The sequence below is a fragment of the Arctopsyche grandis genome, chromosome 1 (genome assembly GCF_051622035.1).
Source record: "Arctopsyche grandis isolate Sample6627 chromosome 1, ASM5162203v2, whole genome shotgun sequence".
Classification (NCBI taxonomy): domain Eukaryota; kingdom Metazoa; phylum Arthropoda; class Insecta; order Trichoptera; family Hydropsychidae; genus Arctopsyche; species Arctopsyche grandis.
This window is the reverse complement of record NC_135355.1, coordinates 13,821,752-13,893,840: the sequence shown is the minus strand read 5'-3', so window position 1 is coordinate 13,893,840 and position 72,089 is coordinate 13,821,752. Positions and strand designations below refer to the sequence as shown.

The window sequence follows — 72,089 nt, the reverse complement described above, 5'->3', positions numbered from 1 at the left end:
CAAAAGAATAATTTCCCTCCCAGAAAGTGACAATTTTTGATTTTTCGGCGATCGACAAAAATTCATATTTTACGCTCAAGGCTAAAAAAACACTAAAAAAATACACGCACTACTTGAAGGTCTGGGGGAAACTGACTTTAAAAGTTTTTGGCAACAATACGTTGAGGTATGCTGAAAACAACTGTAAAAGTATAAAATCAAAATTGCCAGAAAGTGAGACCCAATAGGGCGAAAAATGGGCCATTCCGGTAAAATTTGTGACTGATAAGCTTCGCTTTGCGCTGGGTGTACATACATACATACGTCCAGGATCAGAGGGATCTCATTTGAGAGACGCAAGGCGAGTGTATTTACTGTAATAAAAAGTTACAACTTTTAATATAGAATTGACAAATTTGGGTCAGAGGGTTCCCGTATTAAATACAAGGGTTCCCATAGTAAATAATTTCCTTAAAAAATTGTGAAATTCGCAAACTATCTGCTATGTAATCAATCATATTTCGTCTATGGTGAAATTAAAACAATTCAAAATTTAGAGAGTTATTAGTTTGTATTTACTAAAGACCGTTGATAACCTCAAAACACTAATTCATTTTTAGTTAAGAATAAAACCAACCCTTTCAGATTAATTTTCAAATTTATTAAAACTTATTCTTTTCAATTATGACGTCACATTCTGTACTAGTTTTCCATGAAAATAACTTGTATAAATGTACACATGTATGTATATATGTACAATGAATATTTTTTTTTTGTTTATTTGAAGTAATGTTATATTAATATGGTAACTATGTACATATATTATAATGTATTTGAATAATAGCATTGATGTCGAGTGCTCTTCAAGCAGCACAAGAAACCTTTTTGCAATATAAATTACGTTCGCAGAAGAGTAATCTGAATTATACTGCAGGTCCCCTCGCTTCCATGTTTTGTTGTGACTTTTGTGATGTCATTTGTCTGAAACTCTCAGAGGATAAGAGAAGAGGGAAAAAAGAAGGCATCTAATTCGATTTAGCTTAAGAGCACTTAAATTATCTAGCAGGTGGTGACTTGGCTGATGATTACAACATGAACTGAAGTATACCCTCAAAAATCATGGTGTATGAATACCACCCAAGTGAATTTATATAAGTTGGGTCGCTTAATGGTTAATTCCTGCGATCGTCCAATTTGCCTATTTGAAAATGTGCCATTTTACAACATTCAATAATGTGGCGTGGGATTGAAACTGGCGTCTTCATGTCGCCCTCCCAAATATTTCATCCCCATAATATTTTTCTCATAATTACTCGCGTTGCCGTTTAGCAATGGGTACTCAGCAAGCCTTACAATGGAAATGAGAAATTATGCAAATGCTCCTATTTCATTTTTATTAACTATAAACAAGCCGGGAAAAGTTTTATTTTCGCCTTTATACGCCATCCGAATCGGTATAGAGTACATTCTTACAATGTAATGTACTTTTGTTTGTATTCCTTTCTATACAAACCAAACCAAAAACATATATGTATGTGTACATAACGTTGCCTAATGTTTTCCAGGACTCAAAATGGAACGCTACGCAACAAAATTTTCCTCCCTATATAAATAAAATCCAAAATATTTATAGTTTTTCCCTCAAATAACCATTAAAATTGTCAAAGAATTATATTTTGTTCCAGAATATACATTTATTGTGTACAAGAAAACTAGAAACAAGATAAAATCGGGCTTACCTGTTAGGCCTTCCTGGTATAAATATATAAATAAAAAAATAAAAATATGATATTTGATTTTTTTCTAAAATGTGTAAAATTAACAAATAAAATAACATTAAATTTTCTTGGTTTTTTTATTGCAAAAAATATGTGAAACCGAAAATTTTGATTTATTCTTTTGTTACGTAATTTAATTTTTACCAGAACGTACAGTTTGTTCAACGAAGAAGCGACCGATGAAACAATGTTGGAAATTACCGATTGACTGCAAAGTATGCTTTACGCATATATACACCTATATTTCTTCGAAAATTAAACCAAAGTCCTTTTTAATTTTTAGATTTATTACATTTAATAAATATAAAATTAAAATATGCAAATAAAAATATAAGCACAAAGTCCAAAAGAAATTTCAATAAATAGTTATCATATTAAAAAATTATTCTGCATCTGATCCATTGAATTTACTGTCTGATGATTTAAATTTCGAGGAATCTGATCCATCGTTGACAGTAAAGCGCAACAAATTGACGTCAATCATTTTGTCTGTTATGTGGACATTTTCAATATATCGGTCTTAAATTTTTTTGCATGGTCGAAAATGTTTTTCCACTCGTCTTTAATTACAATTTTTCTATAACAAACTTTTTAACGCTATCCATGGTCATGTCAACGATTCATGGGATGAGGAATGACAGTCATTTGTTTTCTCTGACCCGGCTTGCCGTTGCCACGAAATGGTATCAACGGCCTGTATTGTGTCGCAGATTTTGTGCTCAACTGCAATGATATTTGTAGCATATTTTGACTAATTCGAACTCAGAATCGATCATTGATCGCGTTTTCACGTGTGTCTTTGTGGGTGTCTGTACATATATTTTGGGGATTTTTTGAACACCGTTCGTCCTATCGAACAGAAACTTAGTATCGGTTACTGAAATTATTATCGATACGACATAATTTTTTTTCAAGTTGACCGGAAATGGTACCTCCCATTATAGGTGTTCTCTTTTTTTTACTAGCCTCTTTTCAGCTTGCTTTCGATTTTTTCGTCTGACAATATTTGGGTTCTTATTCACACTCTTTTGTTTCGATGAATAATTACTAGACGGTACAAACTTTTTGTAAAAATCGAATCGATGAATCAAAGTTTTTTTTACTTTATTTAATTACATTATCGGCTATGTTTTCTTGAATCTTAGAAATCTAGAAATCTAACTATGGGTGTGAACCGAAACTTGAAAGAATGTAGCCAAACTCTCAAAACAAGAACGCCATTTAGGAGTATTCTTTGCGTGAAACATCGGGAGAGTTTGTAAAATGCAATTGAACGGTTTTGAAATATGAAAATATGCGATTGAACTTTTTTTTCTTTTTTTTTATTATACATTTGATTTCCCGGTGCTTGCACCGGGATCCCGGGATTGGAAATTCCGAACACTGCAATCCCGGTGCTGAAGTAATCTTCCGGGATTGGAAGCACTATTGGAAACCTATTCCACAAATAAATTATCCAATTTAAAAGGAAAAGAAAAAAATGCGAATCCATTTGAAAAAATAAAAATTGCGATGCACTGGTACGAAATATTCAATCGATGATTTTTCTTTTATCATACCGACATTTAAATTCAAACCGTTGATGTTTTCTAGTTTGAACTCAGTTTTAAGGCACATTTCCTTTTTTCGTTTGTCGACGAACATTTCAAAGTGAGAATGGGAGCCATAAAACTACAACAGTGTCGGGAAAGTAGCCCCTTTAAAGGAACCATTACCGGAGTGGTGAGTACATACTGCATGTACATATGTACATAAGTACATAGTACAACAGGAAACGCTTCATTCCTGAAAAATATTCCTAAAGCAATAAAATAAGATAATCTAGTGTTGCTCTCAAAAGTTACTTGGCCGTGAAGATACCGATCTGTACTAAGCTTGTGTATTATGTATTATTATATTATCATTACAATATTAATTTTTAATGTTAACCTCTCAACATTCTGATATTCGTAAAATTTATAAGTAAAATTACAACTAATCGATGATATTTTCTTCTTTACAGTGTTATTAATGCATACAAATTGTCAATTAAATATACATATGTATTTATACAGAAAAGATTGCTGTGCTACCCCTGAAATAAGATCTCCCCGCGCTTTGGAGAAAGCCCTCCTTTATGACAGCCATGAAATGTATGGGGAGGCACGTGAGACATAAATTATGCTACGAGAAATTAAATGCCTATTTAAAAATTCCTTTGCTCCGCTCGGAAGGTCGAAATTAAACCTGAGCTACCTTTTAATAAGTCATCTTGGCCCCTTCTTCTCCAGTCACAATACCATAGGCCGCTAACAACAAAAGATTTTTCGTCGCAGAATTTTTTTTATATTTTACGCCGACTTTCACCCTTTACTCGCATTCATCGAGCTCAGAAAACAGTCTCGATTCATGTATTCGTAAACTGTAGGTATAATTTGAACTTTAAATATTTAAATATTATAGCATACCTACATATATTTATAGAGAAGGGGGTGTATGTACTGCATGTAAAACTTATGAATCTACTCCGTTTCACCGACCTGTAATATATATACCCTCATTTTTTCGGTTTTTTTGGTCTAACTTGTAGTCGAATTTGTACATACACACATACGTATACATATACAAAAATGTTTTACATAGTGAAATACTTATTTTTCGATGTAAACATTAACTATTAAAACTAGAGTAAAAGCACTACTTCCGGTTGAGGTAAAAATATTAGGGTATAAAATAATAATTTCTATTACATGAAAAAAATCTTTGATCTGATCCGGTTAGCGGTTCGGGAGATGATTGAATTCAATATCTTATAAAAATAAGAGGACACCTACATATAAGGGAAGGTACCATTTCCGTTTCATACAATTTGATAAGAATATAATAACCATATCGATAAGAATTTCAGTAACCGATAAGAAGTTTCAGTTCGATAGGACTAACGGTGTTTAAAAATTCACAGACACACACACACACATTTTTTTCTAGATCGTGAAAGCGTAATCGGTGATCGATTCCGAGTTCGAATCAGTCAAAATCTCGAGTTGGAATTTTTGCATGATCTCAAAACTTCATGTATTATTACTACGTACATACATAGATAAAGTAATAAGTTGAGCGGCCCAAATATGTCCGTTTGGAATAATGATAATAATAATCCTTTTTTCGAATATGCAAATTTGATAAGTGAATTTTCTAAAATAAAAATTGGGGGAACTTGTACTGTTCATGCCAATAGAACACTTAAATGTTGTTTGATGTGTTATAATTTAATTAGAAATGCGTCCATTTGATAAAAAAAGACCAAATTAATATTTGTTTAAATGGTTCATCGATTTAAAATTTTAGGAAATTTCCGGGGCTCGGGGCTGTGAAAACTCTTGAAGTTCCAATATTGTTGATTAGGAATGGAAAAAACCTGAAACTTCACAGAATCACTAGTTTCAACGCATGACCAACTATACCAAGTGTCCCTTAACGAATTAAATCTTAGATTATCTTTGAAATCCAATAATCATGAATATGTTAATTCATATCATTCGACCACATCGAATAGAATCTCTGCTGCACTGGAGTATCTCCATACAAAGAACAAACGCGAATGGAGGCAACAAACAGCCGACGCGACACTTTAGTGTTTATCTTGGGATTTTTCTGGGGATTTGTCTCTACCACACTTACTTTTTCACACAATCCACACTCGCTCTCGGGCCGAATGATTTACAGTCTCGCCGGCGGATTGCAGCAATCCAAGTTAAGTGCTGAAACACGGCAGAATTGTGTATTCTGCTATGCGCGCCCCCGCACACTCCGCCATAATTGCCGTTGCGCTATGGGGATGGGGTTTCATTAAAATATAAAACGCAGTTGCATTCGTTCAATCCACGAAAAGCTGCACTCATTGTTATCAAAGTAAAGCGTTACAAAAACATCATATAAAGACAACTACACTTCTCAGCCCCTTTCGGCAATCGATCAATTCAATAACTACTCAAAATAATTTGTAATTTATTTCTCGATGTTTTTCGTTTCTCGAGAAATAAAAAAATATCGACATTTAGCTATATCAAAAAATATAAGAAACTAGCCGTATTACCCGGCTTTGCTCGGTATTTGTAATATAAACCGCTTAAACATGACTAATCTAATCGTAAACATTTTATTAAAAAAAATTTTTTTTTTAAATGTTGTTTTTTTATTACCACGGCGCTCCCTAAGCCGTTGCCTTCTAGGGCTTCGCCCTCGGTGCCCTCTTAGCCTTTGCCTTCCAGGACTTCGCCCTCAGCGGCCCCCTGAGCCTTTCCCTTCTAGGGCTTCGCCCTCCACGCCCCCTAAGCCTTTGCCTTCTAGGGCTTCGCCCTCGGCACCCCCTGAGCCTTTCCGTTCTAGGGCTTCGCCCTCGGCACCCCCTGAGCCTTTGCCTTCTAGGGCTTGGCCCTCGGCGCCCCCTGAGCCTTTGCCCTTTAAAAAAAAATTGAATCGGTGCCTATGAATCGAAAAAAAAAAAAATCAAATCATTTGTTCGATGACGGCTGCTCCCCATTAGCTATTGCTATTGCCGTCTAGTGCTTTGCCCTCTGCGCCCCCAAGAGCAATTGCCGTTTAGTGCTTCGCCCCTCTGCGCCCCCATGAGCAATTGCCGTTTTGGGCTTCGCCTCTCTGCGCCCCCATGAGCAATTGCCGTTTATAGCGTCGCCCCTCTGTGCCCCCATGAGCAATTGCCGTTTAGGGCTTCGCCCCTCTGTGCCCCCATGAGCAATTGCCGTTTAGGGCTTCGCCACTCTGCACCCTCCTGAGCAATTGCCGTTTAGGGCTTCGCCCCTCTGCACCCCCCTGAGCTATTGCTGTTTAGGGCTTCGCCCGAAAAATCGAATCGGCGCCTATTTTATTTATTTTTATTTTATTTAAAAAAAATCAATACCACAGAGACTTGACAGGTTGCCCCAAAGCGTCAATGTGATTATAATACAAATAATAAAAATCATAAAAATTATAAAAAAAAACATAAAAAAAATAATAAAAATCATAAATAAAAAAAACATAAAAAAATAATAAAAATCATAAATAAAAAAAAACATCATAAAAAAATAATAAAAATCAAGTAAAAAATATGTACACAAAATAAAAACAAAGAAATAAGATTGAAAAATTTATATCGTGCTATTTAGGATGTGTTCCACCAACTCAACATAACTGGCATCGAATAGGTCCAAGTAATGTGCCAGTAAGTTAAGGAGTCGAACAGCTCTCGAGAGGGGGGAGTTCATGAGCACGTTTGATTTAGCCCTAATTGGCAAAAATATATCATGTTTTCTTAAAACTCTACGATTTTCCGGGGCCCAGAATTTTAGTTTCTCCAGGATAGCGGGATTTTGAATCTCTCCTCTAAGTAATTTTACGAAATGTTTCCCAAGAAATAAATCTCTTCTCTTTGCCAGGGAGTTGAAACCCAAAGATCCCAAGACAAAGGCACTAGGGAACAGATATGGATAAAATCCAAATGTCTTCAGATATAAAAATCTAAGGAATTTCCTTTGGACTCGTTCCAACATTAGAGAGTAACGAAGTTGATAGGGAGACCATATAATGGAGCCAAACTCGAGCACACTGCGAACTAATGTACAATATAAGAGACGAATGGCAGTGAGCCCTAGTTCGGACGAATTACGGATTACGAATCCAAGGATTTTTGTTGCCCTATCACAGATATTCTCAATGTGAATGTTGAAACTCCAACTATTTTCGAAGACTATTCCCAGATCAGATATAAATAATTCTCTCTGAAGAAGAGAATCATGAAATTTATACGGATATTTAATAGGAGAACGAGAACGAGAGTAAGAAATGACCCGACACTTTAGGATATTGAAGGGAAGTTTATTAACATTAGCCCATTCATAAATAGAATTCAAATCCTCTTGCAAATAAAGAGCGTCAGGTAAATCAATTATTCTCTTATAGATTTTTAAGTCATCCGCATATAATAAAAATTTAGAATGGTGAATAGAAGATTGAATATCGTTGATAAATATTAGGAATAATAAAGGGCCATGATTTGATCCTTGGGGAGTGGCAACATACTCATAAGAAAAGCAACTCCCAAACTTAACGAATTGACGTCGATCCTGTAAATAAGAAATAAAAAGACCAACAAGATTATTAGTAAATCCAATAAAACTTAATTTACTAACTAAAATTTTATGATCAACTTTATCAAACGCCTTCTCAAAATCAGTATATATTACATCCATTTGATTATTACAATCCAAAGTGCTGGTTATGTCACTAGAGAAACATAACAAATTGGTAATAGCTGATCTGGCCGGACGAAAGCCATGCTGCTGATCAATGAGCATATTTTGAAAGTGATTAAAAATGTATCTGTGTAATATTACCTCAAACATTTTGGCTGGCGCTGACAAGATAGTAATTGGTCTGTAGTTCCTTACACAAGATTTATCGTCCTTCTTATGAATAGGAGTTACTTTAGAGCATTTTCATAAATTGGGGAATGAAGAGTTCTTTAGAATTAAGTTAAAAATGAATTTTAAAGGTTCTAAGAGACTAACCTCACATCCTTTTAGGATGTAATTAGGGATGGAGTCAGGACCGGAAGAATAAATATTTTTTAACTTTAGAAAGCCATATTTCAGATCGGAAGAGTCAAGATGATTAATCGCTAAAGTGGGGAAAGTAAATTCCGAGTCATTGGTAGGTTCCATGGAATCAGTAGGATTATTGAAAACTGATTTAAAAAGTCGGCAAATCCATTAGCAATGTTTTGATCACCCTCTAACAATCCAGAATCATTGTACATAATGGTCGACTTTACACGATTTACACGTTTAGAATTGAAGAAGTTCCAGAATTTCTTAGGGTTTTTAACTATGGAACTTTCACAATCAGCTACATAAACATTATATGCATTATTAATTAATTTCTTAATTTCCGTACGTAAAATACGGAAATTATTTAAGATAAGAGGATTGCTCGATTTCTTCCAGAGTTTATGTGTTTGATATTTACTTTTTAAGAGATTAATAATTTCTTTAGTAAACCAAGGCGGATAAATCCTTTTACTCGTCACTAATCCTTTCAACCGAAAACAATCATTAAAAATAGAATATATAATGTCATAGAAATTAGAGAGGGCCAAATTAACATCTTTGCACTCATAAACTCGCTCCCATTGACAATTACAAAGAATATCATTTAAATATTTGAAATCAACATTTGTAAATAACCATCCATTTAGGACAGAGGTATTAAGACAGTTATTTATTAAACGAAGTGAGGAATAAGTTATAGTTAATTTTAAATGAATATCAAGAGCAGGATGATAGCTGTCTTCAGGAACCAAGGAATCAACTGAATTTGAAATAATAATATTCTGACAATCTAAATTTGTTAATAGAAAATCCAACATGGAATTATTAAAAGAGTTTCGAATAGTATTAATTTGTTTTAAGTTGAATAAAGATATAAAAAAATTAAGGTCATCAGGAAAACAGTTAGAAGAATTCAGATTAAAATCTCCAGATATAAAAATGCGACCATTACTTAAATGTGAATAATTAGATATAATTAAATCAAAAAATCGCTTATAAATATTTGGTAGAGATCTTGGTGGAAAATAAATAGTACATATATATATATAAAAAAATGAATGTTAACAAATCTTAGTTTCAGCCATACACATTCATGAATGTCCTCAAGATGACTAAGTCTTTCAACCGAAATAATATTTGCATTTTTAACTGCTAGAAGAACACCACCACCTCTGGCAGATCTATCATGGCGATATATATTGAAACTGCTGTCAAGTACTTCGGCATCATGTACAGATGAGTTTAGCCATGTTTCAGTAATAGCAAGGACGTCAATAGATCTAGAAGCGGCGTTGTTGTAGAATTCCTTGAGTTTTGTATTTAAACCCCGCACATTTTGATAATAAAGTTTAATGTTACGGGTCACGGGTTTGGGCAATCGGTTTCGAGGAAGGAGAGATTTTTTTGAGAAATAACCATTCTCTTATGCCAGTACCCATAGGCCAAAATTCAGGATTGATAATTATATTAAAAGTTTCAGTATCTACACTAATTTTAAATGACGTGCACATGTCAGTTTTAGCAACCTGAGAAACGTTGATTCTTTTATTTTTAATTTTATTTAATATGAAGTGTTTCACAGTATCACAAGTGCAGTTATTTGCCAGATTAAAAACGTGTACATTCTTCAATTTCGGAATAGTGGCCACCTGTAAAGTTTTATCAGGTGCACCAGATCCACGAGTATATGTCAGTCTCCCGGAAGAAGTCCCAGCGACCTGAATGAACGAATTTGAAGGATCTACAGTAGAAGCAGAAGCAGGAGCACAAGAGACAGGAACACAATCAGATGTTGAAGCAGAAGCTGATGTAAGTGTAGCTGAAGATGAAGATGGCAGAGGTGAAGCAGTAGAAGATAGCGCTGCGACCTGACTGTAAGATTTCGCAGGTTTTATAGGAGAAGGAGGAGAAGCAGAAACAGAAACAGTAGAAGCAGAAACAGTAGCACACCCAGGAGTAGATGCTGAAGCTAAAGCAGACGTGAGTGAAGTTGAAGCTGAATAAGGCGGAGGTGAAACGGTAGAGGATGCCGCTATAACGTCATACGGGCATCTGACAGGTGTTTGTTTATGTACTGTAGTATTGTTACATTCAGTTGACAGTGTGGAGAGTTCTCGTAATGTTACCTCGCCCGATTGCAGAGTCGTAGGTTCGACAAAAACAGCTGGAGCCAGAGCTGCTGGAAAGGGACGACACATCATCCTCTTTATTTCACCGACATCAGAGTGGATAGTCTGGAGGGACTCCACAGCGATTTTTAGCGAGGCCAGGTTATCAAAAGCGACGCGTGCGATGGATACTATATTTTTAATTTCGTCGCTGATGTATCGCACCCTGTCCTTGGTAAGGACATTGGCACCAGATCCTTTTTTTGAAAGGTCCGCGAGTATTCTCTGGCTTATAGTAACAATATCCTCCATGGTAGAATGCGAACGATTTAACACGTCCAGACACAACGATAGCACACGATATAATGAATGAATCGAAAAAAAAAATTGAATCTTTTGTTCGATGACGTCACGGATCTACGGTCGAACGAACGAACCAAGGATACATACATATATATATGTATGTACAAAGTCTCTTTCCAAATTATATATTAGATAAGTGAAGTAAAAATAAATATGAGTGATAATGACAGCCTATAATACAAATTTTATAAGATATAGTGTGTAAAAGATAGTTATAGGCGTTTAAACAATTAAAATCTGACAAAACGAGTGGGTGGCGGAAAGTCATATAAGAGTACTGTCCACTAAACGTCGAGATCTCCAAAATTTTTGCATTTTTGCATCAGAAACGATTTAAATTTCTATCGGTGACCAAACCACGCAAAATGGCAAAGTTTCAAACCGATCGGAAGAATGTAGGAATATTGCCTGAACCATTAGCGAAGTGAAACATATAAAATCCATGGACCTATAAAAATATTCCTTGCAATATGAGACTTTCTATTCGAGTTGTATCATATAAATCGAATAGAAAGTATAAATATATGTTTAACTTACATATATGTATATACACCGTGTATCATTTGTTTGCAAGATGACCTAGAATTGCTATTTGAGTGATCTATTAATAACACTGAGCAAAAAATAAATTACCGGAGCGAAAACATATCAATCTTTACTAAGTTTGACAATTGGCCCACTTAGTAACCCAAATATGACAATATTTTTTGTCGGCTTTCTCTCGTTTAAGAGACATATGAATGTATGTATATATATAAGCGTTTTAAAAATTGACAGTTTGTACAGATTTTTGGATTTTGTAGTCTTTAATTCAAAACTTAGTATTGCTATGCCAAAAGTGAGTATTGCAATTAATAGTCAAATGTTTTTTCCATTGATTGTGATTTTTATTGCTTTGAAATAATTATCTAGCGATAGTAAATGGTGGCACGATATCTCAGCGCATGGACTATTCAGCGCAACGACAATTAAGCGCAAAATCAATTTTGTCAATAAGTTTTAAATGCGTTTTCGAAAATAATTACTGTATTGAAATTGTCGGCCATATCTACGTATGTACATACATGATAATTTCATAAATGCAAATAAAGTTATGTGACACTCTTTGTGCCTTGAAATATCATGCAAGCGGGGTTTCTCAACTAAGGCCGCAAAAAAAAATTTTTTTTTCAAATAGTTTTATAGCTATCCAAACTTTTACGTATGCAGGGTTTCTAAACTAAGGTTCGTAAATCGTCATTTTGATAAAAAAAAAATGGGAGAATCTTTGGTTTTAGATTTTTTCCCCAAAAATTATGTTTTCAAATCAGACGTATTCAGGGTTTCTCAACTGAGTTATATTTCTTAAAAAGAGTAAAATCTTACGTATAAACGGATTCTAGACAAAGGTTCGCAAGCCCGCCTTCATGGGTTCTGCTATTCACATCTAAAATGTACTCGTATACGTATTTATCGACCATTGATTTAAATTATCGTGCTTTTCATTGAGTGACCATATCGTGCATTTCAACCAATTTAAAAAAGGTGAATTTGCTGTTCGTACTACTTAATCTTCGGGTCGCAAAAAACGATCTTCAACAGCTGTTGTGGCCTTTTTTCTTCCTGATCTAGTTTTGGTAGCTATGCTATTGGTTGTTATAAATCGTTTCAGTATTTTGAACAACACCACCTGAACACTTTAACTGTTGTGCAATTTTGATTTGATTCACCCTTTGGAGTTGAGTAAAACAATATTCGCTCTATTTGATTCACTCAACTCGCAATTTTTTGTCATTTTAATCTAGTTTATGTTAATAAATAACAATTCGAAAAATAAATTGGGTTTAATTTTAAAAATAACATTTCTCTCCACGAAAATAATTTTTTGCGGCCTTAGTTGAGCTTGCGTAATATTTCAAGGCACAAAGAGTATCAAAAAAATTTATTCGATAGGCCGACAATTTCAATACAGTAATTATTTTCGAAAACGCATTTAAAACTTATTGAAAAAATTGATTTTGCGCTGAATTGTCGTTGCGCTGAGTTGTCTGCGCCAAAAGGTCGGCGCTAAGATAGTTTTGCACTGAGATATCGGTGCGCCCTTATCTAGCGATAGTAAAAATATGATAAAAACCAACTTTTTCGAAACGCACAGGACATTTTTTAAAATTAATGATTTTTTTATTTGAAGTTTCCTCGATGCGACGAAAGTTTTCCACTAGGTCCCTCGATGAAAATCAAAAATTCGAGTTTTTCTCTCAAGTCTAATGCATAGGTACATACCGATGTACATAGAAAATCGACTCAATGGAATTGTCGACATAAATAAAATCCCATAAAATATTAAAAAAAAAAAAATATATATATATATATATATATATATATATATATATATATATATATATATATATACATATATTTAGTTCGGTATCTCGTGTCATGCGGGGAAGACGTGATTTTGCGTACTCCCCGCTATTACTCGCTTAAACCCGGCTATTGCACGAAATTAAATCTAAAAACTTAACCATCTACTAACTTATTTTACTAATACTAATTGCATCCTAGTATAATTTAAGTGTAAAAATAAACAGCAAATCGGTCGTTAAAATCGTTTTTATATCAGTGATTACGAAAAATTTTTGTGTCGAATCTGTGCAAAAGCATATACGAACGAGATACATCTCCTTACCTGAATACAAAAAAAAAAGGTTCCTTGTTCGTCAGTGAATGGTCGGTCCCACAGAAGCAATAAATCTTCCACATAATTGCTTTCAGACAAAAATTTTTAACGAACTTTACTTAATAGAATAATAGCAAACAGAAACGGTGTTTCCCAACTGTCTAATAGTTCTTTTTCATATTTAATTTATATTAAAGTAATTCGTATAATTTTATATTCTTTACTAAATTTATTATTAAAATATTAAATTGCAAACCGCACTCACACATATATAAATCCGTTGTCTCCAAAGAGGCGTCTCACGATAAAGATCTGTAAAGAAAGTAGTATAACAATTGCTAATCTATTATTATCATAACTAACTACTTTCACTTACAAAGTAACCCTGTTAAATGGCATGTAATAACTCATAAGTGATCCAAGTGATACCTAGGATGACTATCAGACAAAGCTGACCACAGAGAAGAGTCTATGGCGGTAAGAACTCACTCCTTGAATGGAAATCTCTCTCAAGTACCGCCTTTTTCTCAACACATCTTGGATAAATGCGAGAAAAATAATATCCAAACCTCCAACAAGGTAAGAGTGACGATGGATGATAGCTTAGCTAATAGAAATCTGTATGTAGCTACATACAATGTAAGAACGTTATCGAGTGAAGGAAGTGTGCTTGCATTAGATAATGAATTAGAAAATATCAAATGGGATATAGTAGGACTTAGTGAAGTAAGACGAAAACAGCAAAACCAAATAATCCTAAAAAGTGGTAACTGTCTCTACTGGAGAGGGCTACCAAATGGTAGAATAGGAGGAGTAGGGTTTCTTATCAATAAGAAAATAGAAAGAAATATTATAGAAATAAGCGACATATCGGAACGTATATGCTATATAGTATTAAGAATCTCGAGCAGGTACAGTTGTCAAATCTTCCAAGTGTACACCCCCACATCTAGCCACCCAGACGAGGAAATAGAAGACTTCTACGAAAAAATACAGGGTGCATACGATAATAGCCGTATCGTATGCATACTTTAAAATAATCATGGGCGACTTTAACGCAAAAATAGGACAAAAGGCAAATACAGAAAGAGCAGTAGGCAATTTTGGTACCGGCCAAAGAAACGACAGAGGCGATCGCCTCATAGAATTCGCAGAACACAACAGGCTCTTTATCACTAATTCATTTTTCAGGAAAAACACCAACAATAAGTGGACTTGGGAGAGTCCTAAAGGAGACAGAAACGAAATCGATTTCATCCTAACAAATGCCCTGCACTCCGTTAAAGACGTTAGTGTTTTAAGTAAAGTAGATATATGTAGGTAGCGATCACAGATTAGTCCGTGCCAATATGGCCATTAATATAAATTGCGAACGTAGGAAATTAATAAAAGGATGCAGTAACTCTCCAGATTTCGCTCAACTAAGGTCTAGGAAAAAGGAATTCGAACTCGAACTTGGAAATCGATACGGGAAATTAAACCCAGAAGCAGACATCAAGGAATTGAACACTGTAATTAGTTCGGTTCTAACCTCAACAGGTAAGAAATTAGTTGGACTCAGGAAACAGATTAAGCTAAGCAAAATTTCAGAGGAAACAAAAAATCTAATTAAGCATAAAAGGAAGTTAGATTGGGATAATAATAAGCAAGAATACAATCTAGTAAATAAGGAAATTAAGAAGATAATAGTCAGGGATGTCAGGGATTTTAACAGCAAGCTAATAGAAAATACCATTAAGAATAACCGTAGCCTGAAAAAGTGCAAACAAGATCTTTTCTTAGGCAAAAACCAAATGATCGCAATCAGATCAGAGAGCGGGGTAATAATTAGGAATAGAGAAGAGATCATAGACAGAGTTTATACGTTCTATGCAAAACTTTACGAGAACAACAACGGTCAATTTCCCGCTCCGGAATCGACACACGGCCAAAGGGTTCCTGCAGTATTGCCTAGCAAAGTAGAGGCTGCGCTAAAAACTGCAAAGAACGATAAAACCCCAGGGGAAGATAATATTCCCATTGACTTACTAAAATGTGGCGGCTCCCCCCTAAATAATAAATTAGCTAGGCTTTTCAGCAAATGCATCCAAAATCAAGCTATACCAGAAGGATGGAATAACGCAACTATCATTTTAATATACAAAAAAGGCGACAAAAGCGATATCAAGAACTACCGACCCATTAGTTTACTTTCAGCGGTCTACAAGCTCTTCACGAAGGTTATTACAGAAAGGCTGAAGAATATCCTCGACGACAACCAACCTATAGAGCAGGCAGGGTTTAGGGCAAATTTCAGCACAATGGACCACCTCCAAGTAGTTGGCGAACTAATCGAGCGCGCCAACGAATATCAACGGCCATTGTGCCTAGGTTTCGTCGATTATGAGAAAGCCTTCGATACAGTTAGTCATAATGCAGTACTTAACGCTCTACAAACACAGGGAGTGTCGGAACCCTATGTGGGACTGTTAGCTGCAATATATGCCAGCAGTTTGGCTTAGTGATAGCGTATATATTTAGCATCACTGAGGTCATAGGTTCGTGTCCTCGCCACTGCTGGTTAGATTTGGGGGTTTTGTGACTCCAAATCGATCGTTTCTCTATCAGAGTTTGCCAATTTTATCTGATCATTGCTGAAACGGTTCCTGAAAATTGGTATTAAAAAATCTAATCCTGTTGTCACAAAAATTTGCCTGTGTATAATTTGTATTAATTATACACAGTAATCTGAAATCCATAGATGTCACTATGATTATTATTTCTGATTAATTGTTATATTCTATATATTCTGATTGTATATGTATATGTATATGTATGTATTACTGTATTTCTGATTTCTGATTGTTTATGTATTTCATTAACGTACACCCGTCGCATTGGAGCAAATCTGTAATGGCGAGTGTGTATTGATTTGTGACAATAAAATAAAATAAAATATAAGACTGCCACAGCTTCGGTTAAAATTTTTTCAGGTACAGATAGATTTAGCATAGGAAAAGGAGTAAGACAAGGATATACAATCTCGCCCAAGTTATTCAATGTGGTGCTTGAGGGAGTTTTCAGGAACTTGGTTTGGGATACAGCCGGAGTAAGCATCAATGGTCGCTTCTTGAGTCACCTTCGGTTCGCAGACGATATAGTTTTAGTAGCTCGTGATTCAGCTGACCTACTTATCAGACTAACACAGCTGGACAGGGAAAGTAGAAAAGTAGGATTAAAAATTAACGTAGATAAGACTAAACTAATGTTCAATAGTTATTGCATGCCTGATAGCATCTTAGATGATAAACCAGTAGAAGTAGTAAATAATTATTTATATTTAGGTCAAATAATTGACATGTCTGGTAGTAAAGATGAAGAGATAAAGAGACGTATGAAATTAGGATGGAGTGCATTTGGACGGATGAATGCTGTTTTTAAATCAAAAATGCCACTCTGCCTGAAGAAAAGGATCTTTGATCAATGCGTTTTGCCAGTGATGACGTATGGATGTGAAACTTGGACACTGAACGCCAAGATGCAAAATAAAATCCAATGCACTCAAAGAAGTATGGAACGCTGTATGCTTAAATTAAATAAAAGACTGGGAATGCGCTCCAATAGTACCTACTTATGTACATGTGTACATATCTATTTTACATTATATTGATGTTGGGGATGCAAAAAATTTCTTACATACATATTTGGAATATTTTTATTAAGAAAGAATACAATATAATTTTTTTATAATTTTATGTTTATATTAAAATGTTCATTTCCAATATGTTCAATGACTTATATAAATGTACGAAATAATATTTATTTATACAATGAAATGCACGCGTCATTCAATAGTGTGAAGTTTGTCTAAACACAGACCGGAAATTTTCCATTAAGTTTGACTTGCAAATGTTGATATTGGGCGAAAATGTTTACCATGACTGTCTTTCGATCTTCCTTGCGTAGAATTCAAAATCCGAAGTGCGAAAATATTGCACATAAACTTCTGGTTAGATTAGCGCTTAGAGCTTCCGCCAAAAGCAGACGAAGCTTTCGCTTTACAAACTTACGTTTGTATATTCGTTCGTATGTCGAAAGAAATGCTCGGTGACTACAGTAACGATGTGTTTTCATGTGCACTTTGTTAAAACTGTTTATTTGTTGCGAATGTAAAGTTTGAGATTTATCATTATGTTAATAAGTTAGCCCGTTTGTTTATGATATGTATATATATATATATATATATATATATATATATATATATATATATATATATATATATATATATATATATATATATATATATATATATATATATATACATATCATAAACAAACGGGCTAACTTATTAACATATTATATATATATATATATATATATATATATATATATATATATATATATATATATATATATATATATATATATATATATATATATATATATATATATATATATATATATATATATATATATATATATATATATATATATATATATATATATATATATATATATATATATATATATATATATATATATATATATATATATATATATATATATATATATATATATATATATATATATATATATATATACATACATATGTGGGTGTTATATACTTGTATATATATGGGTACATCATCATATATATAAAGACGGTAATCTGTGTGTGTGTGTGTGTCCTAACTCTCGCCGAACAAAATGAACGAATCGATAAAAATCGATAAATTCATTTTTCGACGAGACGACTTTGTCGCGACTCGAACCGATCACCCCAAATAGCCTGAATATAGGTCTAAATTGAGCTGCATCGTAGGGAAAAAAACCTTTATTTTTTCCCAATTTTCCCGCTAGTTAAACCCCCCGCACCCCTCAGTTAGTGAAGACAAGATCTCCGACCAAAATCACACGTCAGGGCCCATCTAGTGTATTATACATCAATGGGGTACATTCTAAAATAAAAATGTACATATTAAATTATAAACTTTATATAGGTATGTACATACATACATACATACCTATATTAGAGATTTTAACGCTCCGCGGAAACGCGTATTATCAGCATATGAACGTGACGGTATAAAGTTCGTCGTAAGCTCGGTCATAAGCGAACTTCTTTCTTTTATTACTTTGTCGAGAATTTAATAACCGAAAGTTTCATATTACCTACTCAGTCTGCAGAAGAGAAGACGGTGCGTGTCTCGGGAGTCATATTGTGTTTGCACGATTACGTGTTTACATTTCCAGTATCTACATACATACCTTGAGGAAGTTTTGCCGCAACGCTCTCGCTCTTTATTAATTAACGTGGATCGGGGGATCATTATTTTGGAAATATTGGCAGTTGGGAAGCTCTCAAAAAGAAGCTGAGCGTGTAAAAGGTAAGAAGTTTAAAGGTGCGAAACTCAATTTTCGAGCCGAGCGTGAAAATTTAATGAAATTATTATGAAGCGGTTAAAATGCAAAATATGTGTGTGATAAGCGGGAAACAACAACTCTAATTAAAAGCAAGCAGGAAAATCTCCAAAATTCGTGGGAAACCCTCACGTATATTCTCAGATTCATTTTATGGATATTTGTATTTAATGGTTTCAAATACGTCCATTTATTTATTTATTTATATCTATTGTTTATTTATCAATATGTCAAAAGACATGTATAGGTCTTCGTCCCCACACGTTTTATTGAATAATTGTACGTTTATTTTATACTTGTACTTGAATACCTGAACTTATACTTGAATACTTATACGTTTATTTTATCACTGTTCTGTTTTATCGTGTTCTGTTTGATACGGTTACCAATCTAGGGAGTCCATAAACAGTTTAGCGGTAAACGTCTCAAAAATGGATCGTTAAATTTACGGAAATTTTTCACTTCTACCGGTTAATATAATGTAAATATTGATTATATACTGTAAAATAAGTAAAATATCCTGTGCGAATTCGAGCAATGCGGCTACAAATATTGATTTAGTGGGATCGCAGAGGATTATAACGAAAATATACGCAAATAGAGCTTAGTGAGTGCGCCGGGATGCAGAAACATATATTTCAACGATGCGAGTACTAAAAATGAATTTAGTCCCGCGATAAAAACGCCTAATGGTTTTCCAATAGGTTCAGATTTGAACACTTTCAAAATTTGAATGTTCGAACAAACATCTGAATTACAATTATTTACATCATTTCAATGTAATACAAACATAAGGGAATCTTGATAAAATAGTCCACTAATACATATGTACATACATATGTAGTTTTGAGAAATTTCGATTACGTTGGCTATACTTGAAGAGTATTTGCTGAACGGTAGTATTTCCACAGTACTGGTAGGTACAACATCTGAAAAAGGTTAAGGGCGAAATCACACAGCGCGGCATGTGGGATGTGGTATGTGGGACGTTTTTTTTAGATACTGTTTTTAGACACTTTAGATCACTGTCAAGCAAGGATAAACACTAGTATAGAATTTCAGCGAAACAGCTCATTGTGTTTTGTTTTAAAAGGACGGTACCATGTACATATATACCACATGATACCACTTATGTAAACACGTATACCATAGTTTTTCTGTATGTTTAAAACTATCTAAAAAAAAAATCCTACATGCCACATCCCACATGCTGCGCTGTGTGATTTCGCCCTAAGAGAGGTAGGCGAGCTCAATCTGTGACAGGTTGAAACTCCAATGGGAATTCATTTGTTTATTTATTCATTCTCTTCTGTAAAATAAATATAGTAGAAAGGAAACGGGATATAAAAACCATTTTTGGTTTACCCGTACGCCGTCGGGTTATCGACATCGAAAAGTTACATACATACATATATCCAGACTTACATAGGCAGCCACAAAAAAGTGGTTCACTGTTGTCAACCTTTTTTTGCTTCCTTGCTTTGTAGGACAATAGTAAACCATTTTTTGTGGGTTAAAGCATCCTGACCACCTAAGTCAGGTTATAGATATACATATAACTTATATGTATATCACACACACAGGCCCAGATCCAGGAGGAGGCAAGCCAAGCATTTGCCCGGAACGCTAGGTTTTGAGGGCGACAAAAAAAATAAAACGTATCATTCATTTTCAACACTACGCAAGTAATTAAGAAGTTGAGCGACCCTTCGGTGACATAATTTTTAACCATTATCTAATACAGTGCTTCCCAATTACTTTCATGTCACCACCCCCTAAATCTGAAATAATTAATTCCCGGCCCCTAAAAAATTTTTTTTTTCTATTTAAAAGGTTTATTTGCCAATAATTATTACAATTATAATACATATATTTATAGTCAGCACAAAATTATAGGAACTTGCTTAAAAACATTTTTTTTAAATAAAAACTATACACACATGAAACCATTTAATACGATAGATGAGGTCGCATGTTTTTACATAACAAATCGATATCGGGTTTAATGTCAAAAATGCTAACTCGCAAAGCATCTTCTAAAGTCTCCGTGGAAAGGCATGACCTTTGCTTATTTTTTAATATAAGTAATGACGAAAATGCTGCTTCGCATAGGTACGTAGTCGCGAAAGGAATAAGAGTTACATGGGGCGCAGAGGGGCGAAGCCCTAAACGGCAATGGCAATAGTTAATGGGGCGCAGCCGTATGGGGCCCCGAAGGGGGCGCAGTCGTCATCAAACAAGTGATTCGATTTATTTTTTTTCGATTCATAGGCGCCGATTCGATTTATTTTTTAAAGGGCAAAGGCTCAGGGGGGTGCCGAGGGCGAAGCCCTAGAAGGCAAAGGCCCAATGCAGCACCGAGGGCGAAGCCCTAGAGGGCACAAGGCTCAGGATGGGGCTGAGGGCTAAGCCGTAGAAGGCAAAGGCTCAGAGAGCACCGTGGGTGAAGCCCTAGAAAAAAAAAAAACAAATTCTTTTTTGATTTTTTTTTTTAATAAAATGTTTACTATTATAGTAGTCATTGTTAAGCGGTTTATATTATAAATACTGAGCGAAGCCGTATTTATAATATAAACCGCTAGTAATCGATAAATAAATAGATTGATTCAAAAGAAAAATACTGATGTCAAAGAATCGTTGTTACAGTCAAATTATAATCAAAATAGGTTGACACTTTTGCGGACACAGAAATATAAAAGACAAGGCAAAGTAATTTTAAAAATTCAATTTATCAAAAACGTAAAGGAGGTATGTAAAAAAATTATGTTATTTTATAAACTTGGTCCGCATGAAGACAAGGAAATTTAAATTAAAAATAGGCCTCCTCCTTTAAAATAAATATTTTGCAACCTCAAAAATGCAAGTTACTACATTACTACAATAAGTTACTTAATCTTAATGGATTTAATTAAGATTCATAGTATTTCAAATGAAAGCATGTTCCTAGCCTAGCCAAATTTGGGAGGGCAAATGCCCCCCCCCCCCCTCTGAACCCCCAAATGACATCTCTCGGAGAGGGGGCTTATAATTTTTCTCATTATTTTTTTTATAGATATGTATATACATTTTATTTTTTTAAAATACGGCTTTTACTTTTTAAAAATAACTACAAAATCCCCTATCAAACAAAGATATTTTAAAACAAAAATATATATAAAGGACGGCAAAAATGTTGTACTTATTTACAATATACAACAAAGTACATATAGGGCTGCAAGATTAATACCCCAAACCGGGATATTTTAGTTGTACCCCCCCCCCCCCCCCCCACCATGTACCATCCAAAATCTTATTTGTTCATTTGCTTGTATGAATCTTTTTTACATATTACAAAAGATTTGGGCGCTGTGGCCTTTTATAAAATAAATACAAAAATAAAATAAAACAACGATTAAAACATGTAAAATAAAATAAACTTAACAAATTATCAAAAACGGGAACGGGAATGAAAAACTGCAACGCAATAATTTCAAATGTTTTCGCGTCGCCACCTGTGTTGTTAGGGTAAAATTAACAAACAATTGAATAATTTCAAATATATTCGCCGTCTGCGTTTTTCCGGCAAATGGGAACAGGAACTGGAACGGGAACGGGAAAAAAATCGCCCAAAAACGGGAACGGGTACGGGAATTGCATGCGTTATTGTGGCATTGCATGCCGGGTTCAGCTAGTACATAAATAAAACACAAAATATACATAATATTTAATATAAAAAGTACACTTTTAGAAGCTTAAACCTCTCAAAAAATGAGACACCGCGCTATTTTTTTGATAAGATGTATTTTGAATGGCTTTACTGAAAATTTGTTCTATTAGTTATTATTGGTATTTCGCTTTCCCGTGAATTGGCAGAAGTTTAAAAAAGAAGAATAATCCATTAAAATTCTCTTTAATCTTGGGTGGTACTATGAATTTTAGTAATCTTGTTTGAATTTGGTATATTTAGTTTAAGTGCGTATTTAATGTATGTACATCCGTAACTGCTTAGTCCATACGAAATTAGAGATTTAATAAAAAACAAATGAATATTTACTATTATATTCGCCATGTTGAAGCTGATTATATTACAAATACTGGACGAAGCCAGGTAAAACAACTAGTATAAAATAAAAAATGGATTTTAGATTTAATTAGATAGAATTTAGCAAGAAGTCCTGTAACGTATTACAAATAATTAAGTAACATACATATAACCTACACGTATTTTATGTGATTGATCTATTTTAGGCGATTACCAATGATAATCTTAAATATGTTTGGTTTTTGACAAGTTCTATGGACGCAAAATTACATACATGATTATTTATAACTAGTATTTTTACCCAGCTTCGCTCGGTATTCGTAATACCGCTTAAATTTATTTGAATAGTTTTATTTTATTCAAATTTATTTGAATATTCATTTGTTTTTCTACGAACCAACGATAGTTAAATACAAAGTCTCTTTCGAAATTATATATTAGATATGTAAACATTTACGTTTGTGTGCAATAAGTTTAATTTTCTATTTCATTCAATGGTCACTAGAGCTTACATAGATAAGTTTTGTTTTGTTTAATTCAATATCAAACCAGCGTCGTTAGACCATTTCATTAGCATCGTGAAGTTGATCTGAAGTTTCCTTAAGGCTTTATTTATATAATAATCATCTGTCACCAAAAAACATGTATCATGAGAACACTGAAATATTTCAAAATTATTGATTATATTAGTGAGGTTGTTCACATAGACCAGGTAATGCAAGGGTTCAAGCAGAGAGCCCTGTGCCATACCTATATTAGTTGATATTTCCTCAATTAAAGCATTTTCAAATTTTACCTTAAAAATACCTATTATAGAGATAATCTTTACACCTATCTAATAGAGGACATCTAATACCACTGTATTCTAAGTTCCCTATTGTTGAATCCATTATTTATTAATAGTAGTAATTGGTCGATAGTGTTCATAGTTTGGTCGGCTTCTTTTTTTTTTACGGATAGGTCTTGCGATTCCTATTTTCATTTCCTTAGGATATTTCCCCGTAACTATAGTAATATTTATTTAATATTTTTAAGCTAATTGATGAGTTGTCAATTGAACGTAAGCTGTCTTCATCTGGGGCTTTATTAATATTTAAAGACTTTATTATCTTATGTACTCATTACTCGATTTTTAGAAACATACATGTATACATGAGAGTGGTTTGTATACAGTGCCTTATCCAACAATGAGACGTTACAGTTAGGTGTAATGCCTTTAACACTGTTATTAAAAGTTTTAGTAAAATTGTTAAAAATAACGCTGGCTTAAGATAATTTTTTTCAAAAGCATTTAGTATAACATTGTCTATAGAAACCTTTATTCTGCCAATAATTCTATTTAGTTGTTGCCACAGTCGTTTCAGATCGTGTTATTATTAATTACTTCATTTCTTGCGTGTTTATTTTTGGTCTTTTCTATTTATTTTACTTTCAATATCATATTATGTATTACTCTTCTTTATCCACATATTAAATAGTGAATCTCTTTAATTACATGGTGTAATTTTTTTTGTTTATCCAGTTTTTATTTAAACGATTAGAATGATTTGATTTGATTTGAATTTTAATATAATTTGAATAGATTCTGATAACAGCAATAGGTACATACGTTCTCCTGGAGGATTTTATTGATAGTATATCTCAAAAATAAATTTTGAATAAGAAGTAAAAACGAATATAAAATGTTACTATAAATGTTTTAAATTTATTAAATAATGTTAATAAAGTATCTATTTAATAAAGTTAATAAAATATTTATTAAATAAAGTCTTCAATTTTCATCCATTGATTATTAAATAAATCAAAAGAAGTATTTGGAATATTCAGCATAATAATTCAATATATGTATGTATGTATGTAAGTGCGTATTTCATGGATGGTAAACCAAACCAAACCAAAAATAATCTAAATACATATGTATGTTCGTGTTCATCTTATAAGTTCTTCATTGAATTTTATTCTAATTTGTTCTATACTCGAAGCATCTTTTGAAATCTGCAAAACCTTATCACGAGATTTAGACCCCTAAAACAATCAATAAAAAAACGAGAATTAATATTTTAATTTAATAATATATAAATCTAATATGTATCTATGTAGAAACAACAACACAAATTTAAAATACTCTTTCTAGCGAGACATCACTTTTCCTTATGCCTAAAATTTGTGAAATATATTTCACAAGTTGAATGTTTGCTTCTCCTTCTACGGGTGGAGCATTTATTTGAACACCAACACCTTCTTCAGATATATCTGAATATATAACAATATATATATATATAATTTGAATAGTATATAAATCTAAATTCGATAAGAAAAATGATATGAAACATACCTGTTATTGCATCAACTTTTGAACCAGGTTTTGCATGTATCTTAATTAAAATATTACCATGTTTATCTTCATTAAAAGGTCCTCGCGGTTTGGTAACCTGTTCAAAAATAAAATTAATTCAACAAAAACAAAGAGCAGAAACATCTACGAAAACCAGAAAATAATACTTTACATCTTTACTAAGTACTTGCTTGCTATTTTTTATTTTTGGCATATTCTGAAAAGAAAATCAGTTCAATAATATATGTATCAAAATTTATTATCTGCTTTATTTTATTTCAACATGCATATGTACGAACATTAACAAACGAGAGCGTTGTGTAATATTTGACATTCAACACCTTTTTCATATGTAAAATGAAACTTGAAATTGATTACTTCTTGTGAGATCTTTATTAACGTTTAAAAAACCAAATGAGAACTGTCAGAATATGACTGCTATCGTAACACTATTTTTATCGACCAGTAATGAACACTAAAAGATCGGTCAATACCAAAAATCGCTTTGTCGGGAAAATCCTTGCGAGAGATGAGATTTATTGAGAATTTCTAGAACGGCTTATATTACCAAATTATTAACTATATCAAAATAATAATGATCATATTTGTGAATAAATTTGACAGTTATTTGCAGCAAAAATATTTTTATCGCTCCAATATCCAATTTTTATTTTGATCGACACTTTTCCACCTAATTCCATAAATTTTCCTTATCTCATCCATACGATTGCCATCCGAGCAGCGAGCATTTTCTTTCTTTATTTTTTTCCATTCTGCTATTTCAATGACTTGAGCGCACGACTATTCTTTCGATTGATAGAGTTATTGGGTGCAAGATGTTCCGTGATCAAGATTTTAGTGACGTGCGTGAGATCGCTTTTTGCGGAATAATCACCGAAACAGTTCCACTATGTCATACTCGTATGTAGGTCTTTTTTACGTTATCCGTATACAAAGTATTAAGGTCTGGTTCACTGCATCGAAAGTTGAAAGATCAAAAAGCACATATTGGAAAGCAAAGATCGAATATCGAAAGATCTTAAGTTTAAAGATCGAAAAGAATGTATGCATGGTAAACGGTACTGGATATATATAATATATATCAGCGGCGTGCGGTGAAATTCTCTTTATTTTTTATTGTCGTACAGCCTTACTTAATGTGCACGAGCAGGATACAAGAGGAACAGCCTTTTCGTCTTGTATCCTGCTCGCGCAAATTAAGTAAGGCTGTACGACAAAAAGAGAGAGAATTTTACTACACCCCATTGATATACATATATACTACCCGCTATTCATATGTATGCATGGTAAACGAACATCATCATAAAGATTTCGATTTTTCGACTTTCGATGGGGTCACGGCCACCGGAAGTATTATGATCGAGAGAAAATTCGACTTCGAGATGTCCACTGATTTGTAATCAAAATTGGTCACTGATCTTATTTTCGCGGTTTTAAAAAATAGGGTGTGTATGTCGTGGTTACACGACAATTGGTGCAAGTCCAAAAGGTTCAACGACAAAATGTACCCGAAAATTAGTGCACTGACAAAATGTACCCGCGACAAAATGTCCACGGAAATAATGTTCAAGCGACAAAATGTTCAAAAATCCTAAATTTTCCTATTTTAATGGAAAAAGTAACTTTTTATTGTATTACATTTATCGATGTATATGGTACTTTTTATCGTATAGATCGCGGATGTTATTAAATAAGTATAAATTACAGGTGTTCTCAACCGCACCAACATATTCTTATTTAAATTGAACAATTACATTTTAAGCGAATGTCATTGTGACTCATTGAATATCATTTTAAGATGTCATTGAATTAGTTTAAATGTTAGGGGTTTTTAGTCGTATCCAATATTTACTTATTTAAATTTGAAAAAAAAAAACTTTTTAAGCGTAGGGCGTTATTAAATTAGTATAAATAACACCTGTCATTTATACTAATTTAATAACGCCCGCGATCTATACGATAAAAAGTACCATATACATCGATAAACATAATACAATAAAAAGTTACTTTTTCCTTTAAAATAGGAAAATTTAGGATTTTTGAACATTTTGTCGCTTGAACATTATTTCCGTGGACATTTTGCCACGTGAACATTTTGTCGCGGGTACATTTTGTCAGTGCACTAATTTTCGGGTACATTTTGTCGTTGAACCTTTTGGACTTGCACCAATTGTCGCGTCCCCGTATGTCGTGTGTCACACCGAAACTTGGCCCAGTGCTGCCATCTTAAAACCATGTCATAATAAATCCCTATTTTTTTATATAGCTCCTTTTTTACAAATAACATCAATATATCCGTCACTCCGCTGACTGGTCGAGTGTCAATCGACATTGACAACTTGTCAAATAGAGCAAGCATTCATAAAGTGTGTGTGTCAGTACAGTAGCCGAGCTCGATTAAAACTAGTAAAAAAAAAATAAGTAAAAAAAAGAGCGTAGTGCGGGAAGAACGGTGGTATATTTAGGCGGGTTCCGGGTTCCGAGTGTGTCTCTGTCGCACTCGTGGCGCGCGACAGGCGGTGGAGCGAGAGAGTGTCACGTGTCACGTGTCACGTGCTATATGTCACGTGGGTGGAACCGCTGGATCTATCTTTAGGTGTCGCCGGCGCCTCGTGTCCGTGTCCGTGTCCGTGCTCGTCGCGCGTCCTGGCTCCGGTGTCCTAGTCCCGGTCCCGTGTCCCGGTCCCGGTCCCGGTCCTGCTTGCAGTCTGCTCGTCGGCGGCCGTCCATCGCCATGTCGGAAGCGCAGCCGCGTCGCCGCAAGGAGAAGAGACGCAAGAAAGGTATACCCTCTATTGCTATTGCTCCAAGTCCATCCATCCATCCATCCATACATCCATACATCCATACATCCATACATCCATCTTTCTCTCAACCGGGTCAAACTTCGCATCAAATGCGCAACACAATTATGCTAATCATTAACCAATGTGATCCATTCGATTGAATAATTTGAGTAGTGCAAATTCAAACACAATATTGGTTGTTATTTAGATTCCAAGGACCAGAAAATTTTGTTTGTGACTCAAAAAGGTGACTCAATTCCGACCTAATGTCTCCAAATTAATTCAGCCAATTGATTCACAACTTAAATTTCGGCTTGGGTGTCCTACGTGTACACCCCAATTTTGGAACAACAGGCTTTCAATTTTTTTTCAATTTATATATACATAAACATATATATATATATATATATATATATATATATATATATATATATATATATATATATATATATATATATATATATATATATATATATATATATATATATATATATATATATATATATATATATATGAAAAACAAATTGGAGCCTTTGGCTTTCCTTGGATATTTACAGAACGACACAATAAAGTTTATGACTTATTAGGAAGGATGATTCCGAGTGCAGACTGCAGACCATAGATATAGAATAAAAATAATAAGTTATTCTATATCTATGCTGCTACACATTTAACCGTTAACAGTTAATTTTGCTTGTGCATAACGGAAAAAATGTATTTTCTCTTAATGTGCTACGTGATCGACTGCTAAATTTTCGAAGTTGTAATCGTCGAACACAATTTTCAAGATTTGTATAATTTTTGACAAAAAATATGTGAATTTTTAGAATTCTAACAACCGGTTTCCGGAAACTTTTGATTTTTAACAACGGGTTTCCGGAAACCCATGGAAACTATTATGGTGACACCACTGCGTGTACTCGATACTAAGAATAGTCATCAACGTAAAATTGTAGCAATAATTGACTTTGAAATTCTGAAATTTGGCCTTTTTCAGTCTTCCCTATCCCTGTTAATTATAGATACTATTTCAATATTCCCCAAAAATTCCGTCATCAATGTTTCTGCACTTTGAACTCTAGTGATCTGCCGAGGAAGCACTTGGCTAGCAGTGATTAGTGAACAAGTTCTTTTCAATTTCGCCCATGCCTTTTTGTTTTGGACGTTTGTTAAGGTTTGTGGTGTAGATTTCAGCATTTCAAAGTCCTTATATAAAGCATCGAACGGATATAGAGACGCTGAGGAATAACGCATCATCATTTAAGATCATATTTAACAGAATTTATTTGGAGAAGACATATTCGAGTCACTTGAACGCAACTAAAATTTTCCGGCCTCCGGAATCGAGATTATAATTAGTAAATGTATGAAAATTTTGTCTATAAATACATAAATAAAAACTTTGAATGGCTCCATATAATAGTAATTGTACAAAAAATATTAAAAAAGTCTCTGATGTTCAAAAATTTCCCACCTGGGCCAATTCTGTATGTAGTATACATACAACCATAGGAAAATCTATGTATGTGCTGTGCCCCCTCCCCCCCCTTGGATAAATTTAATTTCATGTTTTATATTTTTACATTTAAATACGTTATTTAAAATCGATTTTGATTGGTATAAGTGTATTTTAGTTCTTTCTATTTTAATTTTACATAATTGTATGATTGTTTTTATTAAGACTCTTCCAGGTAGATGAACTAAGCATAATGTATGATGAAAGTGACCGTTCTTGCTATTATCTTCCTTTATGTTTATTATTATTATGCATAGATATAGAATAACATAGATGGGGCCTGACGCTCAAAACTTATCTCCTTATTACAATGCTCTTATTGAAGAGTGCTAGCTCTCAGTAGCTGGCTTGCTTCTAAGTAAGGAGATCCATTGTCATTTTTGTCTTCCTTCCGTTTTTTTTATCCATTCCCCTGCACATTTAACTCCCCACACCTCCTCATTGATTGGTCCGCTTTCTCCAGGCAAATTTGTTTGCAATGCCTCATATATATTATTATGCTATTGGATTCTTACGATTTGAGATTCATTTGGGGACCAGACAAAAAGAGACATGGATCATGTATAGTTTGAAGACCCCATATTCTATTCTACTTATGTATTTGCATATATAAATATATGTTTTCAATTTATTTTTATTCTTTACATTTTATTTGGCAGAGCTTTGGCTTATGGATGGCGAGTATTTTTAAACAATAAGTTCTCAATTCCAGCAAATAGATCTGTTTTAATCTACAAAAAAATTATTTGCACAAAAATGATGTTATCGTCTTATAATGATATTTATTATATGTGCATATATGATATGTATATGTACATGATGGCAATTGTTTTGAAAAATACTAAATTGGTCAATTCGTATTATTAATAAACATTTCGTACTTTTGTGAAGCGTGTCCTGAATGTACTTTATGTCCACATTTCATACAGAAACGTCGAGCAGTGATCGGACTAAAGCTGAGGCTGAATATATTGCTAGAAAGTTTAGCTTAGCAGGTACACTCGAGTGATGATGATTCCCAAGACAATATTAATTGCACAATATCATCCATAAATATGAATCCTTTTTATTGTTTTTATCCTTGTGATGCACCCCTTGTTACTTTTCAGTTTTCGTCTAATTCCAATACCACTGTTATTCAGAGTGATTACTTTAGCTTCAACATAAGTGTTGAAGTGATGATGCTTAAAAATTTTAGCTCATTTTAACAAACAAACAAAAAAGAGCAACGATTTAGCTAAGCATTGTATAAAACTCTGAATGATATTGTGTTTTGTTAATAGAACATAGACATGAAATTTTAAATGTATTGAATTGTTCTATTGCCTATTATGTATTATACACATTTACTTTTATTTGTGAATTGTTTCCATTTTAACAATGTAATGTTTTTACATAGATTTTATCTCAAAAATTCCATTCAACTCATATGAAAGGTTTCTAATAGCACGTGAATATCTATTATTTTGTGTGAAAGTTTTAATATTGACATTAATGTTGAATCTAGATGATTCGGATGAGGGACCATCTACTCCGCCGACTAAAGCGCACACCCCACAACCGGCTTCGACTCAGGGTGAAGGAGATTCTGTGATCCATGTGCACCATGAAGGGGGAACTGGCGGGCATTGGTGTGCGAAAATTATTTTCTTTGTACTGCTGGGAGTTCTTGTGGCGCTGGTTGGTTTAATTATAATTGAAAATAGAGGCTTAACAGATTGTAAGTAATATGTTAAACATTCGATTTATGTTCTCCAATCAGGGTTTAATAAAATTTTAATTTCCAGTGGATACTCCTGTTGCTGAATCTAGGTTTGCTCAAGTTTTTGATGGTTGGGTTGATGAAGGCCCTATACACGATGATCACCACGATGAACACACGCTGGAATTGAAACATCCCGTAAGTTTTTTGTGTTTTATTTTTTTATTCCTGTGCATTAGTACAGTAATTAAGAAAACACTCCAAACTTTGGTATATATGTGTTTTAAATTGTTGATGATTTACCTCTTTTGGAAGTTTTTATGCCATATCATAAGATTTTTGTTACCCGATTAGTCAATTCTAGAAAAAAAGTCTTCTATCATAGTTAATTTATTTACATGATATAATAGGATGATGATCATGACGATGAACATGATGACGAAGAGGATGCTGATGAACATGACGATGAAATTGAAGATATTGAAAGTGATGTGCCTGATGATGACCATGATGACGATGATGAAGGGGAGGATGCTGAAGTTGTTGATTCTCATGAAGATAACGACAATGAGTTAGATGATAATATCGAAATTAGTCAAGAAAATAATGATGATAATGATGAAGATGAGGATGAAGTTGATGATGACGATAATAATAATGATGAACAAAATGATGAAGATGAACAAGATGAAGATAATATGAATTCACAAGAAGAAGATGAAGAAAATTTCAGTGTTGAAATTAATGACGTTGAAACTCAGTATAGTGAAGAAAATTACAACGGTGGTGAAGATGACGAAGATGAATATTTGAATATTTCACCCCGTGATGACGATGATGATAATAATGCTAGTAATGAAAGATACGCTGAAAATCAGGAAAGCACTGAAGATATTTTAAACTTCAGCAATGAGGATGATATCGGCGATGATGCTAAAGATTTACCATTTGAAGAGGTTTGATTGTGCTACAAATATGTGTGAAAATCTTCGTCGTTTTATTAACATATTGTTAATTGTATTATTTTAAACCAATCTTAATGATTTTTATGCGTGTATTTGTTTGCATTTTTTATCCATGAATAATCTTAACCTACCTCAACCGATCTCTTTTTTAATTTGCTTGTTTAAAATTCTTGACATTGATAAGTGTCTATATTATTTACCGATTTCCGTGTTTACATAATGCAATATTTCTACTACATATGTATAGCGTTGTGACATTATCTATTTATTTATTGTAAAAGTCATTCAAATGGCAGTGAATTTATAATAACGTTTTGAAATATTGCTATCGTAGTAGATCCTGATTTGATGATTTATTTTTTAGGTTGACTCTTTTGAAGAAGATGTCGTTGATAACACAGCGGGAGAAGAAGAGCAATTAGCCGCTAAAAAAGCTGAAAAATTAGCTCAAGAACAGGAAGAAAATAGTGGCAGTAAGATTTTTTCTATTTTTCTATTTTTTAATAATATTTCCTATACACATTGGTGGGCTTATGAAAAAAATAAATTATTAATTTTGAAACTTTGTATGTATCTAGAAGTGAATAAATATGAAATAATGTTACTGTTTTTCAGATAGTTTTGTTTAGTAAATTAAGTAAATTATATATTGTATATGTGTGGTGGTTGTGAAACGATACGTGTTTGTGTGTTCACTTGGTTGGGCCACGAGTTGTGTACATCGGGTTTGATAATGCCTTGTGTTACAGTGGGCATGAGAGTCGCCGTGGGGCTGGCGCTTATATTGGTGACCTACTGCGTGTTAGCCAGAAAGTGGCGCAATGGTCGGTACCGCACTTCATGCACGCCTGCCTGCCTGCCTGTCTGTCTGTCTGCCTGCCCACTGTTGCATGCATGCATGCCCTATTGCTTAGATCTCTATAAAACAGCTTCATATTCCCCAGTTTGGTTTTGGCTTCTATCATTGAAGGCTAGTCTATCCTTACTAAAAGGCATTTTGTACTGCTCGTGGCCTGACTAACACACTCATACTTTCATACACTAATATAAGTAAGGCTTTATTTGTATGTATGTACATATGATGACCAAAGATCGGCGTTGGGACACTGTTGTCAACCATGCCTTTTTGCTCTCTTGCTTTGTGAACTAATGGAGCTGTCTATTGTTATTTGTATTATAAGTACCAGGTAAACCGTCCAATGTTGATTGTAATTTTAATATCAATTGCTATTTTTATTTCTCTTTTTATCTTATGATAAATGATAAATTATACCTGGTTTTAAAAGTGAACTTATATCTAAATAAATAACATAATGACTAAATGTAATTGAAAAGCAAATCGACATTATGTTCTTATTGCCAATAAAGTTAATTTGGCATTGCCAATTCGGGTCTATGCTTTCTTTACTTCTGATGATCACCCTTCACAAATAGCGTAGAAATCTTTAGTTTTGTTAATCGAAATTGTATATTAAAATCAGGGAAGAGACAATGTTTTCCGCGAATTTTAATTATTGCAAACATTTTATTTTGAATAAAATATGGTGAACGGTGCTTCAACTTATTTAAATACACCACTGACACTTGATTGGTGACAGTTACCTTTAACCCAACTAAAAGCACAAAAAACTGCTATTGTTTCCAAATACAAGGCAGATTACATATTTTACTTGGGCATTAAAAATTTGTGATTATTATTTACATTTCTCTTCCCTGATTAAAATATTCGATCATCACTGTGTTGATAGTAAATTTTATGGTTTATCTGTTGATTTTTTATTATTGTATAATCTGTTGCAAATCATTTTATTTTCTGTTTGATTGACTTTTTCTTTGTGTGTCATAAACAATTATATTTATATATGTACATGCATATGTATTTCAATTATTTGACAATATAATACAATGTATAATTGCCATCGCAGCTGAAAATGACGAAATAAATGAAAAGGAAATTATTCGGAGGATGACATTATTACCAGATGATGCTGAAGGTAAAAAAAATATTCTGTTGCAAACATTATCTATATTTCATATTGTATACAATGATGATGACTGACTTGTTTGGCGATATTTTAGAAGTTATCAATGAAGCTGTAAGTAAAAAAAAAGAAGAGAAACTGGTTCAATTTTCCAAACCTCCCGAACAACAACCGCCCATCAAAAAGACATCTATTGTCCATAAATATGAGGAGGTATTTAAATAGATCGTGGTGTGATTTCAGTGACTCTTAAATACGTATAAATATAATTAGTTTAAACCGTTTTTAGGATGAAAGTGATACTGAACCGATTGTTAAGAATATTAAAGCAACTGCTTTCCAAGCTCAACAAGTGATTAAAAATGTTACGGCTGTACAAGATGTCAAAAACGATGATGTGCAAGAGGATGTTGACTATGAAGAAGAAGAAGACATTGAAGAAGATGAAGATATTGAAGATGAAGTCGCAAAGAGTCCTATGGTTGGCAAAACTGATGCTCCGGTTGAGCAAGTTGAAGAAGGAGAAGATATTGAATATGAGGAAGAAGTTGATGATGAAGAATTAATAGACGAAGAAGAAGAGGAAGAAGTAATCGAAGAAGAAGAGGAGGAAGATATCTCTGAAGAATTGGACGATTCGGAACTGATGAAGAAACTTGAAGCAAAATATGGAAAACTGCCTGAATTAGATGATGAAGCTGAAGGACATAGCGATGATGAAAAACCAGTAGTTCCAGCTCGAAAACGTATTACATAATTCAAGATAGCTTTAATTTTCATATACCCACCAACGTTGTATACCTACTAAGAAATTAAAAACAAACTATATATGTATAGATGTATATACATATATGTATTTACATACATTTATGCTTATTAAAACTAATTATATTGTAGGACCTAAACCCACCGGGGGTAACTCTGTCGGCGATGATAATATCGATAATTGGAGTGAAGATTCAAACAACGATTGGACTCTTCAATTAGATTTAGCTCAGGCAGAGATGGATGAGGTAAGAATTTTTAAAAACAGATTTTATTTATCAATTTATGCAATACTGGTGATAGACCTAATGAAATATTATCAGATGTGTTTTTTAAAAAATATGTTTATTTTCAATGTTGTGAATTTGAGAGTTAATCAATTAAATAAAAGACAATAGCAATCATCCTGAATGTGTTAACCCCACTACTACATATTCATATGTAGAACCGTATTTTGTTATTAAATTCACAGTTGTGAAAAGTTAATAATCAGGGATTGTGTATTTGTACAGGGCCTCTTCGATTGATCCATTATAAACCTTATAACTAACTTTTATTCCTAGTTTTAGATAATTAATTGGAATTTTTGCTTAACTGACGTATGGTTGCTGCAAAAAAAGTATTAAAGTTTGCATGTGAATTGTGTATGTGATTGCGTGTTGCGTTTTTCTATGATGTGATATTTGCACCCACAAAAATATTACTATCTTGGATAAATCTAACACGTTTTGTATGTATGTGACAGCATGCTCAAATTTTTATTTTTTACCTACTTACATATGTAAATGTATTACATTTTCAACCAAAAGACATCCCTGTGTTTAAATTTTTCATAATATTTATAATTTAACACAAAATATTTATTTAATTATATTGTATACATATACAATGTATGTACATACATTTTGTCCTAATCAATTTGTTTTAGTTAAATTATGAGCTTTGCTTGATGTGGTAGTTAAAAAATGGAATACTTTTGAACAACTCTCTAGTAATATAAACCTTGTAAAAAGAAACTTAATTGTTTTAAATTATTGTATAGTACATAAAGTCAAACAAAGAAGTATTTATGTATTAGATATACGTATATAAATGTATGAACTTCAATATTCATAGTTGTATTCCATCCCACTTCAAGCTCTGTCCATTTAAGGAATTTTATTTGTTTTTACCAATAACTTATCTTTAATTCAAGTTTGTTTTCTTTTTTCTTAGTTTTTATAATTTTTTATTAATAAATTAACAAACGTGTGTGCCTACTAGTGACCCATCCACAATCCTTAGGGAAATTTAGATGACGCCTTCAGACGATTCACTGCATTATCATTAACAAATCCATCGTGTTGGAGGGCAAAGTTAGGCCGTGCAAAAGCGCTAGACCGATTGGCCGAATCAAAGAGGAACAACAATCTACTCAATCACGCCATTGCAGCTTATCGAGAAGTTCTCAATATGACAATCAATGATGTTACATTTGTCAATGTCGCCGAACGAGTGATAGATCGAGCTAGATTTAGAGGTATTTTATTTTTCATTTTGTTCAGATCAATTTAAATGCTAAACATTATATAACGATTTTTTTTTTGTTTATAGGTAAACACATGGAAGCCGTAGAAGTACACGAAATGTTAATAAAAAAAATTCCATCACAACCAAAATTCAGAAATCAGTTAGCCATTACATACCTAATGGTAAATAAGTAGGTAGTAACACCTTTTCAGCACTTTCTCAACATCTTGCATATTTTTATCTTTTTATTAAAAACGTATATTCTTCAACAATGATGATTCAATTTCAATAAAATATTTTTCTTAGAGTCGATCGAGCAAGAAAAGTTCTAAAGGAAATATTGAGTATTTGGCCTAATGACGGCGTCGCCTTAGTTCATCATGGTTTCATACTTAAAACGATTGAGAATAATCTCCAAGAAAGTGTGGTCTATCTACAAAGAGGAATCGACTCCGGGGAAGATGGTACAATGGAAGGTCGTTTTTTATTTCATCTCGGGGATGCTTTGGCCAGACTAAGGCGGCAAAATGAAGCTGATAAGGTTTGTTTATCGCCTGGAATTTGAAAAGCTTTGTGTTGGTCGAATACAATTTTTTTAAATTATAATTACAGATATATCAGTTAGGAGCTGACAAAAAAGTGTTTTTGTCTCCACAGCAACGCTCACTTTACAATGTCGATCGACTTACGGGGAGACCCTGGTGGAGACCAGACCAGACGCCTTATGTTAAATTAATTAAAGAGCTCGAAGCCAATTGGCAAAAAATAGCTAAAGAAGCGACAGAAATACAATCTCACTTCAAATTGGAGCAAGAAAATCTTAAAGACACCGGTCATTGGTCACAATATGAACTGTTTGTCAGAGGTAACTTGCTTGGTTCACATAATACACACAAATTATATTATTAATAATTGGAGTGTGAACATTGTAGGCGTTGAAATCAAAAGTCATTGTGTCAAATGCCCCATCACTTGTCAAATTGTACGATCTGAAGCTGCCGCACGAGGCTGTAGACGGGGTCAAATTAAATTCAGTGCTATGACCCCAGGAACACATGTGTTCGCCCATACTGGTCCAACTAATTGTCGATTAAGAGCTCATCTCGGATTGCAAGGAACTGATAATACGTATATTCGAGTTGACAAAGAAACAAGGTACAATATTTTCAGATAATTTCGACTGTAAAAATAAATGTTACTAATCGACCAATTCTTATTTAAGATCTTGGGAAGTGGGAAAAGTTTTCATCTTTGACGATAGCTTTGAACATGAAGTTTGGCACAATGGAACGACTTTTAGGATTGTGCTGATTGTGGACTTATGGCATCCAGAACTTACTAAAGAGGAGAGGCTTCAATTACCAGCCATTTAGGAATGTTATGTATAAAGAAATCTTTTTTATTTAATTGCATTTTTCACCGTTTGTCATGTGTGTTTGATAAAAATGAAAAAGTAAAAGGTACTAGTTTGTTTGATCATCTTTATTTTGATATGTAATTTGTAAATAAATATTTTTTTACAAAATAGATAGTTTTATTCTCATAATCGAATGAATGTAAAATTCTATATCAAAAAGATACTCAATTCCGAAGCACTCTGAACAACTTCTCAGAAACCATCTACTATGTATAAGTTTACCGCCAATTACTTACATATAAAATATTACAATATGTATTGTTTAATTATGTATATTATTGGGTTTATACTAATCCTATACATTTGTTCAAAGATATATTTAACAAGTTTGTCATAGAAATGTTGTCATGTTTAACACGTATTTGGAGTACTTTGGCTCAGATACTATTCGATTTGAACCTGAGGGGTTAATATTTATAAAACAGTTTAGGGTGCACAATTTGCACTCGGCATAATTATCGATAGTTTTAAACTATTTTTCTAGATTCATGCAAATTGCACAATGTACACAGGTCGCGTCATAATAATTCTTATGTCTAAAATATGACAAGGTAAATCTAAAAAAATAAGTAAAAACAATCTGATTTTCAATTTTTATGAATAATTAATTACAATGTATTTAGCCAGTTTTCACCTTGAGTTTACAAATTGGTTTATTCATCATTTATAACGGGAAACTAAGAAATGTAATAGGCATCTATCAAATTTTTTTTAGCGTGTTATATAAAAAGATAATTTATGAATGCAACACAGAGAATAAACTCACCCTGATTATAATTTGTAAAAACATCACATCAAAAACCAAAAAATAACATTCCATTTTCTTGTGAACACAGTTAAGAAATCACACTAAAATTGCGATGGGTTTCATAAATTTAACTGATCTGTTATTACTTATTATACACATGTATTTAGAATTGAGCACTAACTTAAGAAATAAAACTTAACGTATACATACATATGATATATGTAGATAAACTAAATGAGAGATCTTCACTGATAAAAACTATTATTGCGCTTTGGATCCAATTCAAATATATTGTAGATCGTCCGCATTTCATACATTGTCTTAAATAGATATGTATGTATTTATATGTAATTACCTATGTGTATAAAAGTTTAACAACTTTGTAGCATGTTACTGAAAATCACATTTATAATAAGCATTAATAGACTACAATCAATCGGCTATAAATGCACTCTATAAAGGTTTCAAAGGATCACAATTATATTCTAATTCATAATGATTGAAAAAGTGATTTCTCTTTAAAACTAAATATCTTTTGCACTAACAATAATGTTTATATCATGTCCAAGAGAAACATAATTTGATATCAAACTTAACAAAGCGTTTAAACGTATAATATCACTTTATAAATCTAAATTTTGTGTAAAAAAGTGTTATTTTTCAACAAGTAAAAATTGATATTCTAATTTAGGGTTAAAAAGTTATTCAAAATTGGTAATTTAAGGATATAATTAAAACGAATTTACAATTCATTAAAAGTTACCATTACAAAATTAAAACGATTTACTTTAATATCAATCATTGTAGTGTAAAGTTCTACAATAAATAAATATTTACAAAATTGGTCTCTTAGGGGGTCTACCTCATTCCACCAACTTGAAATTTCTCGAGACTCGAGAAATTTCGTCGTCGAGTTCGTATATGTATGTATATACACGAATGTTTTACATAGTGAAATATTTACTTTACGAAATAAGCATTAACTATTAAAAAAATATATAGTGAGAATTTATTTTTAAATATTTTAAAGGTGTGATAATGCTTAAAAATCCATGAATAATCATAATATGTCTCGTATATTAAAGATATTACATATGAACGAACATGTATTTAAAAAAAAATAACATTTTTGTATACAATACACAAACTTCTGATCAAGCAGACGAAAAGTTGAGACAAACGAGTTTCGAGAAATTGCAAGTCGTAGAAAAGAGTGCACCGCTCTTATGGGATACCCTGTATCTAAATTATACATATGTATTGTCTTACATCTATATAGTATCATAACAAAATACGATAAACAATTGTATATACAAATATCCAATCAGAATCATTAGACGACTCACATAACCGTTTCAGTTTCTGGTGGATGGGGGAAATGAGACCCTTGGTGCAAGTTATAGGCCGGTGGTCCGCTGTTGAAGAAGGTGGTCTGATTACCATAAATTCTGTAAGGAACACTCGGAGGCGTAGGATCGGGTGCACTTCGCTTCTGGGGCACTTGTGGAGTCGCTTCAGCCGGAAGTGGCGAAGGACTCGAAGCCGAATGTGGGTGCAAATTATCACCATGATAACTAGCCTCGGGGAATATACTACCATCGGTGTGCAAACTTATAGGACGGGCAGCATGAAAGTTGGAATAACTCGAGCGGACCGATGCTGGTCTATTGGTGTACAACTCGTCATCATTGTACGAATCGTTCAAGGAATGTTGGCTTGATTGTCGGTAAGATGGATTTGTATGGCCGGAGTTAGAGTGATGTCCAGCGCGACGTTGAGAAGACCGACGTGAAGATCGCCTCGTCGAATGGCGGGAAGAAACAGACCTCCTCTTCACTCGACGCGGCGTCATCGGTTTAGCTGCCGACTCGACACGTAACTCGGCCGGTCGAGTGAATTCCACCGAGTATAAAGACTGATTACCAGTCGATTTCATACTGCTTCTCGCTATAGTAAAAATTGTTTTAATTACGAAATAAATAACTTAAATGTTGGATTATCGAATGAAAAGGACTTACTGTGACTATCATCAGCCTTGGATAAGTTGGAAGCGTGATAAAAACCTAAAACTACTGCTAAAAATCCAAATAAACATTGTATAGCTCCATGTAAGGCTTCGATGTGTGCATAGTGCATGAGGCAACCCTCGACTTCAACGGGCCTCAACCAAGAACTGCCGTCGACGTCGCCCCATCGCACACGACAACCCCAACCATTCACTTCCCACCAACTAACACTTCCTGTGCCTAATGCTAACAGTCCACTATCCTGAAAAAATAAAATACAAAAATAGTTCAAAGTTCATTGTTAAATGTTTTGTTAAATTACTTGAATTTACATTCAATTTTCCTCCTAATATTCTGATTAATTCCATCAAATTTTTACTCATCTGCTCCCTTATCTAAACAGCCCAACTTAACTCACACAACTGAGAATTAATATTTTGATTACATATTTAATCAAATACATTTTATAAATAAAATAATATACATACATATGTAGTTAATAAAATGGACCAGATAAATATTTAAAGCAATCATCATTTGCAACCATTCGCCATCCCGCCCACACTGTCCAACCATGTCCCTTGTTACCCTTTTTTATGTCATTCAAATCCTTCTCTCGTCTATCTTTCATCTATTCTTCTAACATTACGACCCGGTCATTGCCATTTCGATCCCTTCACTCGCTCCACTACATATGTTGTATCACACATGTGTTTTGTTTTTTGTTTCTCCTCGTTATACAACATGTAACTCGCATGCAACGTTCAATACTTATTTGAGAGCATATTGAAATGTACTTTTTTTTTCATTTAAAAACGGCATTCATTCACTTGAATGCACTTTTAATTTTATTATCTTTTCCTCATGTCTGGATATGTTGACATCGCTGAACTTTATATGAGAAAAACGGTAAAAGCTGAGTTTAGGGCTGGGGCAGACCAAACCATTTTCCTCTGCACTGGCAATACTAATATTTACACACACAACAGCCAATGACAGCGGCGAGCGGTCCGTCCCGGCCCTAAACTCGGCTTTTACCAGAAAAACACCGTTTCAAGAAAGTGTTCGAAATGAAATTTTACCACATTAGGAGCACCATAGCGACCCCAAAGTATAGAATAGAATAGAAACGAAAAGAAAACAATTAAAAAATAACTCAATATCACTTACTCTATTAAGTACACCGACGTTTAAATAATAACATATGATGAAACTGTTCCACGCTAACCACAATATATTCCATACTGCATACTGAAAGTATACATAATAAAATAAGTTACATACAGTGTACGAGTCATTACGAAGCATCATATTAGAACAATATACTCACAGAATAAATATACTTGGCCACATACTGAAACGTTCCGAAGAAGCCAAATATGATAAAGAGTATGTTCAAAAAGTTGGCAAGTATCGGTGCCCACATAAAGCCCAAAAAGTCAAACACTTGTCTCTCCAAAGTGGACAGCTGAAATGAAACAGAAAATAAATTAGTAATAAAAACAGAAAGATGTGCGAAGCGACCGACTCGAAAGAGTGAGTGCGAACCAGGTGGAGCAGACAGAGCAGCAGAAGCGGTCGTCGCGCCATGACATCGACATGAGCATGAGCATGAGCATGAGCATCAGCATATCACCGCATCAGCACACATGAGCACATGAACACATGAACACATGAACACATGAACAGCTGCTGAGGGGTCCCCCGCACCGCTCGCCGCCGCCGCCGAAGACCCCATCCCCTCGAAGACTAGTCCGACTCCTCACGACTCCTCACGACTCGTCACGACTCCTCACGACTCCTCACGACTCAATCCGACCCGACTCGACTGACAACCGACACAGACGCTGCTCCACATAACAACCTTATATGTGACCAATGCCAAGCCCTGCAATTTAAGCGCAGGCAGCAAAATCTAACCTCTTATGCTACACTTAAATTGAGTATTGGAATTAACAGTTAAATGTTTTATCTAAATGTTAAATGTGACTATTTAATACGAAAATCTGGCCTGTTTATTATTTACAAGTTTTTCAAGTCGTTGTTCGATTGTTGATAGTGCTACATGACCAAATATTCGTATTGTTCCTATATTTCGTCTTAATAATACTTGTTCAGATTACGTCTGATGGTCGGCTTTCGTGGCCTCACGACCCACGAGTTGGCCGATATATGTTTGTGCTGGCCACCCTGACAGCGGTGTGCCCACAGACTGACAGTTGCGCGCCAACGGCTTCGGCATAAACACGCAGTTAGCTCCTCGCCACCGAAATCAACAGCTCGGCCACTGGTGATGGTTGACGATACTTGGAGACCAGCTCCATTATCCGTCCGGTGTGCACCAGAGGAAGCCTGGTCTGTCTTCGTCCAGAAGGCAGACAACTGAGCTACGCGTGACTAACCTCAAAAAGCACGCGTGGTTTCTTTGGTTACTCCCCCCCTTTCCCCCCTGCTTGATCTCTGTATAACTTTTACAAAATACAGTCGCAATACATAAACAGATTTACGCCCTGTTTTCATTGGTTTACAATATCCCGCCTTTTTCCACATCACGCGCACTACGAAAGAGAAAGGGACAGAGCAGAGCAGCCATCATCAGCAGAGACCAGACCACCGACGACGAAGGAAGGCACCGTGAGGAAACCAGCCCCGCCCACGCTTACCACGAGCTATCTCACAAACCGACTTCAGGTGTCTCTCGACTGAGCATCTGGCGTCCGTACAATACTCATAGAGAAAAAACTACTTACACACAGTTAAGTTGAAAGAAATGGGAAGAGAACTTTCAAGACAATTTCAGCAAGTTCAGGATATTCGGCTTTGACATGTATCCAAATAGAATTTAGTGATGTCATACAGGGGCGTCATTTCAGCTTTTCCCAGGGAGGGGCATAATTTTTGACCAGTAAGGAATGACTTTATAAGGGGAGGGGTGTATTATATTAAAAAAATGAGTGTATATGAATTTTAACTATATCTTTTAATCATTTTTTTTTTATTTACATATATATTTATCAATAAAATTAATAGCAAAATAATTTAAAAAATCTATTTGAGTATAAACGCAAAAAAAGTTATGGGTATAAACGCATATTTATAAAGTAAAAAATAAAAAATACATTATACGTAAATATGATGGTAAATGAATTATAACTCACATCCCGTGCCTAATGCTAACAGTCCACTATTTTTTTGAAATGGAAACTCCACCGCCGAAGACTAGTCATTGCGAACTTACAATTTTGACAAGATTCCAAGAATACAAATTAACAAGATAAATAAAGTAAAAACATGATTTTTTTTTTAAATTAACGTTAAAATAATACAGGTCTATTAGCTACAGAAGGCGCGTGCACAGTACTCATAAAAATGCATTTTTCATATACAGGCTGTTATTTATATATTTTATTTCAACCGATCGTGTAATGTTTTTAAGATCTATGATATAATTTGGGTGGCATATTTATTTAATATTTGAATACGTACCACGAATAAAATGATAAATAGCATTTTTTAAAATTATAAGTAAAACAAACGTACGTATGCAAAAATTAATACGAATTAAAAAATGAGAAAAAATATAGGATATAAATTATATTAAACAGGAAATAAGTGATTTTAAAAGTGTTCGAATTTTGATAATAATGCAGTGTAACGCGACGTTTCCCCCATCGTCCCATAGGGCAGCACTCGCCTTTTATTTCGAGTGGCAACCCAGAAAAAGCCTCATAGGCGCGCGCGCATGTAGAGCGCGCTCTCTTACACGCGAACTCCCGTCGAAGAAAGATCTCTCCTGTGCACGTCTCCAGGGGGAGACGGGGCCGAGAGATCCACCGCCATCTTGCTGAAGAACCGCCACGAGGTCGAGTGTAGCATCACTCCCTCCCCTGAGTTCCAGCCCAACTTCCCCTGCATTCCTCACGCTGTTTCCGGAGAAACCTCAGCCGTGAGACCGACGAGGAAGCTGTTATCAACGCAGACGACTTGCCGTCAGGAACCTCCCCGACTATATACATTTATATAACTATCCCAAGGTTAGTCCACGTTTCCTACATAACACGACTCTTGGAAGAATAACGACGTATAACGCCCTCTGCATAAAGACGCGCGAAATACCGTTCCTTACATTGGCGCCCAACGAGTGGGCCTGATCAGCAAGTCGCTCTTCCGTTCGCGAAGTCATCACGAAGATGGCAACTCCAGTAGACGGCGCGTTGCTGATGGAGATGATGAAGCTGATGATGGAGCAGCTTATAGCTTCCCGAACCGCATCTGTTCCTTCCCCCGTCATTTCACCTGCCCCGGTCGCGGCGGGAAATTTTGCGAGTTGCAAATCTCGGTTTGCCGGCGACTCATCGGAATCAGTCGAAGCGTTCATTGATGCCATCGAGACATTCAAACACTGTTGCCGAATCCCAGACGAGGACGCGCTTCGAGGTTTACCCATGATACTCGATCGAGACGCGGCGACTTGGTGGGTGGGTATGAAACCTTCCACCCCCACCTGGTCCATGGCGCTAAAGGCGCTACGAAGCAGTTACGGTGAACGTAGACCAGCTTACCGACTGTTTCTCGAAGTTAGCGCGACGAGGCAACAGGAAGGAGAATCAACGGATCTCTTCATAAATCAAAAACGCGCGTTGTTCGCGAAAATGCCGTACAGCATCCCCGAAGAGATGCAGCTAGACATAGTATACGGCCTATTATCTCCCTCTCTACGAACCCGTTTGAGCCGAGAGCAGGTAGACAATTTCCAAGAACTGATTCTCCGCGCACACACCATCGCCGAGATGGACGCGGAGACCCCAACAGGGGTACCTGAAACCAGAACAAAAGCGACCCACGACATTCCACACCGTTCGAGGCCCGCGACCGGAAGTGACCGAACATTCACGAGAAAGGACCGAATGGGTGAACAAAGGCCGCGATTTCGACCAACGTGCTCGTTCTGCCACAACCGAGGACATTCGGTTGAAGAATGTCGGAAGAAGAATGAGACACATACGAGACCACCTATCGCGTGTTACGGCTGCGAAGCTCCAGGTGTGATGAAGAGCAATTGTCCCACGTGCAAGACGAAGACCGGGGCCGCGTTATCAACCATCGCCCTGGCGACGTTTCCACGCCAGATACCGGTGACCCACCTATCGTCCGTCCTCCGAGCGACGAAGGCACCAGCTCCCGCGAAGACTCCTATCCTCGACTGGAGAAAACGCCCGGACCAGAGAAAATGCGCGGATCAAGTTCGAAGAGCGGCGAACTGTCGCACCTGTAACCCCCCGGTGACCCACCTATCGTCCGTCCTGAAGGCCACGAAGGTACCAGCTCCCACGAAGACGCCGATCCTCGATTGGAGGAAGCGCCCGGACCAGAGTAGACGATACGCGGACCAAGACCGAAGAGCCCACACCAGATACCGAACCGCTGATCTGGTGCTGCTGCCGCCATACGTCAACCCCGCTGAAGAGGGGCGGAGCGCTACGTTCGCCCCCGTACGAGAGGGGCCCTTCTGGATCAGGGAGACCCTGAGTCCCACCACCTTCCTCATGTCCGCTGTCAACACGCCTGTCGATCAGCGGATGTCACACCTGGTCGGCGTTCCAGCACCGAGCGTGCCGAGGCGAAGAAAAGGAAGGCCGCGAAGACCATCAACATTCGTCAAGACAGCTGTCAATACGCTGGCCGATGAGCGGATGCCACACCTGGTTGGCGTTCCAACACCGGGCGTGCCGAGACGAAGAAGAGATAATCGGTCCAACGCGCCGATTGCACAATTGTAATCGGCGATCACTATCCGAGTTCAGAGACCGGACGTTTGCCCTCTGAACTCGAGGGGGAGGATGTAACGCGACGTTTCCCCCATCGTCCCATAGGGCAACACTCGCCTTTTATTTCGAGTGGCAACCCAGAAAAAGCCTCATAGGCGCGCGCGCATGTAGAGCGCGCTCTCTTACACGCGAACTCCCGTCGAAGAAAGATCTCTCCTGTGCACGTCTCCAGGGGGAGACGGGGCCGAGAGATCCACCGCCATCTTGCTGAAGAACCGCCACGAGGTCGAGTGTAGCATCACTCCCTCCCCTGAGTTCCAGCCCAACTTCCCCTGCATTCCTCACGCTGTTTCCGGAGAAACCTCAGCCGTGAGACCGACGAGGAAGCTGTTATCAACGCAGACGACTTGCCGTCAGGAACCTCCCCGACTATATACATTTATATAACTATCCCAAGGTTAGTCCACGTTTCCTACATAACACGACTCTTGGAAGAATAACGACGTATCACGCCCTCTGCATAAGGACGCGCGTAAATACCGTTCATTACAGCAGTCCTTTTCATTATTATGTATAGACATTCTTCTTTGTCGGCTAGTATTAAGTCCCGACCGTTACAAATATAATAAAATAAATTCGCAAAGAAAGCGCTACACTTTGTTGTTTATTTGCTCACTTCAAATTTGTTTACTGTTGGGTGCCTAGACCATCAAAATATTTTTTCATTATTTTGCATAGAATTGTTTGTCGGCTTCAGAATTTTGTAGCTAAGTCAGAACTTGTCATAAATAATAATAAAATAAACTTACAAAAAAAATATTGCGGCGATCTTTGGATAATGCCGCCGTACATTTACACCCAGAAAGTCCACCCGAACCGGAAGTGTTTCTAATCTAAATAAATACATTGTTCATTTTATAATCTTATTTTTGAATTTCAATTTCAAACTTTTCTATTATAAGACTTTTCTTTTACTACTCTACTACTAAACGTACTTCTAGTTTTACTAACCTTTTCTGATTTTCTTTAATTCGTTACTTCTTTGCTCGTTTTGGATAGTCTTCTGTTTCTATACAATGTCGTATCATAATTCTTCTACGCCACTTAATTCTCCATCACTTGAAGAATCCATATATTCGCTATCAGAATATTCTACTTTTATAATGTCAGTGAAATTGTCCGTTAAATTATCGAGTTTTGGTTCCAGTTCAATAAATTTTTCTTCATGTTTTTTCACATGTCTCCAAACGTCTCTGAATGTATCAATAGTGATTGACTCTGCTTCTTTCCTAAACAGCTCTTCAACGACCTTTAAGTCAAACATGACATTTTTTGAAGCTACTTTACCCTTAATAATGCCCCACAGTAATTCACAGGTACATACATAAATCACATTAAAAGGAGATTTATGTATGTACGTATAATGCATATATATATATATATATATATATATATATATATATATATATATATATATATATATATATATATATATATATATATATATATATATATATACACATAATGTATGTATGTATATTTATGTAATAATGTGTCAAAATATTAAAGTAAACAAATATATAGTACTCACCGAAGATCACCAGTAAATTCACGAGCATAAAGTTTAAATTTGATACGACATTTAAAATTCAGCACAAAAACACTCCACTTCAATTGTTTCAATTGTCGATCACTCATTTATTTTATTTAAATTTAATTCACAACTTACGCACGAGGGTCGCCCGTGATCAGAAATTTACGCGAATTTCAACGTTTGAAATCGGAATAAAAAACGGGAAATAACTCGACAAAATAATACACATTAGTCGAATCGAGTATTCGACTGTATTTTGGGAGTTTTAATTGAGGGATTATTAAATCCAATTCTGATTGCAGAACAGTGATAATTCGACGATTGATTTTATTCGGAACGCGAGCGTTCACAACTGCAGGTACATATTGCACCATTCGTTTAAGATTTGCGAAATATTGTTTCCTTTGATACGATATTATTGTCGTCAGTAGAATTTTTGCGGTGTCAGTTTCCGTTTTTTCTCGAAAGTTATCGAACACGGTTTCGTTCTTCGCTTATTTACGTATTAATATTCTCGTTAAATGGTTTGGAATTTTCTTTTACTTGTGACTATAAATTCATTTGTTTTCGATATACATATGTAGTTTTTTCCTGTATTTGAATTTAAATTAAAATTATGTTTGTGCATTCTAAATATTGTGCAAAGAAATGAAGATGAATATGGAGCTTGAACTTATAGCGTTAAGATGTCATGTCAATTTAGAAGGTGTGTTTTATCTTTGAATATATAAAAAAAATATGTAATAACTTTGGATATATATATTTAAATATTCTTTTTTTTTGTGTTAGAAAACGTTTACGAGGTTTCGAGAGGCTACACGTACTTATCCGTAAGCATTTTTATTTATGTAATTTTTTTCTTTTTTATTTATGTACATAAATTACTCCTCAATCATTTTATCTTCATCAGAATTGTTTAAGTTTTAATTAGGGATTTGGAGGATTATAATCAATGTATATATTTTGCATAATAAATAATGAAATTTGAAAATAGCGAAAACTTATGTATGTATACTAATTATTTTAATAAAATTTAACATTTTAATGAAAATATAATATTTACAAAATATATATCTTTAACAGAATTAAACATACACAAGTTATTGCATTAATTGTAGTCGAATCGATCTAGCATGAGACTTACGTATGTACGTAAAATGTACATGCAATCGCATTCACCCCCACTGGACCCGCGATGGCCAATTATGTACATTTCGTTTCAGTTTCGCATTTAGGTCGGTAGAATTTAACTTTTATTTTGTGTTAGTTTGAGTTCGTTTTCTGAAATATTAACATTAATAAAATTATGGGGGCGCCGAGGTCGAAGCCCTACAGGGCAAAGGCTCAGGGGGCGTAGAAGGCGAAGGCTCTGGGGGCGCCGAGGGAGATTTCCTACAGGGCAAAGGCTCTGGGGGGGTGCCGAGGGCGAAGCCCTAAAGGGCAAAGGCTCAGGGGGCGCCGAGGGCGAAGCCCTACAGGACAAAGACTATGGGGGGCGCCGAGGGCAAAGGCTCAGGGGGCGCCGAGGGCGAAGCCCTACAGGGCAAAGGCTCAGGGGGCGCCGAGTGCGAAGCCCTACAGGGCAAAGGCTCAGGGAGGCGCCGAGGGCGAAGCCCTATAGGGCAAAGAAACTGGGGGGCACTGAGGGCGAAGCCCTACAGGGCAAAGGCTCTGGGAAGTGCCGAGGGTGAAGCCCTACAGGACAAAGGTTCAGGGGGGCCGAGGGCGAATCCTAAAAAGGCAAAGGCTTTGGTGGCGCCAAGGGCGCAGCCCTACAGGACAAAGGCTCTGGGGGCGTCGAGGGTGAAGCCCTACAGGGCAAAGGCTCTGGTGGCGCCGACGGCGAAGCCCTACAGGGCAAAGGCTCTGGGGGCGTCGAGGGTGAAGCCCTACAGGGCAAAGGCTCTAGGGAGCAATGAGGGCGAAGCCCTAAAGGGCAAAGGCTCAGGAGGCACCGAGGGCAAAGGCTTAGGGGGCGTCGTGGGCGAAGGCTATGGGGGCGCCGAGGGCGATGCCCTACAGGGCAAAGGCTCAGGGGGCTCCGAGTTCGAAGCCCTACAGGGAAAAGTCTCTGTGGGGTGCCGAGGGCGAAGTCCTACAGGACAAAGGTTCAGGGGGGCCTAAAGGGCGAAGCCTAAAAAGGCAAAGGCTCTGGCAAAGGCTTTCGGGGGCACCAAGGGTGAAGCCCTACAGGACAAAGGTTCAGGGGGGCCGAGGGCGAAGCCTAAAAAGGCAAAGGCTCTGGTTGCGCCGACGGCGAAGTCCTACAGGAAAAAGGCTCTGGGGGCGTCGAGGGTGAAGCCCTACAGGGCAAAGGCTCTAGGGGGCAACGAGGGCGATTCCCTAAAGGGCAAAAGCTCAGGGGGCGCCGAGGGCAAAGCCCTACAAGGCAAAAGCTCAGGGGGCGCCGAGGGCAAAGGCTTTCGGGGGCACCAAGGGTGAAGCCCTACAGGACAAAGGTTCAGGGGGGCCGAGGGCGAAGCCTAAAAAGGCAAAGGCTCTGGTTGCGCCGACGGCGAAGCCCTACAGTAAAAAGGCTCTGGGGGCGTCGAGGGTGAAGCCCTACAGGGCAAAGGCTCTAGGGGGCAACGAGGGCGATTCCCTAAAGGGCAAAAGCTCAGGGGGCGCCGAGGGCAATGCCCTACAAGGCAAAGGCTCAGGGGGCGTCGCGGGCGAAGGCTATGGAGGTGCCAAGGGCGAAGCCCTACAGGAGAAAGGTTCAGGGGGGCCGAGGGCGAAGCCTAAAAAGGCAAAGGCTCTGGTGGCGCTGAGGGCGAAGCCCTACAGGGCAAAGGCTCTGGGAGGCGCCGAGGGCGAAGCCCTACAGGGCAAAGGCTCAGGGGGCACCGAGGGTGAAGGCTCGGGGTGCGACGAGGGCGAAGGCTCAGGGGGCGACGAGGGCGAAGGCTCAGGGGACACCGAGGGCAAAGCCTAAAAGGCAAAGACTCTGGTGGCGCCGAGGGCAAAGCCCTACAGGGCAAAGGCTTTCGGGAGCACCAAGGGTGAAGCCCTACAGGACAAAGGTTCAGGGGGGCCGAGGGCGAAGCCTAAAAAGGCAAAGGCTCTGGTTGCGCCGATGGCGAAGCCCTACAGGAAAAAGACTCTGGTGGCGCCGAGGGCAAAGCCCTACAGGGCAAAGGCACTGGGGGGCGCCAAGGGCAAATCCCTACAAGGCAAAGGCTCAGGGGGCGACGAGAGCGAAGGCTCTGGTGGCGCCGAGGGCAAAGCCCTACAGGGCAAAGGCTTTCGGGGGCACCAAGGGTGAAGCCCTACAGGACAAAAGTTCAGGGGGGCTGAGGGCGAAGCCTAAAAAGGCAAAGGCTCTGGTTGCGCCGATGGCGAAGCCCTACAGGAAAAAGGCTCTGGGGGCGTCGAGGGTGAAGCCCTACAGAGCAAAGGCTCTAGGGGGCAACGAGGGCGATTCCCTACAGGGCAAAGGCTCAGGGGGCGCCGAGGGCGAAGCCCTACAGGGCAAAAGCTCAGGGAGGCGCCGAGGGCGAAGCCCTATAGGGCAAAGGAACTGGGGGCGCTGAGGGCGAAGCCCTACAGGGCAAAGGCTCTGGGAAGTGCCGAGGGTGAAGCCCTACGGGACAAAGTTTCAGGGGGGCCGAGGGCGAAGCCTAAAAAGGCAAAGGCTCTGGGTGACAACGAGGGTAAAGGCTTTAATTTCGATCCACAGTCACCCAATTCCTTTCTTATTCCGCGTAAAGCTCACTTTTGGCGGGAGAGGTGGCGTGTTGTTGGTTTGAGCAGATTCAATCATTTGATGATGGTCTGCCTGTGATTTTTTTCGTATTTATTTTCATTCGTTGTCATTATTTCATTTAATTACATTGAGCAAAATAACTGAGTGGAGACTAGCCAATCTTTACTAAGTTTGACCCACTGAATTCGAATATGATATTGATTTTTGTTGGTGGGTGATCGTTTACGAGATATGAGCGTTCGTTGTGTATATGGTTGTAGCGCGTAATATTTGGGTGCAAGCGAGATGGCATGTAATCCACCTGACAGAGTACAGCGGTCGGACTAATCGTATTACGCGCTACAACCATATTCACAACGAAAGCATTTAAATTGCAATTACCACTTGAGTTAGTACGTTTAGATAAAAAAAAAATATTGAGATCGAAAACCAATCCTTATAAACGTGGTGAAATAAAAAATTTGCCAAATAAATGAAAAATAGCACGGAAAAAACATCCGTAAAAAAAATATATTTTTGACTTTTAAAATTCGCTAGACAGTTAATTCGAAGTATTTTAAAGCAATGAAATATAACAATTAATAGGAAAAATATCTGTCTATTGATTCCAATACTCACTTTGAGCGTGACTAATCCTAAATTTTGAGTTAAAGACTGCAAAAGCCAAAAAACTGTAAAAATCGCGCATTTTTTTAAGCTCTCATATCTCGTACACGATCACCCACCAACAAAAATCAATATCATATACGTATTCAGTGGGTCAAACTTAGTAAAGATTGGTTAGTCTCCGCTCTGGTAACTCAAAAACGTGATTTTTTGTTGCTCAGTGTTATTATTTAAATTTGCATTATTTTTCATTGTTTTAATTATATATTTAATTATATATTTACTAATATTATTCAAATTTGCATGATTTTTCTTTCATTTTCTAATATTTATTTATTTCTATTTAATATATTTTAGTTCTTCTAATTATTTTTTATAAGCTCCGAAACGAAAAAAACAACACGCGCGCACCGAGAACGGGACACGACTGAAAGAAAAAACGTAATAACACACACTGCATTTGCGCATTATGCCCGATTCTTCGATAAAATATTTTTTTCTGTTGCGTCAGATAAATACGTGTATATTATAATAATTCTATCTAATACATTAATGTATTGCTGAGGAATACCCAAAATATGAACTCTGTATTTAGTATATTTACAGAGATATTCACACAATTAGAGTAAATGTCGACTATGTTTCTATCACCGGTAAGGAAAGGTTAAACAGAAATTTGTATGTTTTTTATCGGTCTCCGTGACGGGCCCGAATGTGAAACGGGCTTTTCCTCCCATATTAATGTGCGCGCGCAGAATACGGGAGGAAAAGCCTGTTCCTCTTGTTCCTGTTGTATCCTGCTCGCGCAAATTAAGTGAGTATATATCTTTCGACTTAAGATCTTTCGATTTTCGATCTTTGCCTTCCGACATTTGCGTTTTGGGCGTGAGATAGACCCGTTTTTTTATATACATGTATGTAATATCTACACTTTGGCACGACAGTGCTATTTTCCAAGAAAGAGGGTTTGTCTGTTGTCAACTTACAAAGCTAGAGCAAAAAAAAAGTTAAACAATAGAAATTGACGGTAGTAAAGCCATTTTGCAGGCTGAGCGCCTACTCTGGTAATATCTTTAGTAACAGTATAGTACATTTTCAGAAATGGTAACATTATGCATGTTAAAATTATGTGGTAGCACTGCACTAAAACGTCAAAAATAGTATTGGCATATGGTCAGTATATATGTGACATTAAGTCCACACACTGCGACGTTGGTTACGTTGGAGATGGGTGTCGCAATTTGAGCTGATTTTACAAAATAGTATTATTATTTGACATAATTAATGAAATTTACCATGACATTCGTATTAATGTAATTTGTACAGTAACGATATTAGATTTTGGTATACTTTTTAATTTACACATATATACGTTTGTTATCAACGTTTCAGCTAAGATTTTTGTCTGGAAGTTCAACATGGCTTCGAGGATAGTGGCCAGTGCTACTGTGCGTGCAGTCAATAAAAGAATTCTACCCACGAGAGCAGCGTTGGTGTTGACTCCAGCGGCCGTCAACAAAATTAAAGATATAATGAGCAAGAATCCGGATGAAGGATTTATCGGATTGAAAGTGGGAGTGAAACAGAGAGGTTGCAATGGTCTTTCATATACATTAGATTTCACCAAAGAGAAAGGTAAAATGGACGAAGAAGTTAAACAGGACGGTGTTACGGTTATAATTGATAAAAAAGCACAACTTTCTTTATTAGGTATGCTTATTTATTATTTTATAGAAATTTTATAATATTATTGAGTTGATATTTGAATTGTTTCTTATTTTAGGAACAGAAATGGATTATGTAGAAGATAAACTATCTTCAGAGTTTGTATTCAATAATCCTAATATCAAAGGAACGTGTGGGTGTGGTGAATCGTTCAGTATATAGTTTGTTTCTAGGGATGCTAAAATTTCAATTAATATAATTTCTCAAATTAGAAGAAAAACAATAGATGGGCTAAAGAATAAGAAATTTCTTGTCGCGCTGTAAATTTAAGTTGTAAATAAATATGTATTCAGCTACTAATTGTTTTTTAAAATTCTCAAATATTTATTAGATTATAAAACTCAAAAAATGTCTTTTATTATAAGCTGCCACTATCTGTGTGAAAACATACATATATGTATGTTTGTATTTAATCTTATTTGTACATAATGAGGTTCAATTGTGATGTAGTGTTAACCTATGTATGTACATTGTTTTTGTTGAATTATATTGTTTTCATAATTAAGTTGTTTTTATTTTGTAGCCCATAAGGTTATACTGAGACTAAAGAAGAGGAATTAAAGAGACATGAAATTAGGATGGAGTGCATTTTGGTGAATGAATGCCGTTTATAAATCTAAAATGCCACTGTCTGAAGAAAAAGATCTTCGGTCAGATCATGCCCGGGTTGACGTATGAGAGTGAAACTTTAGCATTGAACGCCAGATCATCAAAGTTCGGAACGCTGTATGCATGGTATAACAAGGAGATTGACGACGAAATATGTGGGTTAAAAAGTACGACAAAGGTGGTTGATGTAATGGTTAGGATAGATATTGAAATGGCAATGGGCGGGTCACGTAGCTAGAAGAACGGACGATAGATGTGCTCAAATGGTTCCTGAGACTGTAAAAGGGTTCAAGGAAGACCACATGGGAGATGGGTAGATGAAGTCAGAATAATGTGTGGGATGAGATCAGTGGATCAGATTTACCTATAGGCAGATTAGGGTTCAGCCTAGGGCAAGATTCGGCAAACTTATTAGTCAACAGAACAACGATTGAGATTTCTTTTGAGAGCCAAATTTCTTTAATTTAAACTATATATGTACATAGGTAGGTACACTGTTTATTAAAATGAAAGTTTTAAGTCTTAATTAAACTATAGGAACACTGAATAAAACTAGATATCATACTTAATAATAATCTTATTTATTAATAAAAATTAAATTGTAAGTAGGCATCCATAAAATTAGATCATGACAACGATTGACAAACACTTAATGTGAAAATTGGCCTTGCATATCCTTAGAAATTTGTGGTATGTCAGGTTTATATGTTATTGTTTTTAATTTTAGGCACGATTCCAGGTTCTCATCAATAAGACGACTTCTCAGTTTACTTATGATAAGGTTCATGTTTGAAAAACGGAGAAGGTATCAAAAATCATCATGTCTTCCTTCTCCGGGTCTTTCAAAGCAGACCACTTGTGCTGTGAACTAAGCTTACTTTTTTTTCTCCAATAATTCCATATCAACACAAAGACGTTCAAATTTAGAGCGCCATAATTCTTTGTTTTTTAAATCTACCAATTGCATTTCAAAGTTGCCAATGTCAACCTTAAAGGGAGAAAAATTTTATTCTGTTACAGTTGCATTAAGAGCAAAGGCTAGTGTCGCTTTACTCTTCCTGAATTCCTGAAACCTGTTGAGAAAAGCTTCCCTCATATTTAAAATTATTGTTTTGAAATAGCAAATGTCAATAACAGAATTTTCTTGGCGATGTTTCAGCAAGCTTGGAAAGTGAATCAAAGTTTTTTTCTTTCAAAATCTTGAGCAAAAAGAGATAATTTGTTTTCGAATGAAATAACTTCTTCTAACATCGAAAAAAGGTTGTTTCCTGTCCCTTGTAGTTTACGATTAAGCTGATTTAGATGAGACGTAACGTTTACCATGAAATACAATTTTTGGATCCACCGATTGTCCGTTAGTTCTGGATAGTGTACATCCTTCCCAAGAAGAAATGTTTTAATTACTGTTAACCAACGTAACTTGTTATGCAGTAGATGATTTCCGTACTCACTTTTTGATTTGATTTGCGTATTTCAACTAAAAATTCTTTAAATTGGCAATGATTAAGAGCATTAGCTATAATGGAGTTGATAATCTTAATCACCAATTCCATAACTTTGCAAATTTATTTTGGAAATGTCTGCGCAAAAAGCGCTTCTTGATGAATGATAAGCAAGTACCTCGTGATTAATTTTTCCTTTCAAAATAGCAACAAACCCTTTTCTTAGGCCGGTCATACTTTTAGCGTCATACCGTCTGTTGAAATTGACACAATTTTAGAGCACTTTGGTCAAGAGGCCAAAGAGCCACATGCGGCTCGCGAGCCGCGGTGTGCTGACCCTTGGCCTAGGGTCTCCCCTAGACTCCGAGGTGTATCAAATTAATAATAAAAATTTACGCTCAAAAATATGTCCACATTGAAATTTAGAACAGTTTAAAAAAGCTTTTAAAAACTTTATTTTTATCTTACTTATTGTTATTTTTATTTCTTAGTTCTTTATGTTTAAATTTTTCTTCTTTCACCTATGTTATATGTAAAAAAAATTTATAATGGTTTTTTTTTATAATAATTATTTTTTGTTAACAATTTTGTTTATATTACAAATACCGAGCGAAGCCAGGTATTACAGGTAGTTTTTAATAAAGTGAGAATGGGGGTTGAAGGGGCCTCGTAAGTGGAATAGCCTAGGGCCTCTTTTTTATCTAAATCCGACTCTGGATGAGTTGGCCAAAACAGAGACGAACGGAAGCATATTGGATAGGCATTCATCCAGCAGTGGATAACGAATGGCTGTGAATGGTGATGATGATGAGATATGGCCATGAAGTGGTTTGAGAGCCAAGAATGTTATTCAAGATAGCTCAGACAGAGGACGGTCTGCCGTTCTGAGTTCAGCATTCTGTGACTTGTTAGTAACAACCAGGGGTGTATAGTCATGGAGTCGGAACATTTTAAGCGGAATCGTAAAAAATCAATCAACTCTGACACATATTTAATGTTTTCTTTGCTACAGAATGATACTAAGTATATCTAATACTAAAAAACAAATACTAAGTATATTCTCAATAAATCGAAATTTAATAATTTCTTTTTAAAATTCATGAATTTAAATTACATTATAAATAAAATCGTGATATGTTGTGGCTAAAACCGATTGTTTCCTCCGGCTCATACTTTTTTTTTATTTTTAAATTAAATTTATTTATTGGGTATGAAATTCATACACGTATACTAGAATGTATTTTATTTATTTTATTTTATTTTATTTAAATAGGCACACATACAGAATAAAATATAAAAAGAAAGTTGTATAATGAGACAAAAAATAATAATAAACATAAATAAAAATATAATATTCCATTTACAGTGAGCACCACATGGTGATATAAAAAAGTAAAATTACAAAAACATCAAGATTTAAAAAAAAAGAAAAGAAACAGATAAAGAAAAAGATACAGATAAAGTAAAAAAGAAAAAGAAAGACTATAAGGGTGAAGAAGCAAATCAACCACATATTATTTTCTTCACCTTTGTCCTAAAAATACTAAAAGAGTCTCTAAAGAGGTCAGGACAATCATCTAAGCTATCGTAAATACGGCATATACGAACGATTGCACTATTGAAAGAGGTGTTGCTTTGACAAATAGGTGGATAAAAAAGATTTGTGCATCTGGTGAATCGGGCATTAACGTTAAAATTAATCTCTCTTAAAACAGACGTGTCAAGAATACCATTAGCAATCTTATATAAAATTAACAAATCAGAAACCCTTCTACGCTGAGACAAACTTGCAATATGGAAAAAAGAAAGTCTGTCATTATAAGATGGTAACAGTTTTTTTAAGACCAGTCTTATAGGATAAATGGCGCAAAAAACGCTTCTGGATTGTTTCTAAGTGCTCAATGTGAGTTTGGTAATAGGGAGACCATATGATTGAGGCATACTCCATATTACTACGAACTAAACTGTAATAGAGTAGAATCAGAGTATGGGGATTCTTAAAGGGCTTCGCAACTCGGCAAATAAATCCCAATAGTTTATAAGATTTAGTAACAATATGATTAATATGTTCATTAAATGATAGTTTGGAATCTATAAGTATACCTAAGTCTCTGGCACAATTTTTTGCTGTAAGATCTACGTTATTAATATTGTAAGTAAAGTCAATTAGGTTACGATTTCTGGAAACTGTCATTGAGAAGCATTTAGAAATATTGAGATGCATAAGGTTTACATTACACCATTCAGATATTATATCAATGTCGGATTGTAATTTTAAGCAATCCGACTCACTATTGATAGGATGGAAAACCTTAAGATCATCGGCATAAAGTAAGCATTGACACTTCAGTAGGGGGATTAGGTCATTAATAAAAATAATAAACAGAAGTGGTCCAAGGTGAGAACCTTGAGGAACTCCTGAAAGGATTATTTTAGGGGCAGATGAGAAACCCTTAATTGTAACCAATTGACTTCTCAAATTAAGATAAGAAGTTAACCATCTAAGTAAATTTCCATGAATTCCAAATTTAGATAATTTACGAATTAGCAAACCGTGATTAACCTTGTCAAAAGCCTTTTGAAAGTCTGTATATATAACATCTACTTGTGTACGAGTATTAAGATATTTATAAATTGTGGTAGTGAATTCAATAAGATTAGAAACGGTTGATTTTTTTTTAACAAATCCATGTTTGTACTTATATTTTATTTATACCTATTTAATTACCAATAATTCAATAAATTGGGTTGCATGTCAATTTTTACGAATTTTTTAAATTCCTTTAATTTTTTATATTTTGAATATCGCTATTATTTTCATTACTAATTTATAATAATATTATACGTCGGCAAGAAAATTCGATCTTACGAAAATCGTTTAAAAAAAGGCGGTAACTTCTGAACCGAATCCACAGCCCTGGCAACAACGCACAGAGCAAGCAGTCTGATGGTCAGAGCGCGGACCATCCTCTGTCTGTGCTGGCTCTTATGTCTCAAAAGTATTCGTGATTTGGTATATCGAAATAGCTATCTACCTTCAATGGAAAATTGAAATCCTTATATAAATTAATTAAACATACATACATACTATGTAAATAATAAGGCATTCGACTCTGTTACACCGAATCCATGAAATTGTCTATTTTAAGCATTCGGCAAGAGAATTGCCGAATGCATGAAAAATGCAAGCACGTTGCCCAGTTCACGGATTCCGTAAATTCTATGCCGAATGCGTGAACTGGACAGCGTGTTATATTATAACCAAGTGTCAAAGTGACAGCTGAATAAGGATGTTTAATTTACATATTATTATGTATAATATGACTACATACATATGTTTCACTGTTAAAATATTGATCAAAATGTATAAAAATGACATTAATTTATGTATAAGTCATATGAGATGATCGAAACATATGTATGTAGTCATATTATACATAACAATATGTAAATTAAACATCCTCATTCAGCTGTCACTTTGACACTTGTCCACGCTGTCCAGTTCTAAAAAACAACACCGGAGAGCTGCTGTCTATTTGCCGACTCCATGCTTTAAGCAGACAATTCTTGGTGAATACACGCATTCGCCAAAGAATTTACGGAATCCGTGAATTGGGCAACATGTTTGCATTTTTCACGCATTCGGCAATTCTCTTGCCGAATGCGTGTAAAAGACAATTTCACGGATTCGGTGTAACATATACACAAATAGCTCAGCCCAAGTGAAAATGGAAACATTAGGAGAAATATTCCCAATAGAGAGAGGTGTAAGGCAGGGAGACCCACTTTCACCAAAACTATTCTCAGCAGTGATTGAAGAAATATTCAAAGAAATGGATTGGAGCAAATTTGGCATTAAAATAAACGGTTCTAATTTGAATCATCTCCGATTTGCCGATGATCTTGTACTTTTTAGTGACAACTCAGAAACTCTACAAGTAACGCTACAAGACCTTGCAACAAAGAGTAAAAAAGTAGGACTTACATTGAGCAAAACAAAAACAAAGGCTATAACCAAGCCAAAAGTATCATCAAGGTAGACAGTGAGCCTATCGAGTATGTGGAGTCCTATGTATACCTCGGGCAGATTGTGTCTTTCAATGACCATATGTAAGCAGAAATAGAAAAGAGGATGTACATAGATCAAGTAAAAAACTTCCAGAAACTTATAACTAGTCACCGGAGCCTGAGGGGGCCGTGTATTGTTCAAAGGTTGTAAATGCATTGTTAAAGGTTTGCCGAACAATGGATAGCACTGTGACTATCCTACCTCTACTTATAACATGCCAAAGGAGCATGGAAAGAAGTATGCTAGGGAATACCATAAAACTTTCCATTTGGGCCTCGCTGTGATTTTATTTTTCTTTTGTTCAATATTGTGGATTTTATTTTTGTTTTTTACACTTTTGTTCATTTTTTTTCTTATGTATTATTTTTTTATGCTATTGCTTTTTTCTTTTTATTTTACTTATTTAATCTTTGTTTTTCTTCTGTATCAAATGTAGGCCATTCTGGCGCATTAGGTTCTTCCTGTAATGCCACAATGGTCCAAAACTATAAATAAATAAATAAAACATAAAGAGCAGTAATCTCAGAAATTACCAACGTCGAAGATGTTGGTATAAAAGCCAAAACATTGAAATGGAGATGGACTGGTCACATGATAAGATACAGGAAAGAGAAATGGTCAATAGCTATAACAGAATGGACCCCACATTATAAAGCAAAAAGAAAAAGAGGCCGACAGAGGAAAAGATGGTCAGATGGCAAGGATGGCAGGAGAGAGGAATATGGAAAGGTCTGGAGGAGGCCTAGATGTCATCAGGACACGCTGAATATCAGCAATAAAGGCTTTGAAATCTTGAAAAACCATGTAAATGGTTTGGTGATTACACTGCTACCAGGATAATCGCCACTACAAAAATTTCGAACGCCAGAAGATCTGCGCACGCGATTTTCGTAGTAGCGATTCACTTTTACGACGTAATTCATTTATCTATGTAAATGTACATATAGGATTAAAAAAATATTCACACTAAATGTTTACCTTGTCTTCAAGTATTTACTTGTCTTTCCCAGTCAATTAAGATTTTTTTCGATTATCCGGACCATCTTCATCCCTAATTAATCTGGATAGTCGAGGTTCTATTGTATAATGATATAAAACATACATCTCTTGTCAAATGCCGCACAAGATTTTAAGATTAGGAACACAGTGGAAACGGTTCAGAACGAATTTGCGACTTTTAGTGCTGGGGTGCTCAATGAAGTGGAACCGTAAAATTATACTGCATCTGGGCAACCAGAAAAAATTTTTTTTTTATCAGGCAGCATATTTAACATAATATTTTTCCATGTGGCGGCGTATTTAATTGAGTTTGAGCGTTATACGGGAGTGTGACCACCTGTGGTACACGCCCGTGGTTGAACGTGTTATTTAAAGTAAAATGCAAATATACAAAAAGAAATGGTTTATTTTTTAGTCTTTACAACCATTATTGAATCACATAAAATTTTGAATCAATTTCTATTATGCTTTGTAAAGATTAAATTAAAAAATGGCAAATATGCAATAAAATGTCATAGATGCATATGTATATGTATATATATATATATATATAAAATTAAAATAACCCATTCACACATAATGAAAAACTATTACCACGATGGAATGCACAACTGTGGCATTTTATTTATTAAAAAAAAACATGAAATCAGGATAGTAATATCTACATAATGTAATTTGAGGAGCACATGACAATGGCTTCAAGAAAAAAGGGTAATTGTCATATCTGTAAATTAACAGGTTAATTATATAAAAGCCATTATTGACAAAATTACGTTTCACTATTAAAACTTTAAGCAGACAAGTAAATTTTAATTGAAAATTAATGTCAAAAATTTCAATAAATTACAAACACAAAATTACAAAACACGATTTGAATACTACTTTATACATGAAAAATTTATGTGATTCATACGTAGCCATTGGCAGAAACATAAAATTTAAGTTTTTTTTTAATTTTCCCTCAATATATATACACTATTGCCAACTATCTGACGAATTTATCAATAGCAAAATAATATATATATATATATATATATATATATATATATATATATATATATATATATATATATATATATATATATATATATATATATATATATATATATATATATATGTATGTATAAAGCAAAATATTGGACATCAACTTTTGAAAACATTTGAGTGAAAACAGTATACATGGGCGACATTATCATTTAAGATATAATCTAATAATAAAAATTATTACATTTTTTATATTATCTCAGTTTTTGCATGTTAACAATGTACTTGAAAATTATTTCGTGACAATATTAAATGATTTTTATAAACAAAAATGATATGATACTGTCAAAAGTTATTAATCAAAATAACATGTATCATGTAGTATGTATGTACTTAGTATTTAGTTAATTGTACTACAGAAATGGGAGGTAAATTTGTGAACTCTCAAATAAAATTATCATTAACAAATTAATAATCAACTCTCATTATAGTTTTATATACTTTCCTTTTATTTTTATAAAATGATGAAGATTAAAAATAATTTGAGGTTAGCAAAAAATGGTGTGAAAGTATTTGTGCATTAAAAAATACAACTGAATAATTTCAATAATACAATATTGAAACTTATGATGTGAAAGCAAATAAATATAAAATCGAAATATTTTATAGAGTAAATTAGCCATTTCGAGATATATACAAAAAATGTAACATCAGCACACAAATAATTTTTTAAAAGAAAATCGACTGGTGTTAACCACTAGTAATATCACACTTTTAATTTTTAAACATATATGTATATCCACGTTTACTGACAAAATATAAAAAATCAAATTCATTTTAATAAAATTTTTGATAAAAACAAATGTCGAATGTTAGAAAGATTGGATGGTACTTAAAAACACAGTTTAGGCTAAAATCACAATATAACTTTTCAAAACTTATATTATGCATCGATATATATATATATATATATATATATATATATATATATATATATGTATGTATATATATATATATATATATATTATTTTTTTTTTTTGTTTGTTATACAACATATTCGAGATCCTCACAAATCCTGATCAAAATTTCAACAAAGTGGCACACATTTCGTTGTACCGCAATCTACCGAGCTATTTGATTAGATATTCTGAGGAACTCCAAGAAATCAGCATGCTGTTCTTCATTCATTTCAGACCCCCATACATCATTGTCTGAATCCTCTCTGAAAACCGTAAAATCGCATAACAAAGAATAATTCACTTCATTGCATAAAACATCATTAAAAATAGACAAAAGCCCTTACAGTATGTCTCCATCGTCAAAAAATTGACGGTCTCCAGTCTGGGGCAAGTGTTGATTTAGAAATGCGGTTTCTTCTGATGTAAGACGATGCCCTTCCGGCAAATAAAAGCCATTATCACCGTTACCCCTCTGTCTTGTACCCCTGCCGCTTATGGGTGGAGCACTGTTATTGTGGCGAATTCCATTTTGATTTGATTCTAAAAAACAAAAATATTTACTTCCACAATGTGGACAATATTGAACAGACAATAATTGAATTGATTAATTACGTGAATGGAATGTTGGAGTGGTGGATTCCGAATCGACCAACTCAGCGAAACCTCCAGAGCCCCAACGGCTCTGTCTCAGGTTGATCAAGTTACGAACTAAGGGCGCTTGCACACCAGCTGCTTCGGACGTTCTCAATCCGGTGAAAATGGCGTCAACGTGAAGTTTACAATCAGCATCCAATGCTAATCCCGATAACTGTTAACATAACCGAAATTTTTCATTTTATATAAATCTCTGGAGTAAATATGTATGTATAACATTAAATATGTATGTATAATATTAAGTACAAACCTTCAAAATTTGACAGACCGATTTAGTACTGTTGTTATCGGGAGTACCGAGCATGTGTTTCAAAATATTGCACAAACTTTCACCAAGAGCCTTGATACGACCACCCTGAAACCAATAATCAACATTAAAATCACGCATCTTCTGTAAACATACTTTGAAAATTCACATTTAGCATACTTCAGGATTTTCCAATTGCATATACAATTCAGCCAAAAACATAGCGAATCCACAAATATTATTACTTGATACCTCCATTCCAGATACGATGTTGTTTTCTTCACTAGTACACCTGAAATTGCAAGTCACAATATAAAGCTTGATATCAATGATTACACATATTCTGAAAACAAATAAATATACCTTTCTAATAAACAGGTTCTGAAAACAGGTGTCGTGTCCAACGTGAGCGCAACACTATCAAACATTGTGCACAATCTCGCTCCATTATACCGGAAATTTTGTTCACGAATAGCCTATGAATATGAATTACAATTGGATAGAAAAATCGGAATCATAAATCTACGATTCCTTGTATATCACTTCAATGTTACCTGATTTACTATGGCCTCAACTAAAGGTTGTGTGTGTTGCACATCATCCAAAGTGAGTGAAAACGAATCTACAAGCGGCCCCGACAATGTGGCAAACCTTCCAGGACTATAGGTGACTTCGTCCAACATCGTTATCAATTGAGATAAGCTATCCTATAAAATTTCAATATAAATAAATATATTGAATGGAAAAAACACCAAAAACTTACCTACTTACCGACAAGACCATCGCGATGACAGTTAGACAGGCCCACTTGGAGATCTGTCACATTGGAAATCGTATGACAAATTGGACTCACTTGACATCAGTTGATTGCAAATTAATCATAAATACTACGCTATTGCGAATCACTACACATACACTCAAAGTTACACACACTCGGACACGCAATCTAATTTAAGGAATAATTAAATTGCGTTTAAGTACATTTTACAATTTGGTAAAAAGGATCAATGTTAGTATGATAAGGAAAATTTATAATTCCGCGGAGTAAATACTATTCATTAGAAATTTTAATGTCTGCAAACGAAACAGATTTTTGTAACAACAGTGGCACATAGCTGGGTTATCAAATATGGATTTAAAAAATTATGGTGTATATGAAACTGTGTCAATTTTGGTCGTCATCTTTTGATATACAATTGGCAATAAGACGATCGGATGAGTATGATTTTCTACATTCTCGGTAATTACTAGGCCTGCTGAATACAACATATTAAATACAGCATATAGATATCGCGACGGCCTCGCTTAATTGATAACAATAATGAACAAAATAGCCGTACTTGTAATTCATATTCTTCAGGGTGTTGATTGTATCTGATGCGGTCCTGCACCGAGAATCTCTGCTGATCGTAACTGGGCTGTCCATAACCTTGATAGTATGAAGAAGAGTTGGTATGGTTGGTGTGATAGTTTGAATAGCCATAATTGGAAATGTCCTGATTGTAAAATTCAATGTTTTCCGAACCGGCAAAGTAGTTGTCTTGCGTCGGAGGCACGTAATTTGGCGGGAACCATTCCTTCGCTTCAGCAGAAAGTGTCGACTTCGGTTTGTCTTCTGCAAAACAGAAAAAAAAATCAATGTAAAACATACAAACACCGAATAAAGTGGACTGTGCTAACGAGTATGTTACTCATGTTTATTTTATTGTGTGTATATATTGTGGTGTCACAAAACGTCCATAGGATACTGAGGATAACAGTCTATAACTTTTGACGAATTTTATTTTGGATACTAGTGGGTAATATTTGAGAAAATTTGGAACAATACTCTTCATTAGTGTCAGTTCTACACATGTAATACAATTGTTTTATTATATTGAAAATTTTGGCATCTTAACTCGTTATGGACCGCATAAATATTCCGAAAACTTTCTATGAGTCTGTATATTTTTCGCAAGGTAACAGTAAAAATAAAATTGAAAATTGGAATACAGTTTCTTTGCATTAATTTTCTTCAACCTAATAAATCATCAATCAGTATTTCTCAAACTGTGGTGATTGCTATATTCAATTTATATCCATTTCAATATATTTCACGTAATAAACGATATCTATCTTATAGATCAGTAGTTTCCGAACTTACCGCTCCCAGGCCTCCTTTTTGAAAAAATATAATTTTGTTGCCTCCCCCAATTCTTTATTTCATAAAATAATACAAATACATTTTTAAATGACAATCTATTAATAAAAAAATACAAATATAATTGATAGAAAAATAAAATTCTTCTTCCAACTGTATTATCGCTGAAAATTATTTCAACCATAGCAATAGCTGCTGGCAAAATTAGTATTCCTCCTATTGTATATGGTTTTTTATTATTTACATTTTGCGACTCTGCATTTGCAACTTTGTACAATGCTAGCAATGCATTTGATGGAACACAAAACTATTTTCTTGAACATTTGCTTTTGTTTAATAAACTGATCTTTTTTTCTTTGAAAAAATTCCATGGGTTTACCAATGTATTCAGAATGCATAGTTTCAAGGTGCCATATTAATTTACATGGTCTCATACTTTCTGCAGCCAAAACTATCATACAGAGCAAGCACATTGGTATTTCCAAGCCATAATATACTATATATAAAAACCGATTGTCGCTAAATATATATGTATGCGTGTGACGGACGACGGGCGCAGTATGGGGAACCAATTATTTTTTTGATTTTTGGAGGCGAAGGTGTCGGCGATGCACAAAACGTAATTCGTAATTTGTAATTCGTGCATTTCTTTCCGAAACCAGTCGTTTCAATTTCTTTAAATTTATTTTTATTCGTGTTTCAATTTCTTTTCGAAACCACCCGTTGGAATCAACGGGCACAACACTATAATATATATAAAAACGGACCGTCGGTATGTTTGTATGTGACTATGTGGCAGACGCGTGGACCAGTATGGAGATTTCAAAAAATAAATACACGGGCACGAGGCTAAAGCTAATCGGCTTGAAGTAACCCACGTGGACCAAACACTAGAACAAAACGAGCAATAGAAACGATCAATTCGGACCAATGGCTGCATTTTAAGCATCTGCTATTGTAATGCGGATATAATTTATCATTGAACGAAATAAGGTCTGTTCATACCTAATCGGCACGAACCGACTTCAGCAGGTATCTGGCCGTACGAAAAGTATTATTTGGTACATTTTGTATGGGTATGTTCATTGCAACCGTCACGTTTACGCCACGGCAGGCTTACAGCAGTAAGCAGCTTACTCGACATTTCCTGTTCATACCTTACAGCAACATTCGTCAACGTATCGTATCCGTCTTTTTGGCCATCGTGGAGATATACACGCGAATTACGTGCCATGAGTATGCCGCTTTGCTGTTTTGGAAAAATTTAATTTTTTACGGAAATATTTAAAAAAAAAATCATCCACAAGCTCCTTAACAGGGTCCAAAACTCTCCTTCGGTTTTTCTATTTTTTAACATGGGATGCACATCAAAACGCCTCCGTGCTTTTTTATTGCCTTCTTGAGCTTCTTCTTCCAACAACTATATTTCTACTAAATATATTGTTCCCTTTATTTTATTTTCATGAACAACCGCCTCGTTCTCCGACGAAAGGGTCTCTTGGACTGTATTCGTTGGGGGGGGGGTGGCCTCATGTTGAGGGCTTTAAGGGTCAAATTCTGTGACCTTAAAAGCGGGCTTAGAAATATTGTTCCCTGTTGCTTATATTTCTACTATCTCTACTTGTATTACCATCAGTATCTTCATTATTAGTGGATTTTCTCTTGTAACCAGTCAAAAACTATGTGCGTTTAAAGAAAAAATATAATATATTATGTTTTGAAAGTTTATTTATGAGTATATATTATTTTATTTTAATATATTATGTTTTAAACTAACTTAAAGCGCCTACCAGTTTGGAAATCGTTGTTATAGATCAATGCGTTATTCATTTGACGACCTTTGAATGAAATTTAAAAAACACAGCATGTGTTTACGGCCCACAGTGAGATATTAAAAAAAAAAACCCTAGTCTTAAGTTGGATACTTTTCTACTCGATTCTGACACAAAGTTCAGAGAAGTGTATACGAAAAGTAGATTTTATTATGACACCTGAAAAATATCGATTTGACAGTGTACATATATTGGTAGGTCCGTTCGTAGTAGTTCGAATATGAATAAACAAGTATGTTCACGAGTGAACATTCAGATTGTAACATACTACATATACACTATACTATCGATTATCCAGTTTGTGGATTGTTTTTAGTATTAATATATGACGGGCTGAAAACCAGACTGGTACAAGTGACATTTAAAAAAAAATCTGGTTTAAGTGCTAAAATAATAAATAGCATATATGAAATGCTATTATTTTAGCACTTAAGCCAGCTTTTTTTTTTAAATGTCACTTGTAACAGTCTGGCTTTCAGCCCGTCATATGTCACAAATAAACGCAAAAAAATGTACTCACTATAAAACAAAAACTTAGTTAATTTAGATTCGAAAATGGAGAATCGACAATATAGTAAAAAAACAAGAAATAGAAGTTGGAGGCGTTCACAAGAGATTAGAATACATCTTCACAAATGATGTACTATCATTTGTGATATGTATTGCATCTTCATATATGATATGCATCTTCACAAATGATAGTACTGTATTTCCTTCCAAGCAAAAGAGTATGAAAATGTCATTATACGAAGATTTAGATTCAGAAAAGCAAAAAACCTAGATCATATAAGGGGACTGAAATAAAATACCTTCTTGTTGATTATTATAACTAAAAATAGGCATGGATAGAGATCTTCGAAGATTGTTTCAAAACTAAATGGGTTCCTTAAGTCAAATTTTTCCAGAAAGTAAAGGGTTGCTGTGACAACCCTTTACTTTTTGGAAAAATCTAAAAGCAGAATTATTAATAGATAATGCTACTTTTCATCCGAATGAAACTATGTTAAAAACAAACTACAGTCATATGTTATCAAAATTTTTATTGCCTAATGTTTCAAGTCTCAAGTTTAAATATCATTTACCTTTTCAAAATTCTTGCCAAGGAAGATGACTTGATAAATTTTTGAAAAAAATGAGTGTATTGGATAGCAAAATCTCGGTCGAAAGTAAAACTAAAAAATTGATTTGGTCATGGAGAAATATTCTATCTAACGTGGAAATATGTAGATTTATCAGATTGTGAAGAGATTGATGTAAGTGAAATTTAAACATGTCGGATTGGGAAAACATCGAAGAGTGTTCTGATCGCAATTCAAATGATCGGGGGTTTTAATGCATGAGTGATGGGGATATCGTTTCTAATGTCATCCAAACAGTAGAAACGATATTAAAAATCGACAGTTCAGATTATCCTTGTTATTCAATTATCCATTTTCGTAACAGTTTAGCCCGGATAAGCGAGAGTACACTATACATATGTATAGTCCTTCCTCAAAAACACGTGCGTTTTATCAGTTTTTATAAACTATTTATACATAAAACAAAGGTAAAACACAAACTTTTCACTTTTTTTTTAATACATACATTTATTTACATATAAAAAAAAAATATATTAATACTTTGTATTTCCACCCTTAGCCGTAATTACTGCTAATTTTCGTTGTGGCATACTGCGCATGCAACTTTGAATTATTTGATTTCATAGCTTGCCCACACTGCATTTATTTTTTCCTTTAATATTTGAAGGGTAGCGTTGGGATGACTACATGTATACGATGGTTTTTGGGAGGCTCAATACATTTTCAATAGGATTGAGATTAGGGGACTTGCCAGGCCAGGGTAAAATGGCTATATTTTGCGATTCCAGGAAATTTAAGACGGAATGTGATCGATGACATTATCCACCATCTCGCATAAAAGTGAAAGGACTTTCGGTAGAGTTGAGGGAAGACAAAAATGGTTAAAAAAATCGTTTGGAGCACTTATTTGTAACCGATCCTATTCATCATCCCTTCCACAAAAAAAAAAGTGGTCCCAGCCAATTGATGGTTATAAACAACCAAATCATTGTTGCCGGTGGGTGTTTTACTGGTTTTTTGTACAGTCAGGGTTAAACTTTTTTTCTGGGTTTTTGCGAACAAATTTTTGGTTTTTGGTGAGAGCTTCTAAGCGAGATTCGTCGTTAAAATTATCTATGGTGTAAAAATTATCTAAAAAAAAATATCCCACGTACAGCATACCGCTCCCTCGCTGTGTGATCGCGCCCTAAGTAAGCCTGTACGACAAAAAGAGATAGAATTTCAACGCACGCCACTGATATATAGTACCGTTTACCATGCATACATTCTTAGCATTATTTTCAACATTTTGCGCATGCAAATCACTTTCATTTGGATGCACAAAGCTCTCTTGGTGAACCACAAACGAGCGAAAAACAAACAAAAACTGGCGTAGCGGCCATTTTGTATCTTATGTCAAATACACACACACTGAACAGCCACTGATTCGGATCTGCACTTGAGCCCAACTGGTGACTTTTTTCTGTCACCATACCGACGATATACGTATTAGATAGGGTTGCCAGGCGTCCCGATTAATCGGGATTGTCAGCAGTTTAAAGTCTCGTGAACAAACCTCTCGGGACGCCCAAATATCCCGGTTTACTACTTTTTAAATTCCTACAGAAGTTTTTAAAACACAATTAACATAAACTATAAACAAAAAGGCGATATCTGGATTAGACAGTCTGGTAAACACTGCCTTATACATTCTGGAGAACTACATATGTATGTGTAGAAGGCAGACAAAAAATGTGTATCAGGCATCAATTAATTTTGAATCGATAATTTTCTCACACTCGGAATGATTGATCACACGCAGACGCGGAATAGGCACTGTCAGAACAGAAAGACTGAAAGGTTTTTGTGATTTTGTTAATATTGAATATAAAAATCTACACTCACATTCAAAAACTAGGTGGCTATCACTATTACTTGGAATAGAACGCACTCTAAAGCTATAAAATAGATTATTTCACTAATCCTCTCACAAGTCTGTCTTTGGATTATTCATTGTATTTGTAGCATTTTTTATTTACATATATTAGAAATAGAAAATCAATTATAGATTATCACTTGGATTGAAAATATATCTAGAAAAGTCAAAGGTCTGATTTGGGGGTGGGGTGGGGGGTGGTGTACCGGTTTGACTTGCATGAAATCTGACAACCTTATATTAGGTGACCACTCTCCACTTACGGCACCGTAGTCATACATCGCATCAACAACTCTGTGTGATTTTTTCATTCAAGGATAATACAATACATACACACACACACACACATACATAGAAATTGTAATTGTTGTAATAGGCGACAGGTGGCACTTGAATGAATTGTTTTATAGAGTGACGAAGGGGAGGTCGAGCGGTCGAGCGGTCGAGCGGTCGAGCGGTCAACCTGAGGTCATGTGCAAGTGGTCATAGACACGCGGCGGTGGGGTGCGGGGTGTGGGGTGTGGGGGGGTTGGCGCACCTGAGCGGGGGGGCCGGAGCGGCGCGTGGCGGTGCGGGTGCGGGTGTTGGGTGTGGTGGTGTTGGTGTTGGTGTTGGGTGTGTTGGTGCGGGTGGTGCGGGTGATGTCCTCTGCCACGACCCCGGCCACCGGCGCCTTCTCCGCCGGCACCGCCGCCCGCCTGCAGCATGGCGATGGCGGTGGCGGTGACGATCACTGCTGCGACTGCTCCGACTGCTCCGACTGCTCCGGGGCCTTCGCCTGCGCCTACGCCTACGCCTACGCCTAAGCTACGACTCGTTCGCGACTACGACTACGACTCGACCGCGACCACCAACTCGAACACGAACACGACCACGACCACGACCGCGATCGCGATCTCCTCACACGGACACGACACTCTTCGCACCCACACATACACCGACCGCCGCCGCCATGTTTATTTACGACACATCGATCGTCGGTGCTGCCATCGCCGCGCCGACCGCTCGCACACGCTGGAAAGCCGGTCATTTTTTCACGCGGGCAGCACTCTCGTCACTGCTGGACGAGGGCATTTTATTCACTCACATTGATTGAAAATTATCGATACAATTG

At 35.4% G+C, this 72,089-nt stretch overlaps 6 protein-coding genes across 13 annotated transcripts in view; 3 read left to right on the top strand and 3 right to left on the bottom strand.

Annotated features, from left to right (window-relative positions):
- Positions 1 to 24,575: 24,575 nt before the first annotated feature.
- On the bottom strand, positions 24,576 to 25,681 carry LOC143914175 (UPF0235 protein C15orf40 homolog). Its single transcript, XM_077434284.1, has 5 exons — positions 25,530 to 25,681; positions 25,403 to 25,447; positions 25,231 to 25,327; positions 25,021 to 25,148; positions 24,576 to 24,920 (listed from the first exon to the last, which is right to left on the bottom strand). The coding sequence occupies exons 1-5, from the start codon at positions 25,578 to 25,580 to the stop codon at positions 24,825 to 24,827; spliced, it is 417 nt and encodes a 138-aa protein (XP_077290410.1). The 5' UTR covers positions 25,581 to 25,681; the 3' UTR covers positions 24,576 to 24,824.
- A 1,686-nt stretch (positions 25,682 to 27,367) lies between these two features.
- Asph (Aspartyl beta-hydroxylase) lies at positions 27,368 to 37,998 on the top strand. Of its 4 annotated transcripts, none has more exons than XR_013261199.1 (16): positions 27,368 to 28,034; positions 31,061 to 31,273; positions 31,341 to 31,453; positions 31,666 to 32,211; positions 32,585 to 32,693; positions 32,970 to 33,044; positions 34,146 to 34,214; positions 34,300 to 34,415; positions 34,492 to 34,948; positions 35,100 to 35,215; positions 36,252 to 36,486; positions 36,561 to 36,670; positions 36,783 to 37,017; positions 37,089 to 37,341; positions 37,409 to 37,631; positions 37,699 to 37,998. XR_013261199.1 is itself a non-coding variant. In XM_077441368.1 (16 exons), the coding sequence occupies exons 1-16, from the start codon at positions 27,986 to 27,988 to the stop codon at positions 37,847 to 37,849; spliced, it is 3,066 nt and encodes a 1,021-aa protein (XP_077297494.1). In that variant the 5' UTR covers positions 27,368 to 27,985; the 3' UTR covers positions 37,850 to 37,998. The 4 variants fall into 4 exon arrangements, 3 of the variants coding, with proteins under 3 accessions (XP_077297494.1, XP_077297508.1, XP_077297504.1); XM_077441368.1 differs by having other exon boundaries at positions 36,561 to 36,666; XM_077441382.1 differs by lacking the exon at positions 31,666 to 32,211 and having other exon boundaries at positions 36,561 to 36,666.
- On the bottom strand, positions 37,939 to 42,537 carry NKAIN (Sodium/potassium-transporting ATPase subunit beta-1-interacting protein). The gene is made up of 5 exons (XM_077441400.1): positions 42,196 to 42,537; positions 41,978 to 42,115; positions 41,818 to 41,898; positions 40,660 to 40,909; positions 37,939 to 40,588 (listed from the first exon to the last, which is right to left on the bottom strand). Exons 1-5 carry the CDS (start codon positions 42,235 to 42,237, stop codon positions 39,984 to 39,986), a joined length of 1,116 nt encoding a protein of 371 aa, XP_077297526.1. The 5' UTR covers positions 42,238 to 42,537; the 3' UTR covers positions 37,939 to 39,983.
- A 10,865-nt stretch (positions 42,538 to 53,402) lies between these two features.
- On the top strand, positions 53,403 to 54,550 carry MagR (Iron-sulfur cluster assembly 1 homolog MagR). Of its 2 annotated transcripts, none has more exons than XM_077431499.1 (3): positions 53,403 to 53,583; positions 53,714 to 54,031; positions 54,105 to 54,550. In XM_077431499.1, exons 2-3 carry the CDS (start codon positions 53,740 to 53,742, stop codon positions 54,206 to 54,208), a joined length of 396 nt encoding a protein of 131 aa, XP_077287625.1. In that variant the 5' UTR covers positions 53,403 to 53,583; positions 53,714 to 53,739; the 3' UTR covers positions 54,209 to 54,550. The 2 variants fall into 2 exon arrangements, with proteins under 2 accessions (XP_077287625.1, XP_077287546.1); XM_077431420.1 differs by having other exon boundaries at positions 53,428 to 53,634.
- A 5,275-nt stretch (positions 54,551 to 59,825) lies between these two features.
- LOC143916893 (uncharacterized) lies at positions 59,826 to 61,006 on the top strand. The gene is made up of 2 exons (XM_077438161.1): positions 59,826 to 60,133; positions 60,679 to 61,006. Exons 1-2 carry the CDS (start codon positions 59,826 to 59,828, stop codon positions 61,004 to 61,006), a joined length of 636 nt encoding a protein of 211 aa, XP_077294287.1.
- A 2,169-nt stretch (positions 61,007 to 63,175) lies between these two features.
- The window catches only part of Paip1 (Poly(A) binding protein interacting protein 1), a 10,098-nt gene continuing 1,184 nt past the window's right edge, over positions 63,176 to 72,089 (bottom strand). Inside the window, exons 1-10 of one of the 4 annotated variants that reach the window (XM_077445790.1) lie at positions 71,514 to 72,089; positions 65,535 to 65,624; positions 65,350 to 65,438; positions 64,564 to 64,716; positions 64,373 to 64,485; positions 64,190 to 64,301; positions 64,013 to 64,117; positions 63,721 to 63,916; positions 63,453 to 63,648; positions 63,176 to 63,371 (exon numbers count right to left, since the gene is read on the bottom strand). The exon at positions 71,514 to 72,089 is cut by the window's right edge and continues 1,184 nt beyond it. In XM_077445790.1, coding sequence (XP_077301916.1) covers positions 63,272 to 63,371; positions 63,453 to 63,648; positions 63,721 to 63,916; positions 64,013 to 64,117; positions 64,190 to 64,301; positions 64,373 to 64,485; positions 64,564 to 64,716; positions 65,350 to 65,438; positions 65,535 to 65,624; positions 71,514 to 71,682 — 1,323 coding nt within the window. In that variant the 5' untranslated portion in view covers positions 71,683 to 72,089 and the 3' untranslated portion in view covers positions 63,176 to 63,271. Of the gene's footprint in view, positions 63,372 to 63,452; positions 63,649 to 63,720; positions 63,917 to 64,012; positions 64,118 to 64,189; positions 64,302 to 64,372; positions 64,486 to 64,563; positions 64,717 to 65,349; positions 65,625 to 65,700; positions 65,848 to 71,513 lie in introns of those variants that run through there. The other 3 variants (XM_077427132.1, XM_077442162.1, XM_077446519.1) reach the window with 3 other exon arrangements.

Bases quoted from the DNA above. Each gene is read 5' to 3' on its own strand.
- LOC143914175 (XM_077434284.1), bottom strand. From the start codon at position 25,580: ATGAAAAAGGTGTTGAATGTCAAATATTACACAACGCTCTCGTTTGTT. The intron at 25,149-25,230 runs GTATGTTTCATA...TTATATATTCAG, and splicing joins AAAAGTTGATGCAATAACAG to ATATATCTGAAGAAGGTGTT. The intron at 24,921-25,020 runs GTATTTTAAATT...TGATTGTTTTAG, and splicing joins GTGATGTCTCGCTAGAAAGA to GGGTCTAAATCTCGTGATAA.
- Asph (XM_077441368.1), top strand. From the start codon at position 27,986: ATGTCGGAAGCGCAGCCGCGTCGCCGCAAGGAGAAGAGACGCAAGAAA. The intron at 34,215-34,299 runs GTAAAAAAAATA...GCGATATTTTAG, and splicing joins ATTACCAGATGATGCTGAAG to AAGTTATCAATGAAGCTGTA. The intron at 35,216-36,251 runs GTAAGAATTTTT...CACAATCCTTAG, and splicing joins CTCAGGCAGAGATGGATGAG to GGAAATTTAGATGACGCCTT.
- NKAIN (XM_077441400.1), bottom strand. From the start codon at position 42,237: ATGGCGCGACGACCGCTTCTGCTGCTCTGTCTGCTCCACCTG. The intron at 42,116-42,195 runs GTTCGCACTCAC...GTTTCATTTCAG, and splicing joins TGCTCTGTCTGCTCCACCTG to CTGTCCACTTTGGAGAGACA. The intron at 40,910-41,817 runs GTAAGTGATATT...TTATTTTTTCAG, and splicing joins ACGTCGGTGTACTTAATAGA to GATAGTGGACTGTTAGCATT.
- MagR (XM_077431499.1), top strand. From the start codon at position 53,740: ATGGCTTCGAGGATAGTGGCCAGTGCTACTGTGCGTGCAGTCAATAAA. The intron at 54,032-54,104 runs GTATGCTTATTT...TTCTTATTTTAG, and splicing joins AGCACAACTTTCTTTATTAG to GAACAGAAATGGATTATGTA.
- LOC143916893 (XM_077438161.1), top strand. From the start codon at position 59,826: ATGGAAACATTAGGAGAAATATTCCCAATAGAGAGAGGTGTAAGGCAG. The intron at 60,134-60,678 runs GTAGACAGTGAG...TAAAACATAAAG, and splicing joins AAGCCAAAAGTATCATCAAG to AGCAGTAATCTCAGAAATTA.